This window comes from Mustela nigripes, chromosome 8, assembly GCF_022355385.1.
Source record: "Mustela nigripes isolate SB6536 chromosome 8, MUSNIG.SB6536, whole genome shotgun sequence".
Lineage (NCBI taxonomy): Eukaryota > Metazoa > Chordata > Mammalia > Carnivora > Mustelidae > Mustela > Mustela nigripes.
Window position 1 is genome coordinate 91,492,344 of NC_081564.1, and position 67,201 is coordinate 91,559,544.

General features: G+C 56.0%; 1 protein-coding gene across 2 annotated transcripts; it reads right to left on the reverse strand.

Moving 5' to 3' along the window:
- Positions 1 to 31,391: 31,391 nt before the first annotated feature.
- On the reverse strand, positions 31,392 to 58,609 carry PARD6G (par-6 family cell polarity regulator gamma). Of its 2 annotated transcripts, none has more exons than XM_059410103.1 (3): positions 58,396 to 58,609; positions 36,954 to 37,176; positions 31,392 to 31,504 (listed from the first exon to the last, which is right to left on the reverse strand). In XM_059410103.1, exons 1-3 carry the CDS (start codon positions 58,465 to 58,467, stop codon positions 31,452 to 31,454), a joined length of 348 nt encoding a protein of 115 aa, XP_059266086.1. In that variant the 5' UTR covers positions 58,468 to 58,609; the 3' UTR covers positions 31,392 to 31,451. The 2 variants fall into 2 exon arrangements, with proteins under 2 accessions (XP_059266086.1, XP_059266087.1); XM_059410104.1 differs by lacking the exon at positions 31,392 to 31,504 and adding an exon at positions 32,911 to 33,124 and having other exon boundaries at positions 58,396 to 58,608.
- Positions 58,610 to 67,201: the final 8,592 nt, after the last annotated feature.

Sequence of the window (67,201 nt, forward strand, 5' to 3'; positions counted from 1 at the left end):
AAGAGTCAGGTTTTCGCCACTTCCCAGCCCCCTTCGCAGGCGAGGAGACAAGCTCAGAGCCAGGAGCTGTTTCAACCCACGTGGAACACACATACATCACACATGGGGACTCCTCTGGGAGAAGAGGCTTCTCAGAAATCATCTTTAGTTTGAAAATGTCTGATGTCACTGCTTTTTTTTTTTTTTTTAAGATTTTATTATTTTTTAAAATTTATTTGTCAGACAGAGATCACAAGTAGGCAGAGAGGCAGGCAGAGAGAGGGGGAAGCAGGCTTCCTGCGGAGCAGAGAGCCCGATGCAGGACTCGATCCCAGGACCCTGAGATCATGACCTAAGCGGAAGGCAGAGGCTTAACCCACTGAGCCCCGCAGGTGGACAAGAGCCCTGATGTCACAGCTTTTGAGGGATGAGTGCAAATGAGGCAAGCCGAGAGGCACGCACTCGCTCCTGCCAGGGCCCGACTCCTGGGAGGCACACCAGGCAGGTGAGCCCAGCAGCCGTGGCCAAGGAAGCCCAGCATGGCCACAGACACACGCCGACACCACGACAGGATACAACCTGGAGCCGCTGGGCGAGCCACTGGCCGCGGGGAAGGAGCTCCCTGCTGCATCCAGGAGATGAAGTCAGACGCCCGCCTGAGAATCACTGGCCGACAAGCAGACTCGCTCTCTCCTTGCTATTACAGAAAGACTATTGCAAAAATGCTGTTTGAGTCAGTGCCCCCCACCCCTTCCCTGGTCACAGGGCGTGGAGAGGCAGCAGCAGAGTGTGGGGGTCCCTTTTTCTGCAGACCTGGGGACCTCGCAAGGAGGGTGCAGGTCGGCTTAGGACCCTGTCCGGGCCCTGCGGGAGGAGGCACCCCCTGGACCGGCAGGGTGGGGGGGGTCCTTTCCATTCAACGGAGATGGATACTGAAGCAGCGCTGCGGTAGGGGTGCACCCTCCCAGGGGACAAGGGACACGTGTGCTGGGAAACGCGTGGCAGGGATGTCCCGGTGCGCGCAGGCACCTAGAGCCATGAGACGGCGAACAGAGAGGCCGAGGAAGGGAGACAGTTTTCGGTGGAGACTGCTCGCGGTTTCTGGTGAGGCTAGACAGATTGTCGCCGTACGGTCCAGCAAGCCCGTTTCCCGGTTTTACCCAAATAACTGAAAACCCACGTCCACACAGAAACCTGCAGAGGGATGTTTAAGCCACTTTCTTCCTAATTGCCAGACCCCGGAAGCACCCCACATGTCCCTCGGAAGGCAGGGGTCACGCACGGGGCTCCACCCGGACGACGGGGTGTCGCTCGGCACCGAGCACCGAGCAGAAACGAGTGCCAGCCACCGAAACCTTGCACGCGTAGCGTAAGTACAGGGACCGGTCTGACGAGGCGACGTCCTCCAGGACTCCAGCTCTAAGACGCTGTGGGGAAGACGGAGCCATGGAGTCCGTGGGGACCCGTGGTGGCCGGGAGCTGGAGGGGAAGGGGGGCCGCGCGGGCCGAGCACGGACGGTCTCCAGGGCCGTCCGCAGAGTTACGGGGCACGCGTGACCTCGTGCACTCGGGAAAGCCCGCACGCACGCGCAGCACCCAGTGAGCCCCGGTGTGAACGACGAACTTTAGTTAATGCTGATGCATCAGTGTGGGCTCATCGACTCAAGGAGGTCACACACGGATGCGAGATGTCGCAGGAGAGCAGCAGCGTGTGCGCAGGACGGGGGTAAACTGGGCCTGCTGTGATTTCTGCTCAATTTTTTCTATAAAATTAAAACTGCACTGAAAAAGTTAAGTCTACAGAATTTTAAAATACCTGAAAACATAAAAGGCTAAGATCACGAAACAGTACGAACACACAACAAACGATCCCCTTAGTGTAACTAACGCGGCACCAACGGCCACACACCCTAGAGCGGCGGGAGGAACCTCGGGAAGGTCTCCGCAGCTCCCACGTGTCACCCTGCACACCCACCCATGCCGGCGAGCTCCCCACACAGGAGCTGGGAAGCAGCAGGCCGGGTGCGGGCTCTCAGGACCTCAGGGACTTGTCTGGGGGCTGTAGGGCGCTCCAGAGGCCCGAGGATGGTCACTCACACCAGCACCTGCCCCTCTGTGGCCACCGTGCCCGGGACAGGAGGGGCCTCCGCCTCAGACCCGCAGCCAGCAGCAGCAGTGAGCAGCCCGTGCCCTGGGGAGGGACCAGAGCTCCCACGTGCCAGGAACGGACGGGGAACAGCCGAGGGCCCGGCAGCACCGCGAGACGAATACACTTCAGTGCTTCTGGAGACGGGCCAACCCAACGGCCTTTCTTCCTCCTTCCGTAACGCGCAGTGGTCCTCCAGGATGTGGGAGGGCAGGGGACAGACAGACAGAGACTCTGGGAGGGCCCAGAAGTCACCATACACTTTTTCCGGTCCCTCGAGGGAGCCCCTGAATCTTGTCCCGTCACTACCCTGCGCCCAGCCCTTCCCCACCAGTGCATCCTGGTGGCCTTCCCTCCCAGGTGGCTCAGTCCCTGGGCCCCTGAAGAGTTCCCAGCTGCTCCCGCCACTCCGTGTTTCCCTCTGCCCAGCACGGCGGACTCCGCACACACGGGCACACACGGGACGGCTGGGGGGTGCCCACGGAAAGCAACTTGCTCCCCTCACCCACGAAGCAGCTACCTTGGGGCCCAGGAAGGAGTTGCCTTGAGCTTGTCCCCCGAGGGCAGGGACAGCTGTCTGCCGGGGGCCCTCGGCCCTCAATACACCCTTCAGCCACCACAGAACCTGGAGACCCACCTCTCCAGCTATCCGTCATACAGCTCCTTTGGGCACGCTTAATTAAGAATTTATCTCATAATCAGCGACAGCAGGACCTCACTGGAAAGTCAAAGTTTGAACTTTACAAAACAGAGTAATCGCTTGTTGAATCCCCATCAATAAATCTGTGAGCCTAGAATGATAAAACATGCCGTTCGCATCCTGGCCACCTGTTCAGGCCCCACAAGGTGATTTTAGGGTCTGCAGGGGGCAGAGAAGCTGAGCAAGGGTCAGTGCCAGGGTGGGAAGAGCCTGGAGGTGTGGACAGGACACGGTGGGCACAGGGGGTCCCTGCAAACAGGGACAGCCTCCGGGGCAGTAGGCCTGGGGCGCAGACCGGCCCGGGTCCAGCCAGGCAGCTTCTTACCTTAGCGTCCTGCCCACCCTCCACCCTACCTGGGACCACAGGGCCCGTCCACCTGCCTCCCAGCCCCAGATGATGGTGGGGCCGCGGCCACGGCCCCCGGGCAGTCCTACCCTTTGCACCCGCTCCCCGGAGGACCCACACGGGCCTCCCATCTGTCGTCGGCCCCGGCAGCAGGCAGTGGCGGAAAGGCTGCCAGACAAAGTGAATGTTACCAGTCTTGCTGGTCATCCACAAAAATAAAGCCACGCTCCACGTAACCAGCACGTGTGCGACCCACTCAGCTTCGGCTGCTCTGGGCGTCCCTAGAAGCAGGAACGCCCACAATCTAGAGGAAGGAGATAACAGGGCAAAGCAGCTGGGCTCTCCTGCACTTGAGGAGGAAGAGCCTGGTGCCCTCAGAAGGTACCTCAGCCATTCCCGCGGCCCCAGAAGGATGTGTGGTCCAGAAGAGCCCCGCGTCGGGATGACACAGCTGCCAAGAGCAGGGCCTGGGTGTTGGCACCCAGAAAGGCCTCTGAGTGGCCGTGTCCCCCGTCAGAGCTGGGCTCGGACAGCCCGAGCGCTGTTGGTGTACAGGGGACCTGGGGCTGGGCTCCCACGCCCGTGCGCACCATGCACCCTCACAGCTGCCCAGTGCTGTCGCCGTGTGAGCCACCCCATCACGTGGAAGGACGCCTGAGGGGAGCAGCCGGCAGGTCACACGCCCGGCTCCAGCCCCACGAAGGGCGTGAGGCCTTGCTTCTCGGGGGGCACGTCTCCCCCACCGCTGCTCTTTTCCTCCCGAGGGCAAGCAGCGCGGGCTCGCTGCTGGGTTTCCACGCTGGGTGGGTACATGACCTCACGAGATCATCTGCCCCACAATTTGGGGTGATTTTTCTGACCTTTGTTGTTTGCCTTTTATGTGTGTGTGGGGGGGCTCACACCTTGGGTCTGGGGTGATGTTTTTCTCCTTAACGTCATGGCTTACAAACATCTGCAGTGAATACACTGCTTTGAGATACTTTTCAAGATGACAGAAGGTTCAACGCAAGACGTTACGGAGTTCACTGAAGCCACTCCCTTGCAGGCAGACGTCTGTTCTTCCTTCCCGGTCTCACGAATGGCCGGGGGTGGTGGGGGGAAGACACGGCGCGCATCTCTGTTCCTCAAGGCAGATTCCCGCGCTGGACCTGCAGGGTGGGCGCGTCTCAAGGGCCTGTGGGGTCAGGGGCCGGAGACTGTGTCTGTGCCCAGCATAACCCTACTCACTCAGGTCTCACAGCCAAACACAGACACAGAAACGTGGGCCAACGCCCCAGGGCAGCTGCTGGCAGCAGTTAAGGTTGTGGCCTATGCACAGGTCTCACTGCCAAGCAGCCCCCGGGCAGTGAATGTCTTCAGGGTCTCGTGCAGCAGGACGGACACCGTGGGCAAGCACGGACCGGCCAGGGTGAGGGCTGGGGTTGGGCCCGTGGGGCCTCCAGCCATGCTCAGACAGACGCAGAAACCAAGGCTTTTCCTACCGCAGCGAACCTCGTGCTGCTGCTGGCTTGTAGGTGTCCCTACAAGCTCTTTCCCTCTCTCGACATGAAGAGAAGAGCTCACTGACCAGCCAGACTCGATACCAGGATCACAGGACAAGCCACCAACCCTAACCCTGACCCCACTTGTCATCGAGGAGGCACAAGCCCTGCCGGCTTCAGGGTGAAGCTTCTAGAAATAAACAGTGAAGGCGGGAGGGGACAGGGAGGCCAACGGGATGAAGGAGAGAGAGGCGGCGGGCGGCGGGGGGTGGCGGGGGGGCGGGGGGCGGCGGGTGGCGGGGACAGGACGGGGGATTCTCGCTCTGGTGGGGACAGACGCACACGCAGGGCTGACTTTGACCAGCCATCGCACAGCTGTGTGCAAACAGCTCTTCCGGTGCCCGCTTGCCCAAGGGTAGCTAAGACCAAAGAGCTCCCCTTTCCATAATGAAACAAACATGCAGACACAGAACAAACACTCCGGAGAACTGCGCCACTGGATCAAGAAACAAGTGAGAACAAGGCTTCATGCTTGAAGGTACCGGAAACGTCAACATTGTTAACGTCTGCTACCTAAGTTGCCAAACAAACGTGACCCACGTTACAGAGGAACCCACGACTCCCAGCAGGGCTCCTTCTCCAGACTTCCCCTTGAGGCTCTGGGCCCGACTTGGACTCGGGTCCCCCCCAGCTTACCCTGTGCTCCAGGGGACCACCCTGCTCCTGGGGTCAGTCCCTCGCCCCCCCAGCCCCAGGGCACAGGGCCCTCCTGCCAGCTGTGTCCTCTCCCAGCCCCCAGCCCGGGCTGCCAGAAGGGGCCGGGTGCCGCATTGCCCCCAGTGGCCCGTGTGCTCTGGCACCTGTCCCGGCCCGGTGCCGGTCTTCGTCAGGGCTGGCCCTGCGCTCGGAGCCAGATTCATTTTCACAAAACGACTCAAAGTGGAGGAGATGTGCGGTGGCGGCAGCCGGGAGCTGGGGGCCTGGCGCTCACAGGGCAGTCTACTTCTCCCTGCACACCCCTTAGCCTACCTCTCCCTCAGGTCCTGTGATGCAGGCCCAGCGGGGTCCTTGTCGCTGTGGTCCCAGGACCCTGTCCAGAGTGATGGAGGCCATTGCTGAAGGCAAACACAAGGCTTTAGGGTGTGCGCCACAGGCTGGACATGGAGGGCTCTCAGCCCGGGACACCTGCTGCCCTCGGCAGCACAGCCACAGGGCCCCAGAGGGCCGCTCAGCAGGCGTGAAAGTCCGTCAGCTCACCACCCCCATCTGGGAGGGAGCAGGTGGCTCTGGGTCACCAAGGCCCGCCTGTGGGGTGAGGGGAGGCGGGTCCACTCTGAGCCCAGGGCGGGCCTGCAGGTGTCACAGACCCTGAAGGACAGAGCCCAGAGGCTGGGGCCCGCGGACACCCGCAGAGCTCCCTGGAGGCGGGGTGCCTTGGCCGTGAGCGCCTGTGTCCCCGGGGTGGGTGGGGTGCGTCCCTGGACAGGCTCCCTGGACTTGCCTCTTGGGGCTTCTACTTCTCAGATGACCAGAGCTGGTTGGGACCACCCCCTGCGAGCTTCCGAACTGGTCTCTGTTTCCAGATGCTCTTTTACTCCTCCTCCCTCTCCTGGCATTCCTCTGGGTCCTGCCTCCCCAGCACCTTCCAGACAGACTCTCGCTGGTCCTGGCAGCACATCCCACCCAGAGGCTGGTTCTGGGTGGACAAGGAAGCTCAGGCCGGTGAGCGGGGTGTGGTCCTGAGTGCTCCCCCAGGTCTGCAGCGGGTGAGCGGGGTGTGGTCCTGAGTGCTCCCCCAGGCCTGCAGCGGGGCCCAGTCAGCCCGGGAGGGGGCGGCACTGGCCGGGCAGGGCTGCTGACTCTGCCCCAGCCTGGGCAGTGAGAAGGCCAGCGGCCTCAGGCAGTGTGCCTCCTCCCCAGGGGCTGGCCAGGAACAAGTGAGCGCTTACGAGCTTCTCTGAGGCCCCTCTTCTGGGTGCACGGTATCATCACAACCTTTAGTTCTTTACTACTAGCAGCTGTGATGTCGCAGTGGACGGGGGCCCGGGGTCTGCCATGTGCCCAGCGGGTGGAACGCAGGGTGCCAGGCGGGACTCAGCAGGGAACGGCCTGGCAGCTGGGCTGAGACACACCTGTCTGCCCAAACAGCAAAGGGCACCTGACCCCAGGCTGGGATGCAGGTGTGCTCCGGGGACTCCCAAGCTGGACGGAGGGGAGGCAGCTCTGCCCTGGTTGTCACAAAGAGTGAACCCACCACTGAGATCCCGTCCTGGAGCCTTCCTTCCCACTCACTTTCAAACACAGTCTTTCAAGATAAACTCTCCTCACGGCTGGGGCCTGACGACAAGCTTTCCTTTTGACAAAAGAAAACAAAACCCACACAATACCAGTTTTCACCTAGAGAGTGTTTTCTGTAACTTCTAAAGAACACTTTATTTCAGGGCACGAAATTCCTGACTTACATTAGGGTCCTGTTCCTGCAATCAAATGCTCTAGTCCTGAGCTATAGCCCCGGGTGCTCTTTCTGGAATGCGCCCCCCCCCCCCCCCCCCCCCAAGGCCCCCCAGGGAAGGAAGCGGAGAGCATTTAAGAAGCATCTTGTTTTGGTTCTGATCCTCTATTATTTCCCTCTATTAAAAAAGTTAACTCAAAGGATCCCCACTTACTGTGGATCCATATTTACTACAAAAACAAATGGAAATATCTAAAAGCTGCACCCCAAGGTTACCACCATCACCATTTTGCTCTATCCCTTCACGTTGGGTTCCCCGGGAAGATCACGCCACCCCCCCCACCCGCCCCCCTGCTCCCCCGCCCCCTCATCCCAGTTCCCCTGCTGTACAGTGTGTCTCCAGCTCCCCGGAAGACCTCTGTGGCAGAGGACGTGCAGGCCCCCTCCCGGCCCCAGCCAGGGGGGAGAGGTCAGCACAGCACGCGGAGTCCTCTGGGACGCGGGTCCCGGCCCACATGCGCCCTCCTGCATCTGCCTTCAAGACTTACTGAGATAAAATTCACGCAACGTAAAATTCACCATTCACACGATTTTAAACTGTATGGTTCAATGGTTTTTGGTGTGTGTGTATACATACAAACACATATATATTATAAATAAATTCATTTTTAGAGAGAGAGGACACGTGCGCAGGCCAGGGAGGGGCAGGGGGAGAGACAATCTCAAGCTGGCTCCCCCTGAGCGCAGAGCCCATCACAGCCCCTGACCCCAGGACCCCACGGTCATGACCCGAGCTGAAGGCAGACGCTTGACAACTGAGCCCCCCAGGAGCTCCGGTCTTTAATGCATTAGCAACGTTGTGGGACCGTCACAATAATCACCCCCACCATCCCCAAAAGACACCCACGCGTTACACACCCTCCTCTCTCCGTCCCTGAGCAAACACCACTTCCTGTCTCGACAGCTTTGCCAACTGAATATTCACACCACTCGGGGCTCTCGCGTCTGACCTCTCGGTGCCATGTCCCCACGACCCATCTACGCTGTAGTGACCGCACTTGCCGTGTGGACGGGCCACGTTTCACCCCGTGGCACCACGGGCTGGGTTGTTCCCACTTCGTGGCGATGGTGAAGAACGCTGCGTGGACGTCGGTGTGGGGCTGTGTGTTCGCTTTTCTCAGGTGTTTCCCCAGGACGGAGTCACCGGTCAGATGGAAGCTCCGTGTGTCACGTCTGAAAGTCCAGACTCTTCTCCCCAGGGGCTGCACCGTCTTGGCATTTCTCCTCCTCGGCCTTCACCGGCCTTTCCCCTTTCCCTGGGTTTGTGGACCATCCATATGTCTTCTCTGCCTTTTTATACTCATGTGAGTGTTCGCTATGTGTCTAGATAGAAGACTCTGATATGTGACTCGGAAATATCTTCCTCTACTCTGCTGGTTGTTTTCATTTTCTTGGTAGTATCTTCTGATGCAAAAGTTTCAAATTCTGATGAAATTGATTTTACCTATTTTGGGTCATTTTTGGTGTCCTATTTAGGAAGTCATCACTTAATCCAAAGTCATGTCCCTCTTTGCTCCCAGGTCACTTCTTCTTCTTCTTCTTCTTTTTCTTTTAATATTTTATTTATTTGTTAGAGAGAGAGAGAGAGAGCGCGCACAAGCACAGGCAGACAGAGTGGCAGCAAAGGCAGAGGGAGAAGCAGGCTCCTCTCCGGGCAAGGAGCCCGATGTGGGACTTGATCCCAGGACGCTGGGATCATGACCTGAGCCAAAGGCAGCCGCTTAACCAACTGAGCCACCCAGGCGTCCCTCCCCAGGTCACTTCTAAGCAAGGCAGCCAGGGCACTAGTTCAGACGAACAGAAACACAGATAAAGCCCTGTGCTTGGGGTCTGGTCTTACAAGCTCTTTCCGTCTGCCCTGGAGCAGAGGTCCAACCCTGGACACCAAGCTGTTAGAGTAGCTGTCTGGAACCGGCACGATGTAGAAATGAACCAACCAGCTATGCGGTGTGCTCAGTCCTCATTTAAGGAATTAAGTACCATTGAGCTCAGCTACCAGGTTCCCCAAGTTCACAGGAATGTGATGTGTGCCAGGAAATGCATTGCTCTGAGATGCTGGAGAATTCTATCATGGAGGAGAGCAGAAGACGCAGACCAGACTAACTGGACCTGCCTGGAAAAAGGTGGCCTGGCTCTGGCAGATGCCCAGAGCAAAAGGGAGAGAAAGTGGGGTGCCTGGGGAGCTCAGTGAAGCGTCTGCCTTCAGCTCAAGTCATGATCCTGGGGTCCTCAGATCGAGTCCTACATCAGGCTCCCTGCTCAGCCGGACCCTGACCCCTGGCCCTCCCTCCTTGCTCATGCTCTCTCTCAAATAAACAAATGAAATTTTAAAAAAAAGTGGGGAGGGAAAGCACGAAGCAACTTTTTTTTCCCTGCTAAAAGTTTCCTCAAACAACAGATCATTCTGGAAAGCATCTCAAAGTAAAAGTTAAGTCAGCTCTGAAATAACTTGCCACGTCTACATTTTGGGGGGGTTTCTGGACTTTCAAAGCCCCTAGTGAGGGATGCTGAAGCCCCTGTTTCCTTAGTTCTGGGCAGCCCCCGACACCCTCTGGCGATTTCAGGGTCCTGGTTACTAATGCGGCCATGGAGTGGGTGACGAGTGCATCGCTGGGTCTGATTCCATTTCATGGCTTCAGGGTACAGGGAGAGTCGCCGGCCCACAGCCCAGCCCTGGGAACCGAGGGCGCGTTACCTTCCCTTCCTGAGCCCTGGCCCACATCTCCCCGGGACCCTGAGCAGGGGACACAAAGAGGGCTGCACACACCGTGCCTGAAGGCAGTTCAGTGCCAAGGCTGTCCTCATGCCTGCTGGGGCTGCCTGGCCTTGTGCTAGGGCCAGTCCCTCAAACCTGGCATCCCTGAGGGCCACAGACAAAGGGCAGACTCGGTGGGCCAGGCAGCCACTCCTGGGGGACTCTCCTGAGGCCTCCACGGGCCACACTGGCCAAGAACACCCCTTCCTGAAAGTTGGGCCCAAACAAGAGCTTCCCAAGCTTTTCTCCAGGGCCTTCCTTGCCCTTGGAGCCAATGACCGCCTCCTTCGACTGAGGCCACCAGCACCGGGTCAGACCTGTGCCTGTGCTAGAGAGAAGACCTCGCTGAAAATCCCTTACCTTCCGCTCAGCTGTTTGCTCATGAAAACAAACAACCAACCTGCGGAGGGAGAGCTCAACCATGTGCTCTCAGAATGGGTCAGGGGTCATGTACACAAAGGGGACGTCATCCTGCCCCGTCACACTCTGTCACCCAGCCCCTGGCACAGTCCGGTGCCTGGTTCCCCAGACTGTCTGGTGCAGGGAGCCTGTGTGTCAAGAGTCCGTGATCCCAGAAAAACAGACCCCAGGAATGGGTTCTCATGGGGAAGTGGAGCTTCACTTGGGAACTGGCTCCAGCCTTGACCGCAGGGGAGCCAGAGACCCAGGGTGGAGGGTGGGGAGATTCAGTCCAAGTCTGAAGGCCCGAGAAGCAGGAGCTCTGACGTCTGAAGGGAAGAGAGGGTCACTCCAGCTCACAGAGAGAGAAAAATCGATGCCCACCCACGGGGAGGGCATCTGTGCCCTGGGTCCGCTGTCACACCTGCTGGTCTGTTCCGGAGATTGCCCGAGACGCTCGTGCAGAGGAGGGGCTCTGGTCAGGGCGATGGCGCTCCCTCTCATCCCGTGAGGACCAGGACCGCCCCCAACCACAGTTTGCCTTAACTGCCTCCTACAGTCCCTCCCACTGGGCTTAGGTCTTCACTGTGTGGAGCTGGGGTGCAGTGCCGTCCCGGCCCATGCCCATGGCCACAGCTGGCTCCCTTATTCTGCCGTCTGCCTGGGACAGACCCCTCTTAACTCCGTAGCAGTTTCGACCTCACTTAGAAGGGATGTGCCTCTGTTTCTCCGTTTGACCCTAAAACCGCTCTCCCCTGAGCATCCATGTTTACCTAGAAGGGGGTGAAGCTGAGCTCTGAGCCCGCACATGGTACGCTGCTCTCTAGCCTGTTTCCCTGAAGGCTCCACAGTCCATGTATCTGATTCCAGTGTCCCCACAGCCCAGCCGCACCAGCAGCCTGCTGTGATGTTGTTCTGATAAGAGGACAGCATATCCCAAAAGGCTTCCTGGAGGAGGTGTTCGGGAAGGACAGGTTGTTGTTGTTTTACCCTGAGGGTCTGTGGGAAGGAATGGCCTAGAAGCTGGAGGACACAGAGGGGCCACATGTCATGACGAAGACAGAAGGTTGGGGGAGGGCAGAGGGACGTGGGGGCCCAAGGGACACGTCTTACTGTGTTGACACGTCTCACAGTTCACCTGGAAAGAATCTAACAGAGAGAAGTACGGGAAGCAGGAGGGAAAGGCCAAAGGGACAGGAGAAGCGGATATCAGAGCGGACGATCATATGGGAAAAGAGGAAAAGCATCATCGAGGAAACCAGAGGAGGAGATGAACCATAGGGACTCTTAGTCTTAGGAAACAACCTGAGGGTTGTTGAGGGGAGGGTGTGGGGAACCGGGGGACGGAGGGGGCGGGTTAGTGTTGTAATGAGCCCTGGGAATCAGACCGTACCCTTGAAACTAACAATACATTATATGTTAATCAGCTCAATTTAAAAAATGTAAAAAAAAAATTAAAATGAAAAAAGAAAGGTAAGAAAGCCTTCAGGTATCGTAAAGGTGGGGATTGGTTGCCAGGGAAGCCAACCATGTGCCCAGCAGGTTGGACCGTCTCCCAACCCCCACCCAGTGAGGGCAGCAGGCCTGGAGATTGAGTATAATCACCAATGGCTGATGATTTAATCAATAATAATAAAAAAGTGAAGTGTGTGCCTAAATACATCAAGTTTTTCCTAACATCTCCACCTGGAAAAATCCCACAAACAGAGAAGACACTCATGGACACACCCGATAGGTTAAGTCTGAATGCAGAAAATGGGAGAATTTTCCAGAAGCAGTTATCCTCCTTATAAAGTGTATTTGTTGCTCCCATCGACACTGAGAGCACACGCCGTGGCTGGTCTGGGCTGCGGCCTGAAGAGGGCCGGTTCCAGGGGCCTGGGCGGGAGGAAACGGGAGGAGACTGGCAGGAAGGACTCAAAGCACAGGCCCACGGCCCAGGCTGCCACTTCTCTTGGGTAGGCGGATCCCACTCACTGGGGGAGCCAGGCCCCAGAGCAGCTCCCCAGGGCGGAGCAAGTGTTGACAGGTGTCAGATACAGGCCGTAGGCGAACCATGATCTAAGCACACGGCCCTGCCCCGGGCCCCAGGAGCCCAGGAAGCCGGCACAGGGTAAGTCACCGTCCAAGGCCACAGCACGTTTCGCCACTGAGGGTCAACGGTGATTTTTCTGTGTGTGGGATCTGACCAGATAGCACTGAGACTCGCAGTAAGAAACCACAGGGCACACACTTGTGAGTGGAGTCAGGGGGCTGAGCAAGGTGGGCAGACAGCGTTAAGGTGTCCTGTCCTGCTGCAGTCCCCTAGGACGTCCCCGCTGGGGAGCCTGGGCTGAACACAGGCGATCTCCTCCACATTACTGCTCATGTGGGTACAAACCCCAACCTTGCAGAGTCCCCGGGCCTGCCCCGGAGTCAGGGTGGTAGAGCCTGTGTGGTCTGGGGGCCCCACCCCTCCCTGGGGCTGCATTTAGGCAGGAAGACTCCAGAGCCTTGGGTTCCGGGGATACTGGTAAGGCCACACACGGATTCCCCACTGGCTCTACAGGCGGCCCTGGGGCCTCTCCCACGGCAGGGACACACAGGCCCCAGCCAGCGCTGCTCCGGGAGTGGGGCTCTCTGGTCACGCCCTTCTGGAAAACCCAAGGGTCTTTATTTACAGGGATCTCATGGCAGAAAACAGAAGTTGGCCTTGGAGAGAGGTGTCTGTGGGAAGGTGCTGGGGACTGGCTTCTCTGTGCTGCTCAGAGGGACATGGATCTGAGACAAAGGGGGTGAGGGGCACCGGTTCCGGGGCCTTCTGGGCGTTCACCATGCTTTCCTTCAGCGTCTTTCCCTGAGCCAGGCCTGCCAATGCCGCGAACAGGGCAGTGTCTTCTCTTCCCTCCCTGTCCTCGGCCCCAACGCTTCCTGGTCCCCAAAGAGCCTTCAAGGTTCACATTGCTTGCTCTCCCCCTGGGAAGGTGTGGTAGACCCAGAAGCCAAAGGAAGAGTCCAGTCTGGGCCGACTGTTCGGTAAGAACATGCAGAGTCAAGGGAAAGAGGCAACCACCCAATTTCCTACATTTTTGCAGAAGCCACAAAGGCTGATTACAAAGCCCCACTTGGAACTGGCTGTTCCCGCCTCAAGCCCATGTGGGAGAATTTCTCGCCAAACCTCGAGGCATCCAGCCCATGGGCCTCTGAAAGGGAGGCCTGCAGGAGGACTAGGGCCACGTTTGTTAAGTAGAGGGGAATGTGTTGACACGGTAATCCCTGGGAGCTGGGAGCACTCAGGTGTGTATCAGGGAAGCAGCCGAGATCACATCTGGGCTGGGGCGGGATGACATCATTCAGGCACAGGCCTCAAGCTGCAGCAACACGCCCCGGCCTGGTCGCCCGGCGCAGGGGGATTCCTCTCCTCACCAGGGCTGTTAGTGGGTCGTAGCCCCAACACCCCCTGCCAAGGGCCACAGGCCCTGTGCTTCCCCTCCACTGTCCACAGAGAGGGGTATGGCTCTGGTCTCCTCAGTGGCTGTGTTGGCCACAGCTCCCAGCAGGGCTTCGATCTAGGGGGAAGCCAGCCAGCAGCAGGGAGCAGAGCCTGGGTTGGTTGTGGGGTGGCTGGAGAGGAGCGCAGGGCGCCCCAGGGGCTTGGGGTTCAACGCGGCTGCGGCCCCAAAGGGCGGCCTCTGCTTCCCCCTCAAGGCCACGCTTTCCCACTGGGTAAACAAGTCCAGGGTCAAACACCAACGCAGGGTCGCCCTGCGTGTTCAGTGGCGGAAGTCCAGTGGTCTTGCTACCACAGGGTGTATGCCTTTGGGAGCCTGCCAAGCCCAGGTGCTACCCGGTTAGAGCCCAGGCTGGGACAACACAGATTCTGAAACAATGTTACTCACGGCGAGTTAGGGTTAGGAATGCGGCTCTGACGCAGATGCTCCCACCGTCAGAATGGAGGCAGGTTTCCTGGCCCCCACCTAACAACCCTGGGACAAACCAGGTCAGGGCTGGGCTGGCTGTCTCCCTGTGGATGGGGGCCGATGTCTGAGCACAGTGCCTGCTGTGACTTCGGCAGGGACAGATGTCATGCTCGAGAAGGGAGAGTGCAGAGCCCATGCGTAAGGGACCCGAAGGCCCAGGGTGGTGGTCCCACAATCTGGGCTTTGGGAGGTATGGTCCCAGCTGGCCCACTGGCCTCCTGCTCCTGTGCAGGGAGCCCCTGGTGGGGTGTGGGGCGGACCTGCAGGGAGGTACAGGGGGCAGCAGGCCGCCTGGGCCCTGCTCAGCTCTCTACCCGGGGAACAGGGCTCCGGCCCCACATGGGCTCCCCAGGGGTCCAGAGAGTGGGAGGAACCCCTTTGCCACACCACCGTCTGTTCCAGGGCCACCCAGGCCTGGCCGGGTGCTCTCCAGAGACACAGACGCTGGGCCCTTGGGACACTGAGTGGGCCAGCCTCCCCAGCACACGAGGTCCCTGTCCTCCTCCAGTGGCCCTGTGAGGCTCACGTGCAGCAGAGCCTGCGGCCGAGGTTCCACCTCATTTCTGCAGCCTCCTGCCTCCGCCGCGCTGCACTGACGGGTGCCGTGTGGTGGGGACTCTTGGTCTCTGTAAGAGCAAGACCGGGCTAGTTTTAGCTCTGGCCTGTCCCCCAGCACAGCGGCATGTGCCTGAGACCCGGGGCCGGGCCTCTCCCGGGGAAGCAAGCCCCTCGGCAGCCAGCCTAGCCCTAGCCTCCCCACGGCATGCAGACTGACATCCAGGGGAAATGTGATGAGGGGACACCTGTGGTTGTCACAGTGAGGGGTGCCAACCAACAGACCACAAGGCACAGAACTGTGCCTCCTCAGGAGTCAGGAGTACTCAGGGGGCAGTGCCTGACACACACACACTCCTGGGGCTAGAGTGCGGCCCCCGCAGACACAGCTGCCCAGAGGCTGGCCTGAACCCAGGGGAGGTGCTGCTATGTGCACCAGGGCCCTGTGGGGATGGCGTGGGCCCACAGCACCCACGTGGGGCTGGGCTGCTCTGAGGGCCCCATGCAGGCGGGCACTCTGGGTCCTGCAGGGGCAGCCCCTCCGGGACTTGGTGTGGGCTTCAGCTTTGGGGTGTCACGGGCTCAAGTCCTCACCCTGGCTATGTCCTGCATGTACCCGAGGAGGACGGCCTGCCAGGGCCCCAGGGAACTGGGTGAAATGCTGCTGTGAGCCCCAGGGAGCCCGCAGGCTGCCGCGGAAGGTCTCCACTACCTCTCTCTGCTCCCAAAGAGCACGTGAGCACACCCCCTTTCCCTAAATTCCACAGTGTCTGACCTGAACCACACCTGGAGATGCTCCCTCCTCCCCCTGCACGCCCAGCACTGCCTCTGGCGGCTGGCGCGCGGAGGCCCGTCTCAGGCTGGGCAGGAACTACAGGCCACACGCCGGGCCAGGGCCAGAAGATTGGACAGGCTACCGCGGGCGCTGGAGATACCAAGTTGTGGGGTGGGAGGTGGGAAGCAGGCAGCCTGTCCTGACAGTCCTCCCCCGAGACAGGACGTCCCCATGATGGTGGAACCTGCGACAGCGTTGCCACCACAGGATACGTGTGAGCTCGGCCAGAAATGGGCCGGCCTGCACGCGGTCCGCGAAGCATGGGCCGGCTTCGGCCAGGGACAGGTGCGGGTGTGGCTGGCCTCTGCCCTGGCTGGTCTGTGGGAGTCCCATGACACACAGTGGGACACGCACACCTGGGCAGGCGGCCGCCTTCAGGACAGCCCGGAGCCTGGAGCCTCTGTGAGCACGGACCCCCAGCCACCCTGCTTCTGACGGGGGTCCCAGAGCACCTGCTGAGCATCCCGGAGGGGCTCCCTTCTCTCATCCTGGTGTTCTCACTGGGGTCGGACCAGGGCCCAGGCCCACAGCAGGACAGGGCAGGAGGTTGGGCCGTTCTCCTTGTCCTGGTGTGGCCTCTATTGGGAGCTGCCTTCTGCCCTTGGCCTTCCTTCCTGTCTGGTCTCCCCCACCCCGGGTGGAACAAATGCGCGAAGCAAGCCCTGGGGGAGCACTGGGGTTGTGCTGGGTGTGCCCGTCTGTGAAGCTGTCCAGGGAGGGGGACCTGCCATCTAAGCAGGCCATGTGCACGCTGCAGGGGGGAGGCCCACATGCAGCCCGGAGCTCTCACACACCCCTGTGTGCCTCCCCCATCCTCACCCACGCTAGGAGGGAAACTGGGGCGGGAGGTCCTTCTGCATCCACACCGTGACGCTGGCCTTGACCCCGCATGGCTGCGTCCCTCCCGCAACGCCTGGGCCCCTCGGAGCCCGTGCAGAGCAGCTCCGAGAAATAGCAGCCCTGCTTCCCATTCCCGCTTGCCCTGGAGGAAAGGGCCAGGGGCCAGAGGCAGAGGAACTATGGGCTCCGGATCCACACTTGGACATAATATACACATGGGTTTGTTGGCAGGACAGGCAGTCGGTAAGATGTGGCGCTGAGGACTTTCCGGGAAACCAGATGTGAATGAGCGTGGGGCAAAGCCATGGGTCCCCAAAGGCTCCCATAAAAACTAAGGCGAACAAGAGCCAGCATCCTTTGGACAATTCTCATGGGGCTGCGGGCATGGGACAGCGACCCCAGGGAAGCCCCACTCACACACAAACCCCGAGATCCTGTGCCCCGTCCCCGTGCTGTGAATCACACACAGGAACCCGCGCTCTTCCGCAGACATTCCTTTGGCTTAGCTCCCGCTGGTGCCCAGGCCGCAGAAGCATATTTAGCAAACCAGTCACAGTGAGCTTTCTGTATCAAAACCAGCCTCGATGACTCCTTACATAACTTTTAAGTAAAAAAGAAAAGAAAATACCCCCCCCCCCAATCAAACTCCTGTAAATAAAGCTATGCCATAAAGTTAAAGTTCTCCAAGTCAGGAAATCCGCTCACACATCCTGGTCTGAGCTGAGCACACAGAGGACAGCACCACAGGTGCAGACTCGGACTCAAGCTCTAACCCCAGGGGCGTCAACACTCAGAGCTTTAACTCCTGCTTTTATGGTCATGTTTTGGGTAAACATTAGTGCCTGTAGCTCTGTCTTCCTTGGTCATTTTATTTCTCAAACAAGATGAAATCAAGAGACTGCCCCCAGGGCATGGAGCCCCTGAATAAGGAAGAAGCGCTAGGTGTGCAGCCAGATGAGCCCACAGTGCTCCCCAGTCCAGCTCAGAACAGAACAAGGATGCCCCACGGGGGTTTCTAGCAGGCGGGTAGCTGAGGAAAGGACCGAAGCAGCACGGGACGGGAAAGTGACCCTAACCCTCCAGCTGGGCTTCTGGGCCACGTGGAGAGTGCGGGTCTACCCGTCTGAGAGCAGCCGGAATGAACGGAACCCACACGTCCGCAGACGCTTGTTCGCAAATGTTCACGGCAGCTGGAAGGTGGGACCCCCCACGTGTCCATCAGCTAAGGAATGGACAAACAGACTGGCCCATCCACACAACGGAACGTACGGAACGGAACGTACCCGCCACAGAAGGACCGTGGCACGGACACGCAGGGCCACGCGGCTCCCCCGGAGGAACACGGTGGGGAGGGGAAGCCACCGTCACGAAAGCCCACAGGGTGCAAGACTCCAGTAACGTGCTCCGCCCAGGACAGGCCAACCTGCAGACAGAGCGCGGGCTGGGGCTCCCGGGGCTGGCAGGACGACAAAACAGCTGCAGAGCCTGTTTTGGGGTGAGAAGAGGTGTCCTGCTGACCTGCTCGAGGTCGCCCCGCTCTGTGAACATCCTGAAAGCCACTGACTTGCACCTTTGAAAGCAGTAAGTTCTGTGATACATAAGTTACACCTCAGTAGCGTCTTTATTCAACAACCTGTACTGAGAGATGAGACGGTCCCTTCCTGCTCCGGGGACCGCAGGCCCCACTGGCCTAACAGGGCGTCCTCCCCCGCTGCGGCCTGGGCAGGGCGCCTCCTGGCCATACGAGATTGCCAGTGATGCTGACGCTCCCCGAGTGGTCATCTCTGGTCCTTCCCAAGTGGACAACAGTCACTGCTACTGAGTCACACCATGGGACCCAGCGCAGGCTATGTGCCGCCCGGGGCACGCTTGTGTCTCCATTTCCACACACGCCTCCCGTTCCCGGAATGAGGGTCTCGTGGGAACAGGGACGGGGCTGCCACCCGGGACGGCAGCACGGGGGCGTCTCTGCCACCTCAGCAGACATCCCCTGTGATGAAGGGGCAGAATAGGAGCTCTGCTTCCTTCAGACTATTCCATCCCAGCCTGTGTGGGTCTCGGGGGCAATGGTGAAGACAATAGGGTTTGCGGAGGAGATCCCAAATGCCTGCCGTTAGTTTCTGTCCCCAGAAGACAGGTGAGCAGCAGGATGGACCCCTGTTGGCACTGCTTGGGGGATGTTCAAACTACTGGATCTTGCTTCTCAGATATCTGCCAATATTGTGGTAACACAAGGGCATGTCTATCAGAGAAGCCAGGAGAAGCACAATGATCCCCATTTTGCACATGGCAGAAACCCAGGAGCTACAGCAAGAGACCAGAACGAGGTGCAGAGAACAAGAGATGAGCTGCCTTGGCGACCATCACTCGGTGACATGGTGCCCCGGCAAGCCCCAAGAGCCTGTGCCCCTCCTCAGGGCCCGCAGGGTGCAGCTCCACTCAGCAGGCGAGAGCCCACCTCCCGGTGGCCGGGGCACAGGGGGCCGGGCTCCCGTGGGTCAGAACCACGGTCTAGTTCTCTGGGCGGCAGCCAGAGGCACGAGCAGGATCGCAGCGACGAGCCGTCCACCGGCGCTGTGAAGACAGAGGCTCGGCCGAGAGGCTGAACCCGGATGCCCTGGCTGGGCTTGCTCTGGGGACTTCCTGTCGCCATTGGCACCTGGTTCTGGGGCTGTGGGCACCCTGCAGACGCTCAGAATTGGATGAGGCTGCACGGGAGCCTACACCAGGCCAGCTCACTCCCTCCCAGGGGCTGCTCGGACCCAAGGAAACGGCTGCTTCTGAACTGTCACTAGAAAATCACCCGGCTGGAAGGTCCTGCCTGCTTCCGCTGCGCAGCCGACGGCTTCCGGCAATGACCCGGGCTAGGGGAGGTCTAGTGGGAGCTGGTCCGCTTCGCTGGGTGAGGTAACTCGGGCCCACAGGGGCAAACGCATGGAGTTTCTACTCCTGGGGCCAGGGACAGTCCCAGAAGGTGTTTTAACTTCCAACAGGAAGTTAGGATTTGGGAAGTCAGAAGTTAGGAAGGAGTGATTTAAAAACAAATATTAATTAAAGTAAACGAACTTTGTCTTTCCTATCTTGCTGAACGTACAGCTAGTTACCTGAACGTCAGGCCATCCTGACGCAGTCACTCCAGACACAACCAGAGACCCTGGGTCCCAACAGGGCACATGTGCACGCACACACGTGCACATGCAGGCCCGGGGACCAGCTGTGGCAGGGGTGTGGCTCGCTCGCACTCAGGGAGGTCCTGGGGTGCCTGCACCCCTCCTCCTGCACCCACAGCCCTGCCCCAACTGCCCGAGAGGCCACGGGGAGAGGAAGGAGCGTGGCTGCCCCTCATGACGCCTCCCGGTGCGCTGTCCTGCGAGGTCTGATGGGTGAGGACGCTAAGGTACGGGAGAAACGAGAGCCACCCAGGGTTGCGTGGCTCCGGGCTGAGAGGCTGGGGCTCCCCTTCGCCTCCGAGGACCATGGCTGGGCCAGGAGGTGGACAGGCGTTCCCAGGGAGCGAGACTCAGAAAAACTCACGTTCTGGCAGCTGACCTCAGACAAGAGACCTCACAAAAGGTACCAGAACCCGAAGCGGGTATCCTGGACTCCGTCTGTCCCTCCCCCTGCAGAGGGCTGCTGTCTCACAGAGCACAGAGCACTGTCTGATCCTACACCCGACCCAGACTCAGAAACCACAGAGAAGTGGGTGTGCGGGCTCCCACAGCCTCTGGGCCCCGGCTGGACTGGCACAACTTGGGGGCACCAGGACACAGAGCTGGACATGTGACCCCCAGCCCGGCTGGGACACCACCCTCCGGAGCTCCGTTCCAACCAGGGCAGGTAAAGGGCCGCTGGCCTGTGGTCAGTGGGGATAGGGACCGAGAGCATGGTCTGGCCCCCCAGGACCACCAAACCCTGCTGGGGGCTGAAGTGGCTCCCGTCTGGCCCCCGCCCCTCTCCAAGAAGGAGCACCCTGTTTTCCACCCCTCACGCTGAAATCTGATTTGTGGTGGCGGAGAAAGTTGCTGGGAAAACCGAAAGGAAAGAAGAAACCCGTCTCCAGTGAGAGGGCGGGACAGGCTTCCTACAGCCTCTCCGAGCCCGGCTCAGGAGGAGAATGGCATCCATGCTGGGACCGCCAGGGCTGAGAGCCTGCTTATCGGACACCCGTCTAGGCCTGGCGGGGCTGTCCCGGGAGTCAGGGCTGCGTGCCGTTGTGCACCCGCAGATCGTGGAGCGGGGGAGGGGGGTGGGGATCCGTGTCAGGTGCTCTGCTGCGCTGCGCCAAGCGCTCCCCCTTCACCTTCTCTGAGATGCCACCAAAAGCCTCACAGGGTCACCATGTCCATGGAGGAGTGGGGCTGTCCCCGCGTCCTCCCTCTGGGCCTGGCTGCTGTATTTACAGGACACGGTGGCAGTTACCAGAGACAAGAGCTATAATCCAAAGGGCCCAGAATAGCCACTGGCAGGGAAGCCTGTACTTAGGGCGGACCTCCTCCGTGCTTCTCGTGGCCGGGGTCCCACGGCCCAGGCTTGGCTGGCGCGCCGGCCGACCAACCTCCTTCCGCTCGGAGAAGATGACAGGAACCCCAGGGAGGCCAGTGGGCAAAGCCCCCACCAAGGCCCAGCCCTCCTCAATACAGCCCCTGCGCCAACGCCTCCGTTCCTCCCAGACAGTCCCTGGCATCCCCCCATCGCCCCCGCACGCAAATACTAGCAGGACCCCAGCACCCCCGCTCGGCACCCCGTCCTCACTGTGCTCAGGGTACAGCCCCTGCCCGCTCCCTTTCCTGCAGAGACGCGGCTTCCCGGGGGTCCCCTCTCACCTCTGTCTCCTTCTGGGGGGACAAAGCACCAAGAACCCAGCTGGAGTTAAAGGACTGCCCCTGGCTCTGAGCCAGACGCTCTGCTGCTTCCGGAGACGTTTCCAACGGCTGGACTGACATCACTCGCGGCGCGGTGTATCTCCCAGAGTGCTCCCCGTGGGCAAATCGACAGCTCCCGGTGCCTTCGCCTAGCTGTGTGACCAGCACCACTACTGCCGAATTCCAGAACATTCCGTCACCCGAAAGGAAACCCCAGACCCAGAGCCACTCTCCCTCTCCACCCAAAGTTGTGGTTTGTGCTGTTTCATGTAGGTTTTGTGTCTAGAGTCTCTTTGTGGAAAAATGAGCAAATGCGGATGCAGACTCTCGCCCTCTCGTTCTACCCCAGACGGGAATGGGGCACACATGCTCCTCCATATCCAGTGTCTTCCACTTACTACGTCTTGAAGACCCTGGATTTTAAGCACAGAACTCGTCATCTTCCTGGCATTTCCGAGACACTGTCCCAGCACAGGAACAGCCACTGGGGCCGGGACACTCCTCGGGTCCCGGGTAGGTCACCCACGGTGGGCAGAGCTCTGCAGGCCAGAACCACCCTGTGCGTCCGCTGGCCATCCAGACGTCACCGTCTGAAGGAGTGTGCTGCCCTGGCCACTTCCTGATGTTTCCGCCTCGGGCGAGAGGGAACTCTGACCCGCAGGCCATCCCTCGGCTTCACCCACAACTCGGGCTGTGGGTGGACGCGCCAGCACAAAGACGTTGGCGGCAGACTTGGGCACAGGCTGGACCCTGACCCTGGTGGCTCCCTGGGGCTCAGGTTTGTCCTCTGTGAAAGGGACAGTCCATCCCTGCCTTCCTGGGCTTGGGGGGCAGCGGGCAGGGGGACAGGGTGCTGTAGGGTCTGTGGACCAGGACAGCCCGATGCTTCTGTGACAGCGGCACAACTCTGGGACGCTCATTGTCCCCTGCAGCTCACCCACCAAAAACGCCATCCGTGTGCGGGAACCCGGGCCCGGGTGTGCATACTGTGCCGCCGATCAGAGACCCCCGATACCCGTGAACCACGTGGCATTCTGCAGGCCCTGTCCCGCCGTCCTGGGAGTACTTACCAGGCCCCACGCAGGCCTGGCAGCACGGGGACATCCGGTTGGGTCTGCAGCAACAGAGGGTAGAGAGGACTTACTCTAACGCCAGAAGCACCTGGGCATCTGCAAGAGCCTCGTCCCCTCAAGAACTCTTCCTGCGGAATCGGCTCTGTAGGACCCGCAGCATAACGGGGCTGTGTGTCTTCACCCGGAGGTCAGGGGCTGGACCACCCGCCCCAGGGCCCACGGCAATGTCGAAGCCCTGTGAGTGCTCTGTGAGTGCTTGCTAATTCACCGGAAGAGTCGTTTGCCGGAGGCACAGTTTACACTGGACCCCTTGCTCCAGGCGGGGTCCCCTCCTCACGCTGAGAAACCAGAACCCAAAGCCCGAACCCTAAAGGTGGTCAAAGCTGTTCGCTTTTGCTGCTGACTCAGAACCTGAAAGTGCATTTTCTGGGACCAAGCCCCTCTGTGCAATCGCTGGGGGAAGACGGGGGTTCCTAGGAGGGGTTCGGGTCCCAGGGGAGATGGCCCTCTAAGCACAGACAGCATGACGCGCCTTGTCCCAGGCCAGGTGCTCCTGCCGGCAAGGGGCATTAACACATGCTTTCCCGGTGGCCGAAGAAGCTGACCTCTCCGCTGAGGTCACACAGGGGTGGGCCGAGGCCCACAGAGAGGGCCTACCCGGAGCCCGGAGTGGGTCAGGACCAAGGGGAGAGCAGGCCCAAGCTGCTTGGACAAACGGCGGTCAGCAATGCCAGGGCAGGAGGCTGGATGGACGGCAGGATGGAGGCAAGGGCCGTCTCTGGTCCCAAACCGCACCGTTTTCCTGCACTGATGTCTGTCAGCACAGCCTCTGGGCTTGCTAGGGGCAGGGAGGGAGCTGGCCGCCTCGAGGTCCCTGCCCCCGCGTCTGGGAGGCGGAAGGACACATGTCCGGAGGGAAGCACGCGGGCAGTGGGCAGCATGTTGTTGGAGGAGGCAGAGAAAGCCCAGCGCCGTTGGGGTCGCGAGCAGGTAGCCGACGGGGATAGGATGACCAACCCTTCTGAGTGACCTGCGATGCCCTGTATGTCCGGGGAGTCCGGGAGGTGCTTCCTCCTGGGGGGACTTGAGACTCACAACATGCCATTGAGAGTCCAAGAAACACGGCTGTCCCTGCCGGCCTCCGGTCCTGGCGTGTCTGTGCCTGAGACCCAGGCGTGAGGAGGGCGGGCCCCAGACACTGGCCTGGGAAGGCCCTGGGCCTCTGCAGGATGTGGTGGCCCAGCAGCACGTGACAAGCTGCTTTGGTAAAAGTATCCTTTCTCGGCCTGTGACCTGAAATTTCTGACCAGATGACAGACAGACATCAGACATCCGTGGACGTGTTACAGGAACGTACCCTGGCAGAGTGTGAGCTGAACTTGGCCAACACATGAGGCTCTGACGGGTGTAGTTTCAGCGGGGGCTGGGGAGCTCGGGGGGCGGGTGGTGACCACAGCAGTGGGAACACCCTGGACTCCACTGCACTGCCCACTTACACGTGGTTAAAATGGTCAATTTTATTTTATGTATGTTTTTCCAGAATAAAAGATTAGCCTTTGTCATCGGTCAGCATGTGCTGTGGTATCAGCCCTTCCTGGTCTAACGAGGGTTAGGGTTAGGGTTAGCGCGGCCTGGCAGGGGACGGGCTGGGCAGCCTGAGGGGCTCTTCTGCTCCGGCGCTCCCCAGTCCAACCACCAGCCTCACCCCAGCTCTGTCTGCAAGGGTCAGGTGCCATGAAACGGCTCGGGGCCCAGAGTGAGACTGGGGTGCCGGCGGTGCCCTGGGGCTGCTGGCCTCCATGCTGAGTCACCTTCCCACAGGACGAGCTGGAAAATAGAGATACCGGGCAAAAACAGGAAGACAGACCACTGTGCAGGAGGAAATCCAAGTCTTGCTTACGCTTCTGGGAGAGAAAAGTTCACAGTGGAAATTTTTATCTCTGGCCTCGCAGCCAGGGCAGGTAAGTTGTTGCTTGACGGCCCGTCCAGCGGGGCTGCAGACACAGAAGGGCTGAGGCCACTTGCCGGTGCGGGAAGCAGGGAAACAGGCCAGCGTTCAGAAAGAGTAACAAAGAGAGGAAAGTAAGAAAGGAATGAAGCAGGCAGCCCGCTCCAAGCTGGGAGTCCAAGGGCCTAGACGGCGGGTCCCCTGTCGTTTCATTCCGGGCTTTGGAAACCATTTTTAAAAACACAACCTTCCCTGTTTAACTGCCGATGGGAGACTACTCCCTCTTCTCCCGTGCGAACCTTGCCGAGGCCACATCTCAGTGGGAGTGTAGCTTTGACAAGCCCACCTGGATTTCTACCGGCTCCTGGCCTCCCACACCTGCCCCCTGCGATGAGAAAACCCTGGAAAAAGACACCGTGACCCTGAGTGGGGGCTGCCGGTCCCCAGAGCGTCTGTGCGCACCTCTGGGTGGACCACGTCCCGGTCTGGTCCCTTCTTTGGGGGCCCTCCTGGGACAACAGCGACTTCCTTCAGCAACTTCACTCCTTCCCAAGAAGGTTTTGTCCCAATGGATGGCATTTGATTGGGTTCAAAATGACTTGTACAGGGCTGTGAGCATCAGACCACAATCTGGGGGCAGACCCACCGGGCTGGCCTTTGGCTACGAAGAAGAGCTTCACTGTGTTCAGTACCCTGGTGCCTTTTTCCAGCAAAGATGCTTCCAGTGCAAAATGCAGAGTGCTGAAGAGAAGACAAGTTAACACGGACACCAGCATCCGCTCGCTTATGCAAGACGCTCGGGGCAGCCACTTCGTAAACACGCTGAAACACGTCTCAGCTCACGGTAATCCGGGCACCGAGTCCCCGTGGGACGTGCCGCTGGTCACAGAATTTGCCCGTCACTTTGGGTGCTCTCCCTGTGTGTCCTCCACGCCTGCCCGCCTGTCCTGGGCAGGGCCTCGTGGCCGACGGTGCCCTCTGCCAGGGGCTCCCCAGCTCCTTAGTGTGTGTGCAGATGAGGAAACTATCACCAGGTTCTCTGGGGGCACGTCAGCCCCTGGGGCCCTTCCACCCTCTCTTCCACTGCTCACTGAGCCCGGCACTTCTGGACCGAGCCCCAGCCTCGTGCTTCTCCCGGGGCTGCACAAAGACTTTTCGGTCTGCCCACTGATGCCTGGCCTGTCACCACCTCCTCGCGTAGCCCCTGGACCTTCTGTTCCGGCTTGCGCAGCACGCTCCCCTGAGTGGTCCCTGTGTCCCTGGACAGGACGTGGGGTTGCAGAAGCCCATAAGTGAGGTGAGCCTGTCCATACACTGGCTAGCTGGAAAGGGCTGGTCGTTCTGGGATGCTGTGAGTGACGTTCGGGAAGTGAGTCTTCAGTGGAAGGCTCTATAAGTCATGCTGAAAGCTTGGGGCTGGCTGACTTCCCCCGGTACCATTGTCATGGTCAAAGGGGAGTAGCAAGGACCTCACTTTCAGGAGGGACTAGAGGCCAGGTTATCCCTCGGTAGCCAACCCCCGAACACGGACGAGAAAGCTTAGACTTAACCCCTTGCTCACAAAGCCTCGAGGGAGTTGGCAGTTCATTCGGTCAGGCTTTGGCTATGTTTCCTAACACAGTCCATCAGGTTTCGATTCTATCCATTCCAGACAAGCAGGTTCCAAGTGAACTTAGGTCCTAATGTGGGAGACACTTCTCAGAACACCTCTGTCTCCCAGAGTGTGTGTGGTCCAAGACAAGCAGGTGCGTGTGGTTATCCCCGAGCTTCGGAGAAGGAAGCTAGGCAGATTTCCCGTAAACCACCCCCGAGAGCAACACCTGGGTCCGGCCCCACAGAGGCCCTGCTGACTCTTCCCTCGGCTCTCCATCACCCAACACAACCTGCAGGCTGCCACGGGGCCAGGCCTTTTTCTCGGGCTCTGTTACACGGCCCACAGGCTCCAGGAGACACCTGCCCTCAGCCACTGGGAAGAGTCTCCAGTTTGCTTGCCACGGTGCTAAAGGGAAGCCTGAGATCTGGTGAATCCAGGTTGGGGAGACTGGAGTGTGGGCCTTTGTGGTCGGGGGCACCTCCCATGGGAAGTGCTTAAGTTCCTAGCTTTGACAACTTCCAAAAAGGCACCCAGACAGGGCTGGGTCAGGGTGTGCAGCTTAGCGGGAGGCCATCCAAAGTGCCGAAGAACCCCTTTCTTCTAACCCTAGACTATGGTACAGAACCTTGTGTCACCCTGGAAACAGAAACAGTCCTGCTCTATTAATTGAGGAGTTTGCTGCTTTTTGTTTAAAAAGATCTGTTTCAAAGAGAAATCCTGCTAACATAGACAGCCAGTCACTCGGCTCAGGCCTGTCAGCCTAACCCTGCAAAGAAAGCCCCATGCTGTGCCTCCATGGTTGGCCGTTCCCACCTCACGTGGGCCATCTGTGAGCTCGCCCTCTTTGAGAACTGGCTGAGATATAAACATGTTGGTCATCCTCTGACCAGCCCTGGGATATGACAGATCAGAACCAGGGAGACAGTCTCCCTTGGCCAGACCCCACTTGGGCACGGAGGCTCTAGCAGGCATGGTGGGGCCCGAGCACCTACCACGCTCTCCACTTTCAGCGCCAGGCCCAGGGGTCTGCCACTCCCACCCAGCAAGGCCAGGCTGAGAGGGGCACACCAGGTGTGTGGAGTAGGATAACTGCCCCATGGGGTCCCAGCTGAGGTCCCAGACTTGCAGGGTCCCCACCTGGGTGCTGTCCTAATGGGAGAGCAGCCCACAGCCCACACTTTTGGCCAGACCCTCACTGGCCTTCACTGTAGCCTTCAAGAGGGTAGAGTCAAAGCTCATGAGTTTTCATGCCACAAAAGGACAGTTTTTAAAGATGTGTATGAAAAGATTCCATTCAAATGTCCATCGAACGCCCTGCTAACAAGAAGACCGCAGGCACGAGGTACCTTTGTTCAGAGTATGCACGCCTTTAACCTGGCGAGACATTTCCCCTAATTTACCAACAGAGAGAATTCAGCACAAAGTAAAAATGCACAACACAGTTTCTAAGAATAGAAATTTGGAACAGTTTAAATATAAAATAAGGGACTGGTTATGTTTTGTTATATTTATATAGCTGATATCTCCTGTTAAAAGGCTAGTGTGTATCTCTATACACACCCACAAAAAAATAAAAAATACAACACTACCTTAAAATAGTATTTAAACATTGAAATTACTTTAAAAGCATTTGTGTATTACGAGCTGATTTATGAGACAAACCCGCTGGTTTAGCTAGATGTAGCAGTCTGGAAGGGGCTCACCGGAACATACTGCAGGTTCCTTGGGGGTGCCGGTGGTGTTTGTTTCCACCTTGTCTGACATATCTTTTACAAGTGTGTTATAAGCAGAAAAGTCTTTTTAAAAACAAAAAGGCTTACAAAGAGTTTAATGAGAGGGTACGCTTATGATATCTTAGAGTTTTAAACGCATGAGTCCAAATCACAAGCACACCATGGGCTTGACTGTGTAAAAGTAAACAGGACCAGACAACAAACAAGAGAGCGGAATCCGGTTCCCTCTCACCATTCACGTACAAGGTTCTCTGGGACGGGGCGTTCGCCTCTCTCCCAAGGCTCAGCTGGGGGAGAGGAGGGCCCAGGGCCCAGGTGCTCCCCGCCGGCCGCGTCTGGGGACGCCGACGACCGCATGCTCTCTGACTCCCTGCACGGACGGTTAGCCTTGCCAGGACCAGCCCTGGATTCTTCTGGATGGTGGGTGGCTCTGGCTTTGTTTTCTTTTTAATGAGCTACATCAGCACATTCTCTCCCCCACCCCCTCCCACTCCGGGGGTGAATGCGGGCTCCAGGCATTTTGTTTTCTGCATGTTCCCATGGTGGAGCAGTGGGAGAGTGTGTGCCCTCTTTTAGTTAAAAAAAAAAAAAAGAAAAGAAAGAAAAAAAAGGAAATTCTCCAAATATGCAAACTTGGAGAAATCAGTGGCAATTAAAGAAGCAAATGTGTCTCATGAGAAAGCTTCCACAGTGGGAGCGTGTCAGTCCCTTCCTAGGAGCACAAGGACATGATGAGGTTAACTCAGCAAAACCACACTTGCCCTCACCACGTACAGCCTCAAACCCTGGGCAGTGTCTGCGGAAAGAGAACTACAGCATCGGAAAAAGTGGGAGACACTGAGTGCCTCCTGCTGAGCCGTGAGCCGAGGCCGAGAAGCCGCACGTGCCTCCTACTACTTCATGAAGAAGTGGAGAGAAGCAATCCCAAGCAGGACTCCTATGCCCAACACTTGAAGATTCTGCCAGTGCCTATAACTGAATGCGCAATGATTAAATACATCTTACTTTGAAGAACATCCTTAGGTACTTTCTCCGGCAACTCACTTAAGTGAAATCATGAGCAAGTACCTCCCGCCACCCCCATGCGTGCAACTTCTGACAGATGAGACGTGCATGTCTTCCTCATTCCAGGCACCGAGGAGAAGGCCAGAAGGCCAGAAACAGTTACCAGACACATGGAAATGTGCAGTGTTTACGTGTACTTTAAAAGTAGATATTTCAGAACACTCCAATCATGCTGAAAATCTTGTGGCACGGTTGAGTCTGCACAAGCCTCCCGTGGCATCTGCAGAAGCCAGTCACCTGCAGCACAAAGGAGCCCCCAATCCAACAAGGCTTCCCGCTCTAGATCCGGGCTGGGGCCTGGGAGGCAAAAGGCCCATCTCTCAAATAATGAGAGTGCTAGGAATGCTGCTGTTGGGGATTTATGTGATGGAAAGTGGTAAAAAGTTAGTGTTTGCACTTCCTGTTTGTTCTGCTAAAAATAGAGATACTCTGAGGATCTCTGTGGGTCTTGTCCATGTTCTCTGGTTTGGGCCAGCTTTCCAAAATGTTCCTGTGCCCTCAGGGAGGGCCAGAGGAGCACACAGGGACAGAGAAAGTGGCTCCTCAACATTGAGTGTGCTACCCAAACCTGAGCTCAGATTCTCCCACTGTGCCCTCTTGATTCTGTAACCGATTTAATGGGCAAAGCGTTCAAGTGAAAGTCGTAAGGACATCTGTTATATACCCATGGGGAGAAGCCCCAGTTTCTAGCAGGAGTCCAGCCCCACAGAGAGGACTGCAGATGTCTGGTAAATACTGGGAGAGAGAAGCCTGTGCACGTGAAGGCCACAGGCAGGGTTAGCAGGCAGGGTAGAAACGCCATCTCACACCCTCAGGAAGATGTCCCCAACTCAGTCCCAGGGGGGCAAAGTCTGAGTCATTCCTGGCCTGTCATTTGAGCTCCCAAGGGCAGACTATGCACAACTGGGTTCTTAACCCTGAGCGCTCCATGGGCTCTCAGGAATCTGACAGTGCTGGGAAACTGCTTCTCAGAATCACATTCTTAAAAGCAGTAAGTAAAACACATGTATTTACAAAGGAAATAAGTTATTTTGAAGATGATAAAAATCCGACAGCAAATAGGTGATACAACACTATATATGCTTTCTTACTTATTTAATGTGTTAAATAACAACCTGTACCACTCCTTCAAAATGACAATCACTGCAAGTCACATTCAGACATCGGCTACAACGAACAAGATTTCTACGGGCAACCGTGGCAGGTCTGGCTGACCTTGCCCAGGGTTGGTCACGTTCCTATTAGGTTTACCAATGGGCCCAAAACACATGCCCCTCAGGAGCCAACTGGAGGGTCCTGAGCACTGTCTTGAGTTTTGATGCCACAGAAATTAATCACAAAGTGCAAGTATTCACACCTATTGAAAATGGCTGAATTTCGGAAACAAAGGCTAAAGACATCACCCAGGGTCCAAGCTCAGACCCAGGAGAGTCTGGTTTAAATCTCATACTTTTCAAACAGAGATACTGAGATATATTTATTGAAGCTTAATTTACGTACCATATATCTACCCACTTAAAGAGTAAAATTCAATGGCCCTGAGTATATTTACAAGCCCAGCAGTCAACATCACTGCTGAATTCCAGAATATTTCCAGTGTACGGTAAAGAAACCCTAACCTTCCCAATACCCCTTCTGCCAGCACCGCGAATCTGTGTCTGTCTCTGTGGATCGTCCCGTTCTGGACTTCTCGTATAGAGTTGATTCTCATTATTCACGGTAGTTATGTTCTATAAAGTCTCTGGAACATGGAACCATGACTCCTGGGAAAATATAGGGGTAGGTTCCTGTGAGCCTCTTGATCATGTCTTTATCCACGGAGCAACACAAATCCTTGTGCTATGTGTGTGTCTGTTTAAAGACACAAATTCATTGTATGTCACCAATTCACAATGTTGAGCTCACAGCCAAGAGCACTTTCTACATAGAGAACACGCTATCCCTTTTGCACTGAGGAAGACTAGCACTCCGGCACTATGCCTGGGGTCATTTTCAACAGGGACATCATAAGAAAAGTACAGAGGATGCTGGGAAGAGGGCAGAGCAGGGAGCACCAGGAATCTCTCCCCACCCAGGCAACGACCCCAGGGGCAGACTGTCTGATGGGACTCTTTGGGGACTGTGGGATCTGCCGAAGGCAGGGGAAGTTGTCAGTGTGGGTCTCTCCGAGCTCTCAGCATGGTCGCAGCCACCCAGCCACGCTGCAGGCAGCTGTGCACGTATTTCTGGAACAGCCTGCAGAAGCCAGGTGGGCAAGGACCTGTCCTCCCAGTAGCAGGGTCTACGCTCTGACACGGACGGTGGCTTCCCATCACACAGGTGCCGACACCGAGCCTGGTGGCCATCGCTGTCACCCCTCCAGCTCCAGCTCCAGCGACGCCAAGGGCATTGAAAGGGCAAGGGCCCCCTTGGCCCCCTTTTGGGAGCCACACATTAGGACATTCAGAAACAGCTGCACAGGTAGGAATTAAGAGGGACTGTGCGTGCCCACGGAAAGGCTCAGACAAGACCCGAGGAGACAGCAGCTTACACCTCAGGCTGGTTCTCGGCACAGAGACAGCCCGCCACCGACAATCCAGAGAACTTCGAGAGCAAAACAGCAAACCCTGGGGAAGGGGGAGAATCTGATTTCCAGAGTCACCACATCATGAGACTTGAACGTCCAGTGGTCAGTCAGCCAAAAAATCACAGGACACACAAGGCAACAGGAGAGTCTGGCCCACTGAAAGGAAAAGGAGAAGTCAACAGAATCGGTCCCTGAAAAAGACCTGAGTCAGATCTACTAGACAGGCTTTAAAACAACCGTCTTCAAGATGTTCAAAGAACTAAAGGAAGACGTAGGTAAAATCATTAAAGAAAAAGTATGAACAAAATGGAAATATAAATAAAGAAGTTGAAAAATCAGAAAAGAAACCCAAACAAGTCTGGGTGTTATAGGAAATTAACGAAACTACATCAAAAACTAATGATGTACCATATGCTGGCTGAATGAACATAAAAAAAAGGTCTGGAGCTGTATAGTAACTGAGATGAAAAGCTCAGTAGAGGGACGCAAAACAGATTTGAGCAGACAGAAGAAATATCAGTGAACTCGAAGACAGGACATCTTTGGGGACAGTGGAAATGATTAACACTGTGGAATGGAAAGTCCATGAAAAAAAAAAAAAAAAAACAGAGCCCAAGGGACCCATGGGACACCATCAAGAGGACCAGTGTACACACTGTGGGAATCGAAGGAGGAGAAAAGGGCAGAGAGAGTATTTGAAGAAATAATGGCTGCAGAAAGCCTTCCTAACTGTCAGAAAGACATGTATATAAAATTCCAGATGGTCAGCAAATTCCAAGTCAGATGAAGTCAGAGAGACCCACTTGGAGATACTTTACACCCAGACTTTCAAGACAAAGAGAGAGCCGTGAAAGCAGCGAGAGACAAGAGAGTCCTCACATCTAAGAGAGGACGCCCAGTAAGATTATCTGCAGACCTTTCATCAGAAACTTTGGTTTCAGCGAAGGTGTACCAATACGGTCAAAGCTGTAAGAAGAAAAACCGGTCAGCAGAGAACCCTCTATCCAGCAAAACCATGCAGCAAAGTGAGAGAGAAACCAAGACGTGGCCAGACAGACAAAGCAGTGGCTGTCGGGTGCCCACTGAGCCTCTCCTACAAGAGCTGCTCCTGGGAGTCGGACGGGCGCAAGGGAAGGACAGGAGACAGTCCTGGGAAGCTGTGCATGGAGGAAGGTCTCAGGGAAGGCTAACACGTGGCCAGTTATAAAAGCTAAAAACCTAAATGTAAGACCTAAAACTATAAAAGCCTTGGAAGAATACTTAGGACAAATGCCTTAGAACGTTGGATTTGGCAGTGATTTCTTGGATTTGACAGCAAAGGCACAGTTACTGAAAGAAAAAATTGACAAATTTGACTTTGTACAAAATTACAAATGTCGTACATCAAAAGACATAATTCCACAGGGGAAAGAGGCAGCCCACAGAATGAGAGAAAATACTTGCCAGTTATACATCTGATAAGGGCTGAGCATCCAGAATATGAACAACGCCTGAAGCTCACCAACCAAAGAGAATCTGGTGCAAAAATGGGCAAAGGACCTGAACAGACATCTCTCCAAAGAAGATGGACAAGTGGCCATTAGGCACTGAAAATATACTCAACATCCCTAAATAATGGGGACTTAGGAGTCAAAAGTACGAGATCCCACCTCATACCCATTGGGATGGCTGCTCTTGAGAAATCGGAGGGGCACCTGGGTGGCTCAGTCGGTTAGGTGGCTCACTCTTGATCTCAGCTCAGGTCTTGATCTGGGGGTTGTGAGTTCAAGCCCAGCACTGGGGGGGGGGGAGAAAAAAGATAAAAAGAAAATCCTAAAAACAAGAGGTATTGGAGAGGATGTGGATAAACTGGACCCCTGTGCACTGCTGGTGGGAATGCAAGTTGGGGCAGCCCCTGTGGAGAACCGTAGGGCAGTTCCTCAAAATATCAGAACTAGAGCTACCACATGAAGCAGCAGCATACGTAGTACAGGGTGTGTTCCCAGGAGGATTGAAAGGAGGGTCTCAAAGAGATGTTGTCTCACATTCATAGCTGCATTATTCACAAAGCCAAAACACTGAGGAAACCCCCATGTTTGCTGATGGATGACTGACGAACGAAATGTGCTCTGTCCACACGGAAGAATGGTAGCCAACCTCACAAAGGAAGGAGATTGTGCAACATGACAATGTGGATGAATCTTGAGGACACTGTGTTCAGCGACATGAGCCAGTTACAGAGACAAATGCTGTGGGATTCCACTTCTACGAGGTTCTCGGAGGGTCACAACCATACAGACACAAAGCAGGGTGGCGGGTGCTGGGGGTTGAGGGAGGGCAGCTTGGGGAGTTCGTTATAAGACAGACTGACTCAGTCCTACAAGATGAAAATCATCATGGAGACAGAGGGCGGCGTTGGTTGTACATCACTGGGAATGTTTTAAAGTCCCTGAACGGGTCGATGGCAAATTTTACGTCATATGGATTTTGCCACAATTAAAGAAGAGAAAACGCAGAAGAAAGTGACAAAGAGGACACTGCGTGGACCACGGGAAGGACGTTTTCCCGCCTGAGAGCAGATGCAGGAAGGTGGAGCGGAGCCCTTCCGACGTCAGCCGCATCGGCCGCTGACTGTTTCCTGCTCTGCACGTCTGCGAACGGCCCCACGGGTGCCCTGAGTACTGAATGTGGGCGACCTCACCGGGAGGGGGGTGGGAGGGCCCCAGGACAGCAGCCTGGACGCCCGGCTGCTCTTGCCTCCCGTTCTCTCCAAGGTGCCTGTGTGCTGTGTCCGTGACCCCTCGGCCCCTCTGTCCTGTCCCGTGGCACATCCAGGCTGTCCACTTATGGCTGCCGTGAACAGCCCCCCACACGTTCTGGTGTGGGAAGGTGAGTCCCACACCCTGGGGCTTTGGTGAAGGGACACGGGTCTGGAGTTTTACTGTGACATCTGTGTAGGTTTGGGGAAGAGATTAGTAAGTGGCAAAGCAGTTTTCCCAAACCAAACTGTGGGTTCACTTCAACAGCTGTTGGAAAACTGAGGACTTTTCACGCGGGACAGTAATGAGCTTTTTCTTATAGGACGCATCCAGGTGCATAAGGTCAGGATGTGACGGACAGAGTGTGTGGCCACAGCCCAACCAGGAGAACAGCATATGTGACGGACATCTTGGAACCCGTGCTGCAGGGAAAGGACAGGGGACTTGGATGTCCCCTCACAGGGTAGCCTCAGCAAGGCCCTGCCCACGGATGGACACTCCCCCGGTCATCAAGTCCATCCTGAACATGCAGGGCATGAAGATGGCTCCTGCTTCCTGCCGTTCACAAAAACCCAAGCTCCTTGCCTCTCCCACCGGGACACAGTGCTCACAGTGACCGTCCACTGAGGATGGTAAGAATGGAGCCCTAGTGTCCCCACAGATGGGACCACGAGGCTGGGCTGAATGAATGTTAGGGGCACGTTCCTACTCAAGTCTGACAGCTATGTGAGGTGGGCACAGCTGTCCAGTTTACAGACCAGAAACAACATTGAGGACCAGTTGGTCACAGAGCCGGTGACAAGGGTCTGAACTGAGGTCCCCCATGCTCCTTGCTGTCACCCGACAGAGGAAGTCAGGCTTGCAGGGAACGTGCTCACACTGCAAACCCAGGGGCTCAGAAACCTGAAGCCAGCGGGGTTAAACTTTGGGCTATTTGTCCGAGGACAGTGGAGAAGGAACAGTAAACAATTAAGACAGGATGGAGGGCCTCAAAGAAATCGGAGCTTCCCTCGGGAAGCGGACGCGTGCCCAGCTGCAAACACACAAGCCCCGGGGCTTCCCGCGTCATCTCAGCCTCAGTGAATCAGCAGCGCGGGGTGCCGGGCGCCACCAGCCCTCAGCCCAGAAGGGTGCTCTTGGCGGGGCCTCGGTCCCCAGGCCCGCGCGCGCTGGAGGGCAGCCTGTGTGGTGGCTGACGGGGCCCTGTGCAGATCTGCAGCTCGCACACCCACCCTGACCTGGGGCGGCCAGGGCGGAGCCGTGGGGTGTGGAGTGTGGCCTTCAGAGAACAGCTGACAGAAGCCACCCGCCACACAGGGAAGCTGGGGGACGTGCGGGAATGAGGCAGAGCAGCTCGGGCCGCTGGCAGAGGGTGGTGTGAGGGAGCTGCGGGGCGACACGGGCGGCACAGGCTGCCAGATGGGGGGGGGCAGGTGTGGTCCCAGGGAAGGGGATGAGAGCAGGAGGACCCCGGAGGCGGCGGCTGAGCTGGGGGCCCAGCACGCTGGGGGCTGGGACGGAGCTGACGTCATTGTGAGGAAGTGACAGTTGAGAGGGCTTCTGGGAACCATCAGCGGGACACTCAGCTCAGCAAGACGGCAGAGGCAAAGCTGTGTGATCTCATGCCAGAGGGCCCGTAGGAAAGGGAGGTCGGCAGATCTCCTGTGGTTCCCCCTCTGTGTGCTCCCTTCCAGCCCACAAACCATTCGGCCCCAGCGAGTCCTCACGGAGCACGGGCTGCCGGCCAGCACGCTCAGGCACCTGGATGTGTGGCCGCTTGACGGCACCTACGTCCTGACGGCCGTCCGCGCCGCGGGGACCCTGCCTGCCTTTAGAGCCGGGCTCCTGGCCCCACACATGGCCCAGGGTCCCAGCCTCCTCCTGCCCCCAACCCTGTGACGGCTACAGGGTGTGCCCAGCCCCCGTCCCCACTGCGAGCTGCTATTGTCCCCCTGCAAGGGTCCCCGAGGTGCTCTGCCCTGTGCAGGCGGCCAGCGGGGTCCCCGAGGTGCTCGCTGGGGGCACAGAAGGTCTGGTCATGACCAAGTCGCCCAGGAAGCACCGTTTTCCAAATGTCGAGCCTCACCTGCAGGGGTTCTCCTCAGTATTTCACTGGGAAATGGAAGTTTCTCCCAGGTTTGAGATGGAAACAAACATCTAAAATGCAGCTGGGAGTGGCTCAGGGGCTCCTCCCTCCTAACCAGAAACCTACATGAGCAGCTGTTTTCCCATAAAATGATACTGTTACAGCAAAGCTAGGTCCTGAGCCCGAAAAGTTAACCAAGGTTACAATTTACAGCTCGCATCATTTTCCCACTCTGAGAAGACGGTGGAGAACACACCGGCAGCCACAGCTTCACTCCCGCGCTACGGCTAAAGCCTGCTTGTTAGTGAACTCCTTGCTTCCAGTTAAATATGACAGCGTCAATATTATTCCTTCCTCAGTATTTGGACGTCAGAAGTCAACACTAGTGAAGACGGAAAATGCATTTAAAATTGTCTAACAAGGGGCACCTGGGTGGCTCAGTGGGTTAAGGCCTCTGCCTTCGACTCAGGTCATGATCTCAGGGTCCTGGGATCGAGTCCTGCATCAGGCTCTCTGCTCAGCGGGGAGCCTGCTTCCCTTCCTCTCTCTCTCTGTCTGCCTCTGCCTACTTGTGATCTTTGTCAAATAAATAAATAAAATCTTAAAAAAAAAATCTTTGAATTGTGTAACAAATTAACATTGACCAAACAAACATCACTTTCTTTCATCTGCCCAGGGGCTAGACACGAGAAGCATGTGGTTCTGTCCTGACAGACGACAGTGGGTGCTGCACCAGTGTAGGTGTAGTGTAGGTGCTGTAGGCAGCACCCCCGCCCCGTACCTCGTTTCTGGATGAAGACCCGGAGCAGAGGGTTTGCACTGGACACAGCCTTGCAGAAGTTGTCGTCGTTGTTGATGGGCAGCAGGTCCCCGTGCACGTCCGCGTAGCCGATGGTCACGTCCGTGTTGGAGATGTGGTGTGTGTGCACGACCAGCTTGTAGAAGTCTTCAAACTTCCCCGGCTTGTGGCGGTCCAAGGAGAACCTCCGGAACTCAGCCCCAAACTACAGCGCGAGAGACAGGGAGTAAATGAGTGGTGGGGAAGGGTGCCCGAAATAAGGCTTGTTCCCTGGAAGACAAGCATGTGACAGTAACCCTGTCCTCACGGAGCTTGCACAAAGACAAGAGTGTGGGGAGCAGCTCCACCAGCGCTGTGGGCAGGATGGGCACTGGGGCTCCGTCTTGACGGGAAGAGCAATGTCAAAACTAATCACAGGACGGTGGCTGAAATGACAGGAGCCTGGTGAGGGCCTCCACCCACGGCTGCCCTGCAGGCGCAGGGTAGGGTCCGGACAGCCCTGAGGCAGGGTCAGACCCTCAGGGGCAGGAGGGAAGCAAGAGCCCCCTGGAAGCTCTGCATTCGCCTGAGGGCAGCGGGTAGTCCTGCAAGGACTTTAGGCTAGGAACGGACTGGATAGGGTTTGCATTTCTAAAGGACCAAATGACTGTGCCTCAAAAGGGTTAGGCTGGAAGCCAAGGTGAAGGGCTGGAGGAAGGTGGTAAAAGGGTTCACAAGTCTCGGGAGGGGCCTGGCACTGGCCAGAAGGACAGAGCAGGCCTGTCCCCAGAAACGCTGGTCTTCACCGTGTGCTCTGGGGAACACCTGACTGTCCCTGGTCTTGGCTCAGGTGCCCACGCAGCTCTCGGGGGAGAGGACCGCAGGTCACCTCCCACAGATGCACCGTGTTGGCCTCTGAGGACACCGCTAGTCGGGCCCACGGTTTTCCGGATTAGGGTGGGTTGCTGTCCCTCACTTGGCCACAGAGGCCTTTATTCATCAGGCAGGACAGACGAGTGCTCTCCAACGTAACTGAAAACTCATTACAGTGATTCCAAAATACACATAAACAAAACGGCCAATGAAGTTTAGACTGAACGAGTCGTTCCGTCATCTAGACATTATGTCAAGCCATCAGGGCAAATCGCTCCCACCGCATGGGTCTGTGTGGCTCTCAAACTGGGTGGGCGTCAGAACCATCTGGAGGCCCCCCGAGGTCACGACTGTGCTGACCTGGAGGCCAGCGCAAGACCTGCATTTTTAACAAGTTCTCGGGAGAAGCGGGTGCTGTCGGGCTGGGGACTGCACACACGGAACCCACGATTTTAGGGGAGTCCGTCTCCCAATCTCCTCACCCACAGATCTCTGAGAATCAAAGCAAAAGCAAAAAACCAAAGGAAACAAGGTCCTCACCCACCCCGCACTGCCCCAGGAATAAAACACTTCCAGGCACACAACAGCGGGACATCGGAAAACGTTGGTCTGGGAGCGGCCACCCTCCGTGAGGAAGCTCGGCTCCTCCGGTCTGCCTCCCACACGCGGGGCGACGCGGGTGTGGCGGGGCTCCCCCCTTGCTGCCACGGGGTGCACAGCTCAGCAAACCTGAAAGTCCCACCCCGCGTTCTTTAAAGACAGGTGTGATTTCGTATTTGTCCCCGCACGCTGCACGGGCTGGCCTCTGCACACGGGGACAGCAGCCGGCGGCCACGAGACTCATCAGGACACCCAGGGCCGAGCCTACGGCATGCGCTCCGGGGGGTCCTTCTCAGCTTGGGTTATGCCGTCCCATCACGAACGTGTGTCTGAACAGCAGCTGCACCCCCGTGCCACCTCGGGCCCGACGCCAGTTAACTTGCAGAGTGGCCCGAAACCCTATGCGCCCCCGTTCAGTAAACACGTCAAGGGAGTTGGCTCCCGTCTGATGAGAGCAGTGAGCACCTGCGACATTCGCGCCTCGTCCCCAGACCGGATGCCACGCACGTGCTCTGAGCCAGTCGGGCTGCCTCTCCTCCTGTCACCCCTGTGGGGCCCAGGCCACATCCCAGCGTGAGCAGGGAGAGTCAGCACGTTGGACAAGCCCATGTGGTCTAGACACAGCTAAGCTGCTTCTCACTTCTAGTAGTTTCCTTCAAAATACTTCCTACTGTGCTGACGTGAAATGAAACTGCAGATAAAGCTACTCTGACCCGTTTGATAACGAGGCTTTGTTGGTCCCGCAGAATGGCAAACATGCTTCACATGTGGAACGAACCTCCAAGTTTAACAAAAAGAGGTATGACATGGGATATTAGCATTTCCCCTACATTTTTATTGTGGCAAAATACACATAACATAAAACTGACCATCTGTGCCAGGAGATGGCACTGAGGGCTCCGAAGGTACGCCAGACCCCAGCCCTCGGACTCTCACCAGGTCGTGTGCCAAAGATAAATAATCACAGAGTGCTCTATCATTAAAGTTACTTTTGATAATCTATTAGCTGACAATTTAATGAGGACAACTTTGAATGCTGTTAGAAGCAAAGCGCTAGAAAAAATTGGCTTGTATGATTTCTTATCCAAACCCTTGGCACAATTCACTTTCTCAATTTCTGGTAAGGACACCAAGAATTACATAACAATGAATCCTACCTGCTAATTATTACGTCTAGAGGAAACCTGTGTGATCTGATATAAATGGCAAGTAAAAATATAAGATTTGTACTCCGTGCCTTTAGTTTTTTAAATAAGATGCTTTTATCACAATGAAGTTGGATTCTTGGGTAATACCGTTACCAGAAGTCTTTCAAAATGGATAAATGACCTAAATGTAGGACCTAAAACTATAAATGGTAGGATGAAAACTTAGTGCAAAAGCTTTAGGACACTGGGTCTGGCAATGGTTTCTTGGATATGACACCAAAGGCACAGGTAGCAAAAGAAGAAACAGACATTGTACTTAGGGAAATCTGCCTTTCCTGCATCAAAAGACATTGTCCACAGAGGGGGGCTCAGTCAGTGAAGCGTCCGACTCTTGGTTCTAGCTCAGGTCATGATCTCAGGGTCCTGAGGTCATGCCCACATTGGGCTCTGCTCTCAGCATGGAGTCTGCTTGTCCCTCTCCCTCTGCTCCTCCCTGAAACTTGCTCGCTCTCTCATAAATAAAGTCTTAAGGAAAAAAAAAAAAGGACATGATCCACGGAGTATAAAAACCTGTAAAAAGGGAGAATGCTCAGAATGTATGGAACTGCTAAGTGTGATGCAGCATGCGCCCACACAGCGGGTTAACACGTGTTACTGAGCCTCAAACAGGAGGGCTGTTCTGGCCCTGCTACTGCACAGACGAGCCTGGAGCACTCCAGGCTGTGTGATCCTCGCAGATGAGGTCACTGGACCCGTCAGATCCCGGAGACAGAAAGCAGGTGGTGGGCGCAAAGAACTGGAAAGTCACTGCTTAATTGGCAGACTTTGGGTTTCACAGGACAAAGGAGTTCTGGAGATGGTGGGGACAGCTGCGCGGCATCGTGAATGTACTTAGGGACACTGAACTGCATGCATAAAATGATTGGGTGGCAAATCTTATGTGATGTGTGTTTTACTACAGTAAAAGAAATGGAGGGGAATGAGATTTCTGCAGGAGGCTGTGACAAGCTCTGATTCATCCCTATGATACGGACAGCCACTCACATAGGCAGGGCTGTCAGTGTGATCAGGAAAGCCCCGAGAAGGCTCTAATCTCTCCGATCTTGGGGTTCTGTGAGTCAGGAGTGAAGGCTTTTAAGGTGAATTGTAAGCAGCTGGAGTGTTAAAGGTGTGCCCCAAGAGCCTCAGAGCACAGCCTCTAGTTCAAATCCTTCCAGGAAATCTTGGTTCAATTACCAACTGACCAGGATCCTAACAGTGGTCACACATGACAATAATATACTTTACAGAATTACTCTAGGGAAGTCATTAAATAAAAAGCAGCAACAAACACAAATCCTTCAGAGGAAAGGGTTTGATTTCCACATCATATTATTTAAAATGTTGAGTTTTCAACAAATTTATGTGATCTATAAAGAGAAAAAAATGGCCTCCATGCAGAGGAAAGTGAGCAGCAAACAGTCATTTAGGGTCCCAGAGGCTGTGCTCACAAGACAGAGGTCTGAGATCAGTTATTATAATTATGTTCAAATAACTGAAGGAAACCACGTCTACAGAGCTCACAGAAACCATGAAAGCAAGGAACACGTTATAAACAAAGAGATGAAAATCATTAAAAAAAAGAGAACTGGATGGAAATTCTGGAATTGAAGAATATAATAACTGAAGTGAAGACATTCCCTAGAGGGACTCAACAGACTTTTAGACGCAGCTGAAGAAAGAATTGGCAAATGTGAGGATGGGTCGTTTGAGACTGTACTGTCTACAGAGCAGAAAGAGAAAAACGAACAGAGTCTCAGACATCTGTGGCCGGCTACCATGCATCCCAAGGAAGACACGACCTGGTAAGAGTCCAAGAGCTGGGGTCTGGTGTGCCTTCAGAGCCCTCAGTCGCATCAACTCACTGCCCAGCGAAGGCTTCCCAGTGTGGACATTCATGGCAAGAAGGAGCGAAAGAGCCAACGCCACACTTGCCTCGTGGAGTGTTAAACAGTTTTCATTCAGTGAAAGATTTTTTAAGTCTTTATTTTGGATGGTTACCTAGAGTGAAAAAGGCAGAAGGAATATTTGAAGAAACAAAGTCCATAACTTCCCAAATCTGATTTAATCTACATACCGAAAAGTCCAATCTATAATTAAGATAAACTCAATGTGATCACACCTGGATGTACCATAGGCAAACTGTCAAAATCCAAAGTCCGAGAGAGAATCTTAAAAGCAGGAAAACAATTCATTACATAGAAAGGGTCCGCAAGTGTATGAATGACATCCTGTCTGAAATCATGGAGGCTAAACTGTTGTGGGATGTCACGTCGGGGGTTGGGGGAGAGAATGTCAAGTGAGAACTCTGTACCCAGCAACACCGTCCTTCACAAATGAGGGAGAAATGAGAGAGTCTGAAACACACAAAAATAGAGAATTTGCCACCAGCAGACTTGTCTTGTAAGAATACTAAAGCTATGTTTCAGGCTGCAATAGCAGCACACGACCCGTGAACTTGAATCCACGGTAAAAACAAGCAGCACCGCTGAATGGAACTACAGAGGTGGGACATAAATGGGAGTCCGAGTGTATTTTTGCTTGCTTGTAACTTGTTTCTTCTGATTAAAAGACAACTCCAGAGGCAGTCAGCTTTCCTACCTGCTGGGAGCCTCTATTGGTCTACACCAGGCACGCTGACCCTGCAGCAAGACTAGGGTCTGAAGCAGTAACATTTGGTATGGGGCCGCAGGCTTTCCCTGGACAGTGCCAGGCTCTCCTGAGTGGATCCTGGCCTTACACTGTCCCCCAAAATGCAGTACCGACATGTCCTACAATAAAGATGAACCCTGAAAACATGCTAAGTGAAAGATGCCAGACACAAAAGACCAGATACAGGTTTTTTTCACGTATGAGCCTGTTTACGTACGTGCAAGGTACCAGATAGGCAGAGTCAGAGAGCAAACTGACCCCTGGTTGCCCGGGGCTGGGGAGAGACGGGATTGAGAATGGCTGCTAATGGGTAGGAGGGTTATTTTGGGGGTGAGGAAAATGTTCCCAAATTAGATAGCGGTAATGACTGCACAACTCTGTCAATATACTAAAAACTTCTAAATTTATACTTTGAAGTTGTGAATTTTATTTCACATGAGTTATAGCTTATAGAGCCTTTTTTTTTTTTTTAAGTTTCACCTCAAAGAATGATTTTTTAAAATAGCCAATTGAAGGCTGATTGGAAGCTGTATTCGGAAACACAGAAAGCCCAGAGAGTGACATCAGACGGGTTCAATGCGGACCCTGCTTTTGCTCTTGGCACACAGGAAACCCTAAGGGACCAAGTGACCAGTTATGTGTTGTCAGCCTACACCAGTATAGAAAATAAAGACTTAAGAACTCAGAGAAGCCCCCTCCCCATCACTGCTGGGTTTGCAGAACAGAAACAGGATGTGAGACACAGTCCAAGCTGGTAGGGCAGGATTTTCCAGTTTGGATCGGCTGGTAAGGACAGAAGGCGGGCATTCGGAGCAGGGTAGAACTTGCCTTCCCTCACACCCATCTCCTCCCTTGCTCCAAACTGCAAAGGGCCCTCAGTCCCTCTTCTCTTCAGAAACTAAAACTCCGTTCAGATGGTACTTCTGGAGTCACAAGAGACAGTTCCAGTCTGTTCTCATCGTTCAGTGTCACGGGACTCCAGGAGCGCTACCAGGATTATTTCTTATTTTCCAGGTTAAAAATACTAAAAATGTAAAATTTTCTTTTTCTTGATAGCTAATGAGATCTCTGTACACTTTCTGTATGTTACAAAAAAATCTGTTTTCTGTAGAACATGGCGGAGCACATGTTGGCCTTGCCTGTCTTCATGTGCACAATTAAATTTTAAGCTTCCCCACTGGAAGGGCCCCTCCAACTTCCATACTGAGGGCCCCAGAGAGGGTGAGACGTCTGCCCAAGGTCACGGAGCACCTGGATTCCAGGCTGGAAAAAAGACCCCATTTCCTGACTCTGATTCAGTTCACATCTGCAGCACTAAGTGGCTACCACTCCAAGCTAACCGAAAAGTCATTCTTCCTACGATGGAAAACATGGTCCCCAGGTTTCCTCTTAAACTCGCTCAGGTGCTGTTTTCCTTAAAACTCTAAAATGGCACATTTTTTGATGACTGAGAGGCAGCTCTGGCTCATTGTCATCCCTGCTGCGAGGGCTGAAGTCACAGGGAAGAGGAAAAGCAAGCTGAGCACCATCTTCTCCCTGAGGCCGTCTCCACGGCTGTCTTTCCAGCTCCGGGCAGTGTTTAGGGGCTTGAACCCCTCGTGAGGTCCCTGCATGCTCGGAGAGGACAGGGAGGCTGACTCCTCTCTGTTTACTTCACTTGAAGACTGAAGCCTCACACAGATTTGTGCTTCTGACAGTTTCGTGGGGAGGCGCATACACCATCTTTAATCTCCAGCCGCCTGGGAGAGAGGTCTTATCCCTTCGCGGAGGCAGGCAGCTCAAATCCTGGGGGTGCGATTGTGGGTTCATGGTCTCTCTTTGCCACAGCGTCCGACTCGATTGCCCCCGGCTCGTCTCCCTCTTCAGGTGGGTTTCACAGAAACGGGAATCGAAGGGCAAGTTCTCTAGTTCTCAAGGTCTACTCTCTTTCATCATTTCCTCAAAAAACTGGCTGTTTTTTTTTTTTTTTTAAAAAAAAGCATTCTTCCTTCTTATGCATTTTAAGCAAGGTAGTCTTTGCTCTGAAATAGCACAGAAGTTGGCCATACATGCCTGTGAACACAGTCACCATGGGGAAACCAGCAAGATTCATGCAAGACCAAAAAAAAAAAAGAGGAAAATCGGGGTCTAGCATCTGGTATGAGGCTTGGGGTGCCAGCTGGAGCCCGGAGCTCACCCGCTCTGGGGCTGGTCCAGCGCCTGGGCCGGCTCGTGAGAGCCCTTGTCTGACCGAGACCTGAGCCGTGTGTGAGGATGTGTACTTGCATACCTCCAACACGCATGCTTTAAGAAAGAATTGGAACCACACTGCTTGGTATGTTTTTCTTTATGGTTTGAATAGGGATAGAACCACATAGCTCAAAATTCAAAAGGTTTTCAGTAAAAAGTCTCCCAGCCACCCAGCCCCCTCCCTACAGGAACCAGTGATTTCAGCTGTCTGTGCCCTTCAAAGCCATGTGAAGGCATTGTATGTGAACTCTATCCACAGTCCTTTTCTAAACACACAGTAATACACGCTCTACACTGGCCCTCTCTGTGCTTTTTTTCACTTATCTGAAAACATTCCTTCTCTGGATGCTTGCGGTCTTGTGGAGGCATCTCCAGCTGTCAGAGGCCCCTGAGTGAGGAAGGGTAAGTCACTGGGCCCACAGGGACGTGACGGGGTGTCGTCAGACTCACCCCGCAAGGCCACGGGAGCCAGGCATTAAGGTAGATTCCTTACCAGCTGAAGTTTGTTTAGTAACCGAGTCACTTCTAAGATGCCTCCCAAACCCGATGCAGCCACCGATCTGTAATTACCCTTGAGTGAAAGCAGCAAACTAGCACCGCTCCCGCCTGGGGTACCAGCCCCAGAGCAGGCCTGGTTGTTCTAGACCAGTATTGCTCCTGCACGCAAGTCTTCACTCAGCTGAGGAATTAAACCTCTATTAACTGGTTTTAAAATAAAATTCTAGAGTTTTAATTAAATCAAAACAGGAGCACAGGAGGAGAGGGAGCATGAAGTCATAAGCCGGGTCCCATGCCCAGGTCTGCGGGTTAGATCTGAGGCCGAACCGCAGCATCATGCGCCCCTCCCCCACGCCGGGTGTCACTGCGAAGCAGCGTGGTCACCTTCAGACCCAAGGAGGCGGTGTCCCGACGACTATCTGCACGCAAGCGGGGGACAGGCGACCCGGAAGGGTCCCCAACCATGTGGGCCGTCTGTGCGGGAAGCAGCCTGTGACCCCACTTCCCACGGCGCGGCGGTCCGCGCCGGTGCTGGAGACCCAGGGCTCGCCCGAAGGCGCGCGCGGAAGCAGCTGGTGTCCGCGTCGCAGACGCGCTCCTGCACTGGGCCTCACACCAGTCACACCAGGCAAAGAACCGGGTCTGTGGTCGTGCTGCGCCGTCCCCAGGTCCCGCAGTCCGGCGGCCCCAGACCCACCTGCGGAGTAACCAGGGTCCCGCGAGGCTCCTGCGTCGCCGGCGGGTCCGTGCGCGCGGGGCGGCTCTGGGCACCAGGCGGCGGGGGAGCCCAGCCCAGAAGAGGCCCCGAAACCGCGCGGGCGGGAGGACCGGCCGCAGGGAGCCGGGGCGCGTGGTACCTGCCGGAGCGCCCGCGTCGGTCGGTGCCACGCGCACGGGGAAGGCAGCCGGCGGGTCTCTCCCCACGGCCCCGGTGGGTCACCCCTGCTGTCTCCGCGCGGCCCCGGCGGGTCACCCCTGCTGTCTCCCGGCAGCTCCGGCGGGTCACCGCGGAGTCTCCCGCACACAGCCCGGGGAGGGGGCGGCCGCACCGCTGCGGCCGGGCTTGGGGACGGGGCGATCCCCGCAGGCCGCAGGACCGGCCGCTGAGAGGCTGTTGGAAGCGGCGCGCGGGTAGGCTCCCGCACACCCGCTCCGCTCCTGATCGCGGCACTGACCAACGAGGACTTGCTTTACCTAAAAAATGCCCTCCGGGCCTAGACGCCTCAGTTACCCTGAAACTGCTGTCACCTTGAGGGGTCCGGGAGGGTCCTGGACACTGAGCCTCATTCGGACCCCGCTCCCGCTGACCAGGGCCCGAGGCCGAAGCCTCGGGGTCCCTAGGGTCGTTTCCCGGAGGGACGTGCGGTCTTGGGTAAAAGACACTCCTTTGTCCTCTGGCGCACGACAAGCGCAGAGTTAAGCTGACGCACCCCTGCCTCCCTGGTTATCCATCCCGTTCCCCCTGCGGCGCCCCCGAGCTCTCTCTGCGGGGCACCTCCCGGCCCAGCGTTAGGGACCCAGTGTCCTAGGCCAGCACCGCACCCCCCCACCACCACCAACGGAGACTCCCCACGGTGACCACTGAGGCCCCGCCCCCACCACACCCCGGAGGCCCCGACCCCACCACACCCCGGAGGCCCCGCCTCCAGGCCCCTCAGGTGAGAGCAAAGGGGGTTAGCCATCAGAAAAATGTTCAGGGAAAACATTCACCAAAATATTTAGTTGTCAAAAATGTTAAATTTTCACCAGAGGAAGCACCTTCCCAGGATGAAATGTAATTAAGCCAAAAGAAATGCTGTCTTAGAGGGGCGCCTGGGTGGCTTAGTCGGTGAAGCCTCTGCCTTCAGCTCAGGTCAGGATCCCAGGGTCCTGAGTTCCAGCCCTGCTGAATCTAGCGTGATCCTTAGGGCGCAGCATGGAGCAAAGCCACAAGGCCCAGCCCAGAGCTGTGACTCCTGCCTAAGCCAAGAGAGCCCAGGGAGCCAAGCACTCCGGGCCCACCTGTCGCCAGTGAAGCCAGGCTCTCTGGGGCTGGACCTCCCCAACGTGTGTGCCTGAGCCAGCAGCATCACTGCCACCTGGGAACGGCTACAGATGCGTGACCTCAGGCCCCAGGCTTAAGAAGGGAGTCACTAGACTCCCAGTGACTCAGGCACACATCAGTCTGGAAAGCAGGGCTGTACCCATCCCAGGGGGCATCTCGCCAGTCACTGCTAGGGGCTGCTGTTTAGGGTTGGTGCCTTGAACAAACCCTTACTGAATGCCAGGTGTGCGTGGTACCTGGTGCCAGGGCCGAGGGCCTTCATGGGGCCGATGGCTGTTTGAGAGCCCAGTGCTGGGCGGTGATCACACATGTGGATGTGTAGTTACAAACTGAGAAATGCACACAAGGAAACTATAGGACGCAGGCCCTGATTCGAACTGTGTGTCTAAGGAAAAGAAACACCCAGGTGAAGAGAGGCACGGAGCGGCTTGGCTGCAGCACAGGTGTTAGGAGCACAGGCAGCCCCAGACGCCACAGATCTCAGACACCTGTCTGTACAGTGATGCAGCCGTAGCAGGCCGCTGGGGACAGGGCCAAGGAGCAGGAGTGCGTGCGTCTGCCCCAGAGAAAATGGTGGAAGACTTCCATTCACAAAATGATCCGGAAGCAAAGGCTGTTATTCTCATGTGGCATTTGTTGGAGCGTGGGACCTGCCGTGGGATGACTTCCTGAGCTGATGTGTTGGAACAGTTTAAAATCAGGCCACAGACCTGTGAGTCAGATGGGGTGTAGCCGACAGCAGAGCCTGGCCCCTTCCTGGGCCCCATCCACCTACCCCAACCTGCAGGGATGATGGCCTGCCGGCAGCCACAGGACGGCTCAGGGGAATATCCCTGTGAGGGCGCTGGGGACGGAGAACCCAATGCCCCTGGGTCACCTCAGTGAGCACGTGTGTGTGCTACAGGTCACACGTGTGCTCCTCTGCTCACACACATGATCTGTGTCTATGGACCCAGCCCTGCGTAACAGAGATGTGGGGCAGGGCTGTGAGTGGAAGACACAGAGATCTAGGGACAGGGTCCATGGTTTCTGTCCGGCAGGGGCTTCCAGTATGGTCGAGCAGGCGTGGTCAGTGCCATGCCTTCTGTGCAAGCTCTCTTTAACCCTAACCACCGTCCAGGAGTGTCGCTGATCCCATTTTAAAGGCCAGGAGACTGAGACCTGGAAGGATTTGGTCCCTGACCACAGTCACAAGGGGAGTGAACAGAAGAACTGGGGCTGATGCCAGAGAGAATGCAGAAAAGAGCTACCGAGCTCCAGTGGTAAGCTGAGGACTCCACGGCGGAAGTCAAGCCCCGGGACACCCCACTGGGAGCAGACTCCCCAGGTAGGAAGCGGTGCCTGAGCCCACCAGGCTGAAGAAGGGCTGCCGGCAGGTGCGAACCGTGAGGGCGGGTCTGGCTGCTCCGGAGCTGAGGGTCACGGTGCAGGAGACCTGGCGGCTTTGAGAGGTGGAGCTGGCAGGCTGGAGGCACGCAGGAGGTGAAGGCCAGTTTTCTCACCTGTCCCTGCCTCCATGGGACTTATTGGACGTGGAAATCCACTCCAGTGGAAGCCCCTTAAGGAAGCGAGGTCACATCCTAGTATGACCTCAAGAGTTACAAAACGGGGCCATTTCCAGGGACGGGGAGGGGCTGAGGTGGGATGCGGTCTGGACCAGTTATGTCTCACCCACAGAGATGGGAGAGCAGAGTCAGGAGGCACAAGGCCCTGCAGGGCAAGTTCCCAGCTGTCCCTTTCTGGCTCTGTGCCTCTGGATAATTTAAACTTCTCTGAGCATATTTCCTCCTTCAAGAAAAAAAGGGACAAAAACACATTTTTCATAGGGCTTTTGTGAGACTCAAATATATGTGCATGCTGAGCGAGTGCGGTCCCAAGCAGAGGGGCCGCTGCTCACCAGAGTGCCTGGAGACACGCATCACACATGGGCGTTCACAGGGCTGTGGTCTCTCTCAGCCCTTCTCAAAGACCAAAACTTGCCAACACAGTAAGGCAGCCCTTTCGCTGTGCACCCGTAGTCATACCACTGAAGGGCCATCTGCTGAGGGACATGTCCAGGTGTGCCAGGGAGCAGGGGAGTTGCCATGATACTCTGCTCACAGCCCCAAAGAGGAGGACGTGGGAGAGCTGGTCAGGTTCACCTCGTCCCTGCCGTCTCCGCAGCACAAGTCGGAACCCACAGGGCCGCCTGGGAGAGGGGTTCTCACAGGTACGTGCTGGACGCTGAGGGAGTCGCACAGCCCCCAGCCAGTGTCCAGGAGGTGCGGGGCCGGGGGTGCAGGGTAGAGGAGATGACTTCCGAGTGCGGCCGGGCAGGCAGGTGGTGTCTGTTTTCCAGAGGTGGAGTCAGGGAATGACATGAAAGACATCGGAAGCAACTGAGGGTTTAAGACCTGGTTTTGCCACTTAAAGGCGGGCCCTTGGTCAGGTGACCTGACAGGCTGGGCGGAGTCCCCGGGGTCCTCTTCTCCCCAGCCCGTGCAAATGCTGGCAGAAAGCGGCACACAGCCGGTGCTCCAGGAAAGGGGGCCGTAACCGCGAGACCTCACTGTAGCTCAACACAGGTCACACTGCCTGGACTCTCCTCCGGGTGGTGACCGAGTGGCAGCTGCTCCCACCGGGCTAGTGGAGGCTCCCAGGGCTGGGAGGGAGCCCAGAGACTACGTGCCTCCCAGAAACACAATCAAGGCCAAGTGTGGGGCATTCATGGTGGCACAGCCCTGGGCCACTCTCCAGGCCGTGCCGTGACTAGTCCTCTGCTGCCTGGGCTGAGGAGAGGCATCACTGACTGACAAGCCATGGGGCCACGCCCCGGGGAGACTGCTCCCAGCCTGTGTGGTGGAGAGACAGGGCCGGAGACGCCAAGCTCGTGGGGAGAAGGGATCCTGGGGCAGCTCATCTCCTGAGGACTGGACGAGGGTCCTCAACACACCATTTCCTGCAGGAGGGTCTCCCAGACCTGCAGAGATCCTCCGTCACCTTCTAGTCCACGGAAGCATGTTCCGAGGAGCCCGGGCTCTGTGCCCCTAACCCTGCATGGGTACAGCGGCCCATGGGCCCAAGGGGACCAGAACCCAGAGGCGGGGCGCCACCTCCTCCTTCACGTGAGGGACCATCACACAGACACAGAAGTTTGTTTTGTCCCACAGCAACACCCCATTATCATCACAGACCAGGGAGGGAAGTGAGGTCAGGACCCGTGGGTGGGGAGCCGGTGGCTCGGGCCCCCATGCCGTGGAAAACAGGATACAGACATGACGATCGTCTCCGAAGCCCTCCAGCATGGCCCTCACAAGTCTCCCTCCCACAACCCCTACCCAGGGCCCTCGGGGTCCTTCCGCGAAGCACGTGTCCACAGAAAGAGGCCTCTTGTCTGTCCCTGCCCTGTCTCAGAAGCAAAGGTGCCAAGAGAGCTCTGCCTTGTAGGCGGGCTGGCGCCTGAGCTGCCTTGGGGCAAGCGGGCCGATGGGAGAAAACGGAGAACAGACTCCCGGCTCTCCGTGGGACGGCCCTGGGTGGGGGCTGCGAGGTGACGGTAGCACCTGCGGGTGTGTGAGCGAGCCGAGGGGGCGGGTGTGCGAGGCAGCAGACGTCCCAGGGCACGGGCGGTCTGACGCTGGCCCGCACAGGTCCACACCTGCAAGCTGCAGGCGGCCTATGAGGCCTTCGCTCCGGCCACGAAGCTCAGACATTCTCGCGGGGGCGAGATCTCCCTTTCTCACGGGAGAGCCTTCGCACCAGTTGCCCTGCGACCCGTGGAGCAGCCCCCAGGCCCACCTGTGCTCATCTGGAGTCTCAGCTTCTCCCACGACGCCAGGCCCGCCAGAGGGGCCCGCAGAAGCTGGTGTGGACTAAAGGGAAGCCAAGGAAGACAGCAGCAGCTGGAACCACAGAGCCACAGGGCGGAGGGTAAGAGCCCCTTACACACCAGCGGTGGGGCCTTAAATTCTACAAGACAAAGAATCTCTTCCTGATTTATTTTGTTAATCAATAAACCCTTAATAAGTTGTGGTTCAAGGCTTTCAGAATTCCCAAATGGTCAGACCTCCTACAGCCACTTCAACTAAACCCCGTGGAGTCTGGGGCTAGAGCTGAGAACAGCCTCACTGGGTGGGGGTTAAACCAAACCGGAGGCGGCCACCCAGGGACACGCACGCAGCCTGGGGCGCCATCTACACAGGTCAGTGTCCCTTGTGGACACGAGGCTAACCCGTGACATCACGTCCGAGAACCAGCACCATCCCCTTCAGTGACAGAGACCCTGACAGTGGCTACACCAGGGGTGGATGCTGACCACACAGGACATGAGGGAACCTTCCTGGATCCGGGAGCGCTCCGTCCATGACCTCTTCACCTGGTGTGCAAACAGACACGCACCAGCTCGTCAAGCTGCCCGAGATGAGGGTGTGCTCCTATCCCACGGGAGAGAGGCCACCACGTGAACGAGGTCCGCAACAGCCTCCTGGAACAGCCGCTCTCTCGGCCTTGAGGCCGGGCGAGGGTAGGACCGGGCGGGTTGGAAGAAGCTTGGCTCCGGAGGAGACAAACCAGGGATTTAACAGCTGGGCCCTGCATGTGGCCCGGGGTGGTTTTCAAACTCTGTAAGCAACAAAACTTTTTTTCCTCCCTCCAAGTGAAATGCAACACACTCCCTGCAAAATACAGAGCCGACACTGGCTGGGGGTGAGGAGGGGAGCCTGCTGGCGAGCTCCTGCCCGGAGCCCCAGTGAGGAACGCAGCCTGGGGAAGAGAGAGAGAGGGGTGGTGGGCTGGGCCCCCCTGCGCCGTGCTTGAGGCCTGTAATCAAACACCGAGGAAGTCAGCACACACCGCACGGCAGAAAGAGCAACATGGACTTTTCAGTCCATTTCCTTCTGACTTCCAAAGTTTCTCTTGTTTTGTTCGGCTCATCCTTCCCCTGCTCCTGTCTGCTCTGTCCCCCGCGGCACTCACAGGGAATGAACAAGGCCACTGACCCCTCTCAGAGGTGCCCTGGAAATAATCCCATCGGTGAGTCAAGCTTTGCTCACCTTCCTCAAAAAGTAGTTCTTTTCTAAAGCACCCTAATAACTTCTGACCTAGTAGCTCCTGGGAAAATGGAGTTGTTCCTTACCTGAATTTGACTCAGCCAGCATTTACTGGGTACCTCCTGTATGCAAAACACCGCTCTTCACACTGTAGGTGCCAAGGGTTTCCTTGAGCCATGCTATTGAGAAATGCAGCTAGTGTTCTGAGCTGACTTCCCAGTCTAGCACAGCGGAGAGCCCCCAGACTAGAAAAGTGCAGGCAATGAGGGGAGAAGGTGCTCTGACTTATCTCCGAGGAATCATGGCCAACTTCAACATTGCTGATGCTGGGAAACAGACAGGAACGATTCCTGGAGGCTGACATCATGAGGGCCCTTGCTGGGCGAGCAGGCCGGCTGGGAGGCAGGGGAAACCTCTGGGCTCCAGGAAATGTGAAGCAGGGTTTGGTGACACTATGGACACTATGGACACCAGTCTTCTCACTTGCCAGAGCAAACCACTGGACCCTATGTCTCTACCTATCTTACCTATCTTCATCCCCCAGCACAAGCCCTACACCCGGCAGAGTGGTCGCTTCATAAGTGAATAAAGGAATGGCGGGGGCGCCTGGGTGGCTCAGTGGGTTAAAGCCTCTGCCTTCGGCTCAGGTCATGATCCCAGGGTCCTGGGATCGAGCCCCGCATCGGGCTCTCTGCTCAGCGGGGGGCCTGCTTCCTCCTCTCTCTCTCTCTCTCTGCCTGCCTCTCTGCCTACTTGTAATCTCTGTCTGTTAAAAAGATAAATAAATAAATCTTTAAAAAAAAATAAAATAAAATAAAGGAACGGCGGAGCCCAAGGCAGAATCCGACTTTTAAGGACACCTACCGAATAGAGGATGTCCCTTGAGACCAAGCCACAGAACCCGCTGTGGTGACGTAAGACTAGAACTTTTCCCCACAACGCACAGGAGCTGCCCTTAGCAGCGCTAGCTGCAGGCAGCCGAGGGGTCTGTCTCACTGTACTTGGGGCAAGCTAAAGACACCTGCACCAACACCGGCACCTGCACCAACACCTGCACCAGCACCAACACCGGCACCTGCACCTCGGGACCTGTCCTTGGAGGAGGAACCAGGATCCCTCCTTCCCCAGCGGCCACTGAGAGTTCATGGCCAAGAGCACACACTCTGGAGCCAGACTGCTCAGGCTCTCTGACCTCGGGCGGCTTCACAGAGCTCCCTGGACCTCAGTGCTCCTCTTGTATAACTGTGATGGTAACAGAACCCATCTTGCAGGGCCGTGACGGAGGTTAATGACTGAAATTTGCAAGTGCAATGTATTAGAGCAGCGTCTGCAGGTGTACACGCTTATACACTGGGAAGAACGGTTAAATAATCCTAAATATTTCTGAGCACAACCTGTAGACAGAGGCAGCATTCAGCCCGGACCATCTGTACCCCCACAGCGTGACCGGGGCAGCCTCAGAGGAAGGCTGCAGGCTGTGTTGGGGCTAAAAAAGGTCACGGTCCCTGCCATTGGTTCCCAGGTTCACAGAAGAGTAGAAATGTGTCAAGAGGAAGGGGTGGGCCAGTAAGCATGTCCACAGCCAGCTGGACAGGTCTGACACCACCCCTGATGCTCCCTTTCACCACTGGGGTCATGGCGGCTTCTGTGGCTGCTATGCCAAGCTCCCTGCTTGTCTCTAAAAGTGTGGGAAGCCCCTTCACTGGGAAAGGGTCAGGCTGATTGTAGACATGGCTCACAAACGTGAGAGCCTCTGATGCCGTGAATGGTTCCACCTTCCAATCTTGACCCCCCTTTCCTCAAGGTGGGAGAACTCTAGCTCAGTGCCATGAGTCCCAGGAACGGGCTTGAACCCCTGGCTAGTTGTCCCGGGAGAGTTCATCGGGCTTTCTGCTGCTCCCAGGCCAGGGATCCACATCAACCCCACTGGCATCCACCAGCCTGCCAACTGCTTCTGGGGTCCCTGGTGAGAGTCTCCTCCAGCAGCAGCCTCCCTCAAGTCACCCAACCTGTTTGAACAGATATGCACACGTACAAACCAGAATCTTAAAAGGGTGTAGCTGACACGCACAGGTGAGTCAAACCTCGTGAGGCGGTTCTCAACGGCCCACGGGAGGCAAGTGCTCAACCACCCCGTGGGGAGGGCCTGGCCCAGGCCCCAGCCCACCAGATGGAGAGACGTGTCCCTGCAGCACCCAGCAGCAGAGAGCCTCAGCCAGACACAGGGTCTGAGGACCCGGGGAAACACGCAGGCATAAATCACTGCTTGGAAAACCTGTTGTCAAGCAGGTCCCATAACTCCATAAAAAGTAAGAACAGTAACACTGCAGGGAAGAGAGAGGCAGCCAGAAACAGATGAGTGGTCCACAAATACAAAAATCTTCAATTCATTGATAACTTGAGGATCGAAGTAAAACCACGGGACAGGGTTCCACTTAACCGACTGGGAAAGAATAAGAAAACACCCAGGGCTAGAGGGCAGGAGGGCAGAGAGAGGACGGACAGACAGGAGACGGGAGGACGGACAGACAGGAGACGGTAGGGAAACTTGTGCAAGAGCCCTTCTGCAGGAAAATTCAGCAACATGTAGTCCAAGTCTTCAGAGCATGAGCTCCGCCAGCACAGACAGTGCGCTTCTGGGATCCGTCCCGAAAGGCGAGCTCTTCGCATCCTGTACGTAACAAACCTCCACTCTGTGTGTGTTTGTGTAGACGTGTAAGTACAGAGATGTTTTTCACAGCATTGCTTATTATAGAAAACACTGGAGATGAACCCAAAAGGATACTGGTTAAATTAATTATGGTTTACACACAAGATAGAACACAGGTAGTAATTTTTAAAAATACGTTCTTTAGCAACACTAACGACATGACAAAACACTTGAAGGGGGACTCAGGCTAGACCGTCACATGCCTGTAGAATAGGACTCTGATTCTACAGAAGACAAAAGTGTGCACCTAGAGGGTCCAGAGGGCAGGCTGCCACACTCAAGAGAGGCTCAGTTTCGGATGGGAGAATTACCCCGTTTTGTGCCTGATGTGGTTTCTAAATTTTCAGCAATGACAGTGTTTCTTAAGAGTACAGAAGAGCCTCCAACATGATTTCAACAAAGCAGCACACTAGACTAAAACCCTCAGTAGTACCTTGTCCCCAGACACAATGGACATGGCACACCTGGGGCTGTACACATGGTCCTCGGTCTCTGCCCTGAGCAGTCACCCTGTGCCAGCGCTGGGAAAGGGCCATGAGATGAGCAGGGGCTGGAGGACGGCGGGAGCTCGGCCCAGTGACAGCCTCTGATGGGCTGGGTAGGAGAGGGTCAGCGCCCAGGGCGGATTCTCAGAGAGCATTTCAGGTGGGGGAAAGCCACATAACCAGGGCCAACAGACCACCAGGTTAAGGGAACGTGAGTGAGGCCCAGCCAGAAGGCAGAGGCTCGGAGGGGACACCCTGCGGACAGGGGGTAGCATGCTCATTCACAGAGCTGGAGACCTGTGATGACTCCGCCCCTTGTAGACGCCTCCCCTAGCACTAGTCCTCCTGCTAACCCTACAAGGGGCCAAGACTTGCTCCCCTGGGCCTGAGGCATGCTCCCCGAGACCTATGCACAGCCCCTCCTTCCCCACGGCAGTTCTAATGGGAGGAGAGGCAAAAGTCAAGCAAATGGCAGCCCCGGTGCCAGAACTGAGAAGGCAGAAGTGCATTCGGCCGGTTTGGGGAGGAGTAGATGACTCACAAGTATTAAAGCAGAAATGTTTGGGGAACGTAAGGGCCTGTGTGATGGGGGAGAACTACCGGGTAAAGACGATGTCCCTGAGGCTTTGGAAGTTGAGTGGCTGTGGCACATGGCCAGAAATTCTGGGAGCAGGAGAGGTGAGTTTCACACCCAATATTCTGAAACGCCACAGAACCCTGAACTGTGGGGACGGACCGTTCCGCCTGTGGGCAGCCTGCGGCCTTCCACACGCTCTTGTAGTCATCACTTCATTCTGTCCTGGGAGGTGAGAGGAACAGGAACAGTGCCCATTTTACAGATAGAATAACAGAGGCTCTGAAGGGTCAAATAACTTTCCTGAAGGCTCCAAAGAGTAGGAGGCGGCAGACCTGGCTGCACTCAGCCCCCAGCACCATTTTCGCCACCTGAAAACCCCGGTGTTCTGGTGCTTCACTGAACATGAACAGAGACCTCATTGTCATCAAGTTTTGCTTCCTGTATTTTGACAACAGCAGCTGCAGTAAAGGCTCCTGGCAGAAATGGGTTCATGGTAGCAAATATTAATTTTTAAGGGGGCCAGTGGGAGGCTGTGTACGGAGGGAAGAGCCAAGTGGGCTCTCGGAACAAACAAGGCAAGTCCCAGCACCCAAAATGGTGTGTGTGTATGTGTGTGTGTGTGTGTGTGTGTGTGTGTTGAACCAGCCAGCTCAGCAGGGCCCACCCAGGGTGGTGTGGCTCTCCTAGGGGTGCCCCAAAGTTCAACCAAAACTCCAGCTCTGCCCTCACCTCCAGGGGAACAGTCAATACATCTGAACCTGAGCCCAAGCACCCTTCTTCACTGGGGAGTTAGAGGGGTAGGGTAGTCTGGGGCAGCCCACGGGCCAGCCAGGACATCCACAGCCCCCCACTGCCCTCCTGGAGGGGACGCAAAGGCTCTTCCCCTCCCTCTCCCAGCAGCCTGCATGGGAGGCCACCAGCCCAGAATGGGGCATAAGCCCTGCTGTGGGCCCAGCCTCCAGAGGGACCCTTCTAGACAGATGGTCTGGAGCTTGTTGTCATCAGACAGCCGCAAGGTGCATGTGGCTTTGGAGTACTAGGAATGTGGCTTGTGTGACTCAGGAAAAGTGCTTAATGTCAGCCAATCTACACTTAGAATCAAAGGGCCACTGGAGAGGCAGCAGGAGGGCCCCTTGCTGTAAGTGCTCTGTGTGTCCACTGTGCTTGCTGGAAATGGCAGGAATGCACACCCAACAAAGCGTGTGACCACTTCCCCAGTATAAAAACGGACCCTCCTGGGGCACTCTACATTGTTTCCTACAACTGCCTGTGACGCCATGATGATTTCAACAAGTTAAAAAGACCCACCACATGTGCTCAGTGCCTATGAGAGTGGTCAAAGAACTCTGATCAGCCACGTTCCCAACCCAGCTGAAGACACCAACAATTGTCTGGAGCTCCCACTCATGCCTGTGGTTCTTTCCTCCCCAAACTCACAGCCGGCACATGCGATGCGGGAGGGCGGGGGCACTCTCGGGCTGCAGAGGAGATGAGTCCTGGGCAAGGGTCACAGAATTAGCGTAGGGAGAAGGCTGTGAGGAGGAGTTCATAGAAAGACCTTCTCCCCAACATGGGAATGAAATCCAACTCACTGGTTCATTGCGGAGAAACCGGCCCCGGTCCTCGTTGGAGACCCTGTAAACCCCTTACCAAAGGAACCCTACGGCCCTTGACCCGCAGAGGCGGCCTGCGCAGGGGGGTAGCTCGACTCAGCTCCTTAGGCTCAATCGCCCCGCACGGAGTGGGGGCTCTGAGCCCACCCTCTGGCCCAGCCCCCTCCAAGCCCTCAGGCTGCTCCGCCTCGTCTTCCAGGAGGCGGGAGGCACAGAGAAAGGGCGAGAGGGCCGACTCCCAGGCAGCAGCAGCGAAGGGCCCGAGGAGCCCCCTCCTCTGGGACCCTGAACAACTACAACCAAGACCCTCGCAGACAAAAGCGTCAGCCTCTAAGAAGCCGCCCCCGCAAAGGGCAGAAGCGCCAGATCCTATCAGCCAATTAGCCGAACGCGCACAGACACCGCAAGTTGGGGCACGCTCGGGCCGGGGCGCGGGCAGCGGGAGGGGCCGCCGGCCGGGCGCGCCGGGAGAGCCTGGGCCTGGGGCGCGCCGGCGGGGCTGGGGGTCCCGGCCGGCTGCCGCTCACCCCTCGCGGGTTCCGAGGCTCCTCCGCGGCGAAGGAGGAGGCGCGGCCCGGCCCTCCCCCCGGCCCGGGCCCCCCAGGATCCCCAACGGCCCCACTCGGAGCAGCTCGCGGGTCGCCCCGGAAACGCCGCCCCTCCACCGTGCGGCGCGCCGGGTCGTCTCCCGCCCGTGGAACAAAAGAGCCGCTCCCGCGGGGGTCCGGAGCCCGCGCGGCCCTCCCAGCGCCGGGCTCCAGCGGCACCCATCGTGCCGCCGGGCTTTGTGTCCGTGCGGGGACGGGAAGGGCGGCGGGACCCCCGCACATCCCGCCGCGGCGCCCGCGCTCCAAAGTTGCCGCCAGCCCGCGTACCCCCCGCAGCGCCCAGCCGCCCCCCGCGGGGCGCCCATTCATTCGCGGGGGTGCAGAGCGCCGGCGCCGGCTCACCTTGCTCTTGACTTCCACCGCGCTGCAGTCGTAGAAGCGCAGGGTCTGAGACTTGTGGAAACTCCGGTTCATGGTTCCGGCCCCGCGCAGCCTCGCCTTCGCCCCGGCTCCTCGCTCCGGGGGCTGCAGGAGGACGCTGGGGGCGGCGCCCCCAGCCCCGGCCCGGGCCCCGGCCCAGGCCCCGACCCAGCCAGAAGCCGCGCTCGCTCGGCAGCCCCGCCGCTCCGAGTGCGGCGGCCCGAGCTGGGCTGGCCGCGCGCCTCGGGACTCCAGGGGCCGCGCGCGGGAGGAGCTGGGGACGCCGCGCGCGCCGCCCCGAGGACCCGCCCCCAGTCTCCGCCCCGCGCCCCGAGGACCCGCCCCACGAGCCCCAAGGACCCAGGTCCCGCCCCACGTCCCAAGGACCGGCCGCCCAACCCCCCCATTCCACGCCCCCCAGGACCCGCCCCCAAAGCTCCAAGGGACCCTGTCCCTCCCGCGCCTAGAGGACCCGCCCCCGAGGACCTGCTCCACGAGTCCTAAGAACCCACGTCCCGCCACGCGCCCCGAGGACCCGCCCCCGAGGGCCCGGCCTCCCCAATCTCCGCCCCGAGCCCTAAGGACCCGCCCCACGAGTCTCAGGGACCCGGGCCTGCCCCGCGCCCCAAGGACCCGCCCCCCCATCCCCGCCCCCGAGGACCCGCCTCCCGAGTCCGGAAGACCCTGGTCCCGCCCCGCGCCCCGCCCCCGAAGCGGCTGAGGCCCCGTGGGGTACGCGCTCGGGTCTGCGCGGTCCCGAGCAGGGGAAAGCAGCCTGGACCAACCCCGGGCGTCTCATTCCCCCCCGGGTGCTGAAAGCTTCTCTCTCCTGCTCGCCTCCGCCCTGATTTTGTTCACCTGCCCGGAGCGGCCGGGGCCGGAGGCTGACTTGGGCGGATCGTTGCTGTTTTCTTGGATGATGCGGGAGCCAGTGTAGGCTTGACGGACTCCTTCGGGCCACCCTCCGTGCCCGCCGCCGGACGGTAGATGGTCCCCGACGAAGGTTCTGCGGAGAGGCGAACGGCTCGGGCGCGCTTCCGCACAGGTGGGATGCGGAGCCGGTCGGAAGCACCTCTAGGCCGAGCTGATGCCCAGGGAAGCCTTCCGCAAGGCCGCTGGAAAGAGTGTCTCCGGAGAAAGATGGGGTCGGTTGTCAGCAACGTCACGGAGAACCTCTTTCCTAGAGGGTTCTGAAACTCCTTCGGGAATTTGGGATGAAGCTAAGAAGACAGGACCATTAGGTAATACTAAAAGTATTACAAAGTTTACTGTAAGTACGTTATATAATCGTAAAGTTGTTACACATTCATTGTAAGAGATCTGGAGAATACCAAGATTGAAAGACAAACGTTAGTCACGTATAATCATACTAGTCAGCAATCAATTCTGTTAAACTTTCGGTATATATCTCTCTGTTCCGTTTTCTGTGTATATATTCATATATTTTACAAAATTGTGATCATGCTCTTTAACCAGTTCTGTGACCTGCTGTTTTCATCTCTTGTTATTTAAGGAACATATTCATTGAGTGTTCTCAAGAAATACGGTTTTTAAGAGCTGCATGTATGGACTTTTAATCATTCCATTTTGGATAAACAAGATATTTCTGATGTTTGGCTTTTATAAAATATTGTGTTTCTTGAATTCACTTATGTCTAATTATTTCATTAGCACTGACGCCAAAAAATGGAATTGCTATGCCATGGAGCACACACAGCCTTTAACACAGATTGCCAAATCATGACACTCTGAATCTGATTTTTACTTCATTTCATTAAATATCCTGTTACATACCTGCCCGGGACTACAACCGCAGAGACACACAGTTACAGCCCTGCCCATAGGAGGAACACCAGTTTGGCCAGAGGTCCAGACATATAGACCAAATTCCAAATTAAGGCGGAAATGCCAAGACATTCCCACAGAAAGTCAGTAAAAAAGCCATTCCAGACCAAAGGTTTAGGATGTCCTCTGCTCTGAAAGCTCCAAAAGACGTGGTATAGTGGTTTATTATCAATGCAAATTTTAATAAATTTTAAGGAGAATTTTTTTAAAAGATTTTATTTCTTTATTTGACAGACAGAGATCACAAGCAGGCAGAGAGGCAGGCAGAGAGAGAGAGGAGGAAGCAGGCTCCCCTCCCGGCTGAGCAGGGAGCCCGATGCAGGGCTCCATCCCAGGACCCTGAGATCATGACCTGAGCTGAAGGCAGCGGCTTTAATCCACTGAGCCACCCAGGTGCCCCTCAAGTAGAATTTTTTTTTAAATGTCAGAGAGATACACACTGTGCACAGAGGTGCTGACTTTCTTTCAAAGAGAAGTCCCCTAAACCACACGGAGGTCTGTGGCTGTTGCCCGTCGCTGAGAACAGTCATGTAGTGGGAGAGCCCCCAGGGTTTATTAAGAAGCAGGGACAAGGGGCTGATGGAGGTGAACAGCATGGGAGTTAATGGGGCAGGTTAGGGCACCACTGGCCAGCTCAGGGCTTGGAGATGGGGAGAAGGGAGGGCGGGAAGCTACGAAATTCTGTCCTTGGTGGAAGTGAAACCATTGCCCTCACACCTGGGGCCCAGTGCAGGCCAAGGCCCAGTGCTTGTTACTAATACCCCACTCAGACCCACTGAAGCGGCATCTGCACCTGAAAAAGCACCCTCTCCACCATGGTCTGTGTGCCCCTACTTTATAGTCTTCTACAAACTTGACTGAGATGATCAGCAGGAGGACATGCATGTGGAAGGAGCCCGAGTCTCCAGGTTGAACCTGAAGGTGATTCTTTTGGCTTCAGGCTTGTGTGGGGGTTGGGTGTAGACAAAGCCAAGTGGCCAGGCCAGGTCTGCAGGCACCCCCCACCCCTCCCCCCTCAGCTGTGCAGCGGGGTCTGAAGAACTTGTCAAGTAGCTGCTGCCTTTAATACTTTCATGCTATAGCAGGTTTGGCGTCGGTCTCACGGGTGGTGTAGGCTGTGGTGTTTGGGTTAGAAAGAGACGAAGCAGAGCAATTACCAACGAGGCAGCGGCGGCTCTGTGCCCGTCCCTGAGCGGTGGAGCTGATGCATGGCCGAGGCTGGTGAAGACACAGCCTCGCACTCCTCCTCCAAACCCTGTCCGCATCCCCAAAAGCACCCCCCACCCTGCTACAGACACCTCCCCTTGGGCTGTCAGCGTGTTGTGCAGCTGTGTCCCAGGAGGTCCAGACACACGCAGTGTGTGGCCTGGTGTCCACTCCAGAGGCAGCTCCTGGTCAGAGTAGCTCAGCTCAAGGCTGAAGGAGACCTGTCCGTAGGTGAGCCAGGGGCACCTCTTGGGGTGGAGTCTCGGGGTGGGGGGCTGCCGTCCCCATAGCCTTTTGCACTCTGCAGTGCCTGTCCTGAGTATGCATCTCTGCAGTGACTAAACTACTAATGAGGCAGCTCACTGCAGGTTCCCAGCTTTGCCAAAGGGTCCTGTCTGGCTCTTGACCAGGACATTCAGCCATGGCTTCATCGGCAGTGGTGACCCCCTAGGACGCTGACATTCCGAACTTCTGACTGTAGACTGGGCGTGATCCTCGTCGGGGGACTTGAGGTCTGGGATTCTCAGTTCCCTCCTCTGTGGAGAGAGAGGGCAGATAACGTCTACAAGTGTCCAGAATGGCTCCCGGAGCACACACCTGCTGGAGAAAAGAGCAGAGGGTGCAGGTGTCTGCCTCTGACAGCTCAGCCTCAGTGATTCAAACACACCAGCCATTCCGTTCCTTTCCTTTGGCAGACGTTGGTTGAGGAGAGTCCTGGTGCTGCTTCGGACTAGGTGAGAGTCTGTGCTTGAGTGCAGAAGGGGCAGGCGAGGGTCCGCAAGCTCTCCCGACCCAGCCACACGCATCTCCTCCCTTCCCGAGTTCTCCCGCTGTTGTGCTAGGCAGCGGCTCCTTCCTCTACCTTCCCGCGGGCTCTCCCAGTCTGTTCGCGGTGTTTCGCAGACCTGCCGTCTTAGGTTGGAGTAACTCGGCTGTGTAGAGGACTTAAAGCCTTGAGTGGAATTATGGTAAGGATCCAGCAGGGTCTCCTAGGACCTGAGGTGGGATGTGGCTGCGTTTCCTGGGGGGGGGGGGGGGGGCTGGAACCAGAACCTTCCTTGTAGGTGACGCATGGGTTAAGAATACCTGGGTTGTTTGCGGCTCCGACCACTCATCGTGTGTGCGGCTGGACGCTTGCCTCCCGCTCTGCCTCAGTGTCCTCATTTGTGAAGTGAAGGCTGTATAATAGTGGTACTTGCCCACCCAAGGTTGTTAGGAGGCTTGAATGTGTGGAGCAGTCAGCGCTCTGAGCAGCCCCCTTGCAGCCAGAGGGACCTGCAGGCATGTCGTTACTCCTGCCGCCCGACTCTTTCTTCAGCGGGAAGGCAAGGAGGGGCACTGGAACGAGGGAGAAGAGAGTGCTAAGAGAAAGGAGACAGAGGGAGGCCCATGGGACAGAGGTTTCTGCAACCCCCGGGCGGTCCTACGTGGCAGGCTGAGGTCGGGTGTGTGATCGAGGGAACAGGGGCAGGAGAAGAGCAGCTCCCAACCGGCGTGTAACTCTGCGCAGACCAGGAGGACACAGCCCTCTGCTACGTCCCCGCTGTGAGGACAGGGAGAAGCAGCCCCTCCTCCACCCCAGGTCCCGCAGAAATGGAGAGGAGCCAGCCGGCCAAGCCTGCAAGGGCTAGATGAGTAAGTCCTGAGAGATCCGTACCACAGGGCGTCTCCAGGTAATGATGCTGGGCTGCAAAGCTAAAGTTTTCTAACAGGATGAATCTTGTGTTGAGAGTTCTACCACGCACACAATGATGAAGGTGACGGTGCTGGTGAAGATGAACAGGGCAGGAGGGCGCTTCTGGAGGTGATGGGTGTGTTAATGGGATAGACTGCGCTGACGGTTCCACAGGTAGAACCCACCTCCAACCTCATCAGTGCATACATTAACTATCTACAGGTTTTCTTTAATGTCAGTTATACCTTCATAAAGTGGTTTCAAAAGATAAAATAGGAGAGAATGTAGTCAAAACACTGAGCACATTTCCGGTCACAGTAAATACACAAATAATTCCAAGTATTGTCAAACCTCAGCTGCAGACTGGGAGTTGGTCCCATAGGTGGCCTCCATGGCCAGCTGCTCCCTCCAGCCTTGGCTCCCTCCAGCCTTGGCTCCGTGCAGCCGCTGCGACAACTGAGTGCCGCCCAGACAGAGGGGGAGGCCCAGGTGTGGCTCCCTTCTGTCGGGCGTGGCTGGCTCTCAGCAGGTGGGGAAGGTCGCAGACACCTTCTTTTGGATACTTGCTATCTTCCCCCCATATTCGTCACTCAGGTCTCTAACCTGCAGCTCACTTCCGTGGGAACCTGGTTTAAGATTGCTGCAGAGGCTTCGAAGTGTGTAGATTCATCTTGCCTTTGTTCACTGTCCTTGGGTCTGAGATAACGGCGGGAAAACTCAACCTGGTGCGAAATCAACAATGCTGAACGTCAGGGGTGCTCTGCCCCCGGCGGCCCGAACTTCAGAGAAATGGCCAGCTGCACACCTCATTTCATGCACAACCTGCTCTAAGGACTTATGTGAGGACTCGCGTAAAAGGAAAATGTGCTGAAAGTTCATTACTGAACTTTGGCCTTAGAGAAGACACTTTGGGATAAAAGTTCCCAAGAAAATGTTTTTGGTTCTTTTTTTAAAGAGCGTAAATGCACAGTATGTTTCATGGGTCGAGTTCCTTCCTTCTCAGCGAAGGCGAGATGAGCAGACGGCGTAGCTCACATCCCAGCTGCACCTCCGTCTCCGCTGTCGGGGTGTGTTGGGGGGACCCCGGAGGGCTGAAAGGCTGGGCGCCAGTTATAGTCTTTGGTCGGGGGTCTCCCCTGGGGCTCTGGGCCCAGCGAGACCAGAGGTGGGTGAGACGGGAGGTGGGACGGTGGGGCTGTGTGAGGACACAGTTTGCCTTGACCTAACGTTGCCCTGACGTGGTAGACGGGGTACAGGGAGGACAGGGGCCGGAGAGGGCACGGCTGACGGTCGTGGGCTGGGGCAGCAGGGTCAGGGCTAGGATCTAGGTCAGGGTCAGGGTCAGGGTCAGGGTCAGGGAATAGGGTATGGTTAGGGGTTGTGTGAAGGTACCGTGGGTGGATGGGTTGGCTGGCTTGGGTTTTCATTGAGGACACTCATGTGCCACCTCCATTCCAGTCTTCCAATGACAGGACTTCTTTATGCATTGCTGGCTGAGTCTTCTGGTGTTGGGTTGGTGTCCTCAGTCCTCTGTTTTTCGGACCTAGGCTTAGGGCCTGGTTAGTGCCAGAGCCATGACTAATGTTAGGGTTAGCCCAGAAGCTTGGAATGTCCTATCTGCCAGCAGGGTGGCAACCTCCCCAGAGGGCCACGGTTTGAGGGCGACGATTAAGGCAAAGGTCAGGTTTAGATTTGTGTTGGGAGTGGGGGAGGAATATGTGAGCTGGCTTGTTTTTTTAAATATTTAAATTGTGTTTTATCTAAATTCAATTAATTAACATAATGTATATTATGAGTTTCAGAGGTAGATGAATGCATATTCATCAGTTACGTATAACACCCAGAGCTTGTTACATCACATGCCCTCCTTAATGCCTGCCCTTCAGTTACCCCATTCCCCCATCCCCCTCCCCTCTAGCAACCCTCAGCTTGTTTCCTAGAGTTAACAGTCTCTTACGATTTCTCTCCTCTCTGATTTTATTTTGTTTTATTTTTCCTTCTCTTCCCCTATGATCCTGTTTTGTTTCTAAATTCCTCGTATCAGTGAGATCATATGATAATTGTCTTTCTCTGATTGACTTATTTCCTTAGGGTCATACCCTCTAGCTCCATCCACATTGTAGCAAATATAAGATTTCATTTTTGATGGCTGCATAGTATCCCATTGTGTATATATACCACATCTTCTTTATCCATTCATCTGTCAATGAACATCTGGGTTCTTTCTATAGTTTGGCTATTGTGGACATTGCTGCTATAAACATTGGGGTGCACGTGCCCCTTTGGATCACTACATTTCTATCTTTAGGGTAAATACCCAGGAGTGCAATTGCTGGGTCATAGGATAGCTCTATTTTCAAGTTTTTGAGGAACCTCCATGCTGCTTTCCAGAGTGGCTGCACCAGCTTGCATTCCCACCAACAGTGTGGGAGGTTCCCCTTTCTCTACATTCCTGCCATCATTTGTTGTTTCCTGACTTTTTCATTTTAGCCGTTCTAACTGGTGTAAGGTGGTATCTCATTGTAGTTTTGATTTGTATTTCCCTGATGCCAAGTAACGCTGAGCACTTTTTTCTTGTGTCTATTGGCCATTTATATGTTTTTGCAGAACTATCTGTTCATGTCCTCTGGTTATTTCTTGATTAGATTATTTACTTTTTGGGTGTTACGTTTGATAAGTTCTTTACAGTTCTTGGATACTAACCCTTTATTTTATAAGACATTTGCAAATATCTTCTCCCATTCTGTAGGTTGTCTTTTGGTTTTGTTGACTGTTTCTTTTACTGTGCAAAAGCTTTTTATCTTGATGAAGTCCCAAAAGTTCATTTTTGCTTTTGTTTCCCTTGCCTTTGGAGACGTGTCTAGCAAGAAGTTGCTGTGGCCAATATCAAGGCTGTTACCTGTGTTCTCCTCTAGGATTCTCATGGATTCCTGCCTCACATTTAGGTCTTCTATTCATCTTGATTTTATTTTTGTATATGGTGTAAAAAAAAATGATTCAGTTTCATTATTCTGCATGTTGATGTCCAATTTTACCAACAGCATTTGTTGAAGAGACTGTCTTTTTGCTGTTGGACATTCTTTCCTCCTTTGTTGAAGATTAGTTGACCATAGAGTTGAGAGCCCATGTCTGGGTTCTCTATTCTGTTCCCTGACCTGTGTGTCTGTTTTTGTGCCAGTACCATACTGTCTTGATGATCACAGCTTTGTAATAGAGCTTGAAGTCCAGAATTGTGATGCCGCCAACTTTGGTTTTCTTTCTCAGCATTCCTGTGGCAATTTAGGGTCTTTTCTGGTTACATACAATTTTAGGATTATTTGTTCTATCTCTGTGAAAAATGTTGATGGTATTTTGATAGGGATTGCATTGAATGTGTAGAATGCTCTGGGTAGTATAGACATTTTATCAATATTTATTCTTCCAGTCCATGAGCATGGAACATTTTTCCATTTCTTTGTTCCTTCCTCAATTTCTTTCATAAGTGTTCTATAGTTTTCAGGGTACAGATCCTTTACCTCTTTGGTTAGTTTATTCCTAGGGATCTTATGGTTGGGGGTATAATTGTAAATGGGACCAATTCCTTAATTTCTCTTCCTTCTGTCTTGTTGCTAGTAAATAAAAATGCAACTGATTTCTGTGTATTGATTTTATATCCTGCCACATTGCTGAATTCCTGTATAAGTTATAGCAATTTTTGGGTGGAGTCTTTTGGGTTTTCCATATAGAGTATCATGTCATCTGTGAAGAGTGGTAGTTTGACTTCTTTGCCAATTTTGAATCCTTTTATTTCTTTTTGTTGTCTGATTGCTGAGGCTAAGACTTCTAGTACTATGTTGAACAACAGTGGCAATAGTGGATGTCCCTGTAGTGTTCCTGACCTTAGGGGAAAAGCTCTCTGTTTTCCCTCACTGAGAATGTTATTCACTGTGGGCTTTTCATATATGGTTTTTTTGATATTGAGGTATGTGCCCTCTATCCCTACACTGTGGAAAGTTTTAATTAAGAAAGGATGGTGTAGGGTCGCCTGGGTGGCTCAGTGGGTTAAGCCTCTGCCTTCGGCTC

Coding starts and splice junctions, on each gene's coding strand:
- PARD6G (XM_059410103.1), bottom strand. CDS start 58,467: ATGAACCGGAGTTTCCACAAGTCTCAGACCCTGCGCTTCTACGACTGC. Junction 37,177..58,395: donor CGGTGGAAGTCAAGAGCAAG/GTGAGCCGGCGC, acceptor CTCGCGCTGTAG/TTTGGGGCTGAGTTCCGGAG. Junction 31,505..36,953: donor GGTCTTCATCCAGAAACGAG/GTACGGGGCGGG, acceptor TTTTCCTTTCAG/TGGGCCAGACTCTCCTGTTG.